The following is a 72,089-nucleotide window of genomic DNA, read 5'->3' as shown; positions in this document are numbered from 1 at the left end:
TATTCCCAAACCTGTTTGTTTGAAGTTCATTTAAAGATTGTCAAGAAAGCAATCAGTACTCAGTACAATGTGAACGCTTATTTGGAGATTTATCAAAAATTTAACAAATTGTGAAATAGAATTTAAAATAGTTTAGCTAGAGAAAAAAAAGTTTAAGGATGTTAAATATTATAATAAATCAATAGCAATTTAAGATATTTATATTAATGCAAGTTAAAGCTATTTTTTATTTACGGAATTTGATTTTCACTACAAGTATTTTGGGGAAAAAGATTTAGTTAGGAATTTATGAAAAGAAAATTTGAGGATTAAATGAAAATATTAAGTAGGTAACATGTAATACGCATAAAGGGGTAACAGTATTGATGTTGGTTTAATTTATGGCGAGTCGGTCGGGCATATATTAATAATGCTAAAACTGATCTTTTTCGATGTATCTTTTTTAAGAAACTACTTATCTGTATGAAATTTTCTGGGGAATATTTGAGATTATATCAGTTGTATGCTGTGATAATGGTTTAGCTTTAACAGAAATACTTTTTGAGTTATAAAAGAATTTTGATAAAACAAAAAATCAAAAAAAAAAATCAAAAGTTCTCAGTTTAAAAAATCAAAAGTTCTCAGTTCATAATTTTTTATTAGATTTTCTGCCAAAGATATGTATTAACAGTCATCACAGTGTAAACGTGTATTTGTGAGAAAATAAAACTTAAGCGACATCTTGTTTAGATACAATTAAAAAGATACAAAGATACTGATAAAAGATACAATTAAAATACAAGTCGACGTCGATTACTGAATTTTGGAAATTTGTACTAGAATCGAAGTATTCTGAATTAAAAAAGGATGCTTGTCTAATTATTTCAATATTCGGAACAACGTTCGTATGTGAATCATTTTATTTCACTTTAAAATTCGTGAAATCCAAACACCGATCAGTATTGACTAACCAACATCTCAAAGAATTACTGAGAAGTGCTGTCACCAATTCTTCACCAAATTTTAAAGAATTATCAAAAGAAGTAAAATATATGTGTTTAATTTTTAATACACATATTTTACACATACACACATTTAAATTCAATACACATATTTTGTATTTATATTTATATGTTTTCAATAAATACAATTTCTGCAGAAATTTTTTTAATACCTTTTTTGCATACCCTTTAAATACGTATTTAATTGCGGCTCGTAAAAAATTTTAAATTTTGAAAAATGGCTCGACTATCAACAGCTTGGCCAATCCTGGTATATGCCCTACCAACTCCCCTTTAACCTACTTTTTCGAGCTTTTATGGTAAAAATGCCATTTCATTAGAGAAAAGTATTACATTGACTAAACATGAACTGTTCTTTACAATTTCAAACTAATAATTCTTCAAAATTAATCTCGATTATTTTAAATTACAATTTATTTTGACATAATTACATCTAATCTAAATGTAATTTATTTCAAACCGGTAAATACTTTTACCTACATTTAGTGTGTCTAAATTTTACAGCAATTACTGACATCATAATCAACTTACATTTTGGTCATTCCGACATTTATAGGATACAGTTTATTACTATAACGAATGGTTGGATGGAATTTGTCAGGTAGGCATTTCGGCGGACTGTCAAAATCTCCTGCCATTTACATAACACTAGCAATAATCATATGTGATACGTTCCGCATCTCTCAAAGTCACTGTGTTTTAATTAAAGATATATGAGGGAAATTTAGATGTTGATCTTAGGTCAACGTGATGAAAAGGGCAAGAATATTTTATTTCAGTAGCGTTTGAACAAATATTTGTTAGTTTAAGAATGTTTTCAAGTTATGAACCTTGTATGTTGAGATTTGAGATGACTGGCGTACGATAAAAAAAGGTATTAGATTCGGATTTGTAATAAATAAATTGATATGCCATAAATGAATTTATAATAAAGAAATTAGTTTTATAGTTATTTCATTTTACAGTTACAATCAGAGCAAATGTCTTACATAATCATTCATAAAAATAGGAAATTCTACCATTTTGTCACGTACACTGAAAAAAAAAATTCCAGATCAAATTTCAGAACAGCATCGGTAAAATCCACTTTTACGGCAAACTTTCTTTTATTTCCTCTGAGCTGCACAATCAGTCTTCCCGATGAGCAGACCTAGTGCGTTCTCCAGAAACGGTATTCACTCTTTCAGGACCACCACAACAGGTGAGATACCATTGGCCATGTTAATTTAGACGTCTAGTTTCTGACTCACTAGATGGCAGCACCGAGACTCTATTCGGATGCTAAAGTGCACTAGGAATTTAATTTTGCCGGAAATGCCAAGAGCCAATAAGACTCTCCAGGGATCTTTTACATGACGCATAATCATACAACATGGCCACTGAGGATTTTCTGCATCCCGAAAATCCGGTGTCTGGGCCAGGGATCGAACCCGCAGACTTGGGCTCAGAAGGCCGACTACAAACCAACTGCGCCACCCAACCTAACGGCAAACTATAATACCTTAATTTTTAACAGTAATATATATTTAACACTAGAGTGCTCAAGGAAGTCATTTTGACTGCTTTTTAATTTCACTTAGAAAAACAATGATGTATATAATGACACAATGTTTTAGAATTTTGTGACTTTTCGTACAACGTATAATTTTTTTTACTGTTAATATTTACTAATAACTTGTTATACAACTGTAAATTATATAAAAAATATTAAAAATTAATTTCAAACAAATCTCTTTACTCATTAGTTATTCTTTCACAATCCAGTGATTTTGACTGCTTTTAGGCAATATAGTACAACCTCGAAAATCCGGACTTCTGAAATCCGGAAATCTCTAAAATCCGGACTCATACAAAAGTTCCTCAGAAAAATTTTTCAAAAGAAACAATTTAAAAAAAATAGCTTAAAATAAAAATTTTAATGCAAAACCACAACTCTTCTCCAACAATGAAGCAGTAGATGAAGAGGTGGAGGTGGGGTGTGAATGAAAGCTCATAGCTGATAAGGAAATTCCAGTCATTCTTATCAGCTCTGTATGGATAAAAAAGAATATAAAGGGAAATCCCCTCCTCTTGAAGGGGAATCCCACAACTCTTTTGCAACAATGAAGCAGTAGATGAAGAGGTAGAGGTGAGAAATGAATGAAAGCTCATAGCTGATAAGGAAATTCCAGTCATTCTTATCAGTTCTGTATAGATAACAAAGAATATGAAAGGGAATCCCCCTCCTCCTGAAGGGGAATCCCCTCAGAAGGAGGAATTCTTCCAACTCCTTGTTTTTCCCCCTTGTGATGAAAGAAAACTGGTTCTTTCTTAACCTTGAAGCTTAGGAGGCGGGGACAAGTTCTTGCATTCCCCAACAAAAAAAGGATTAGTATCAGCTGGTACTATCTAGTCTAGAAGCATCTGTTTCGGTTATAAGTTGAAATTCAGCTCGCGTTTTAAGCCTATATTTTTAGTTTTAATTGCTAATATTATGTTATCTAAACGATCGATTGCGGGGGGGAGATGACGAAAGTTTGATTTTTAATGTCTTTTATTTATTATTTAAAGAGTATATTTATGTTAAAATTGACGTCGGAAGTCTACACACGCGTGATTAATCGCGAAATCGGCCTGGCGAATTCGGAACTTCGATAATTCTATCAATTCAAGTAAGGTATCTAAAATCCGGAAATTTCGGAAATCCGGACCTTCCAAACCCCCCCGTAGTCCGGATTTTCGAGGTTGCACTACTAAGTTTAAGTCTTTCTAGTGTTAATTAGAGTGATTCAGTGGCTTTACGGTAATTATTATTGTTGAAATTGTGGTATGTAAGATATTTTGTTCCGCAACATGCTCCGGTAAAAATGAATTTCACAGCACTCAGGGTGCCTGTACGTTTTACCTTAATTTGATCCGGAATATTTCACCGTTAACAAAAATTTTCTGTTTCTGATGGAATTTTGATTTTTTACAGTATCTGTTTAAAATAGAATTATCTTCCGGAGAAAGTATTTCAAACTATTGCTTGTATTTTCGAGTTTTATTAAGTTGGATCTTATGGATTTAGTGTTATGGATTTTTATCTGTTTCGTAAAATGGCACCCTAGTGATAAAAAAAGTCGCGAGTTAGAATCCTGTTTCTAAAATCATTTTAGAGAGGACCAAATATAAATGGAAATAATTATTTAGTAATAAAGTTTTTATTTCTGAAAAAATACGAAATTATTCTAAATAAATACTTAAAATGTAACTAATTTTTTAACACAACTTAAATTATTACTTAAAACAACCTGACAAAATGAATTTAAATAAATACTTAACGTATAACTAATTTCTTAGCACCACTTAAATTATTACTCAAGACAACGTAAAATGATCAATAATGATGAATATAGATAAAGTAATACCCAATTTTATGGTGTCAAATAAGAGAATATGAATTATTGATTCTGAAAATATATTGTAAGGTTATAAGGATTCATGATTAATCTTCAACTGTAGATAAATGTTTGTTTATTTCATAGTTTAAATTGTGCTAAAGAATATTAACTTAAATTGATGTATTAGGATTCCAAAAATATAATATAAGGTCATAAAATCTGCATTGTATTTATTTTTGTTTATTGTTCGAGAATAAAATTACATTGCTTAATAATTATACTAATTAAAAAATACCTAATTTGTAAATGTAAGTAAAAAAACTGTTGTCTAAATTATTCTTGTTTATCTGATATTATTCCAATCGTAATTTAAATAAAATTCATGTCTGCCCGAAAATTTAACTTATTTATCAATATTTCTGTAATGTTTGGTGAAAAAAACGGTCAGAAAATAATTTCATATTCGAATTTTATTAATTGTACGCTGTACAAGAAATGAAACTGAAGAAACTTATGAATTAAAAATACGTACAAAAGATACTTATGAATACAAAAGTTTCTAGTTTAAAACGAATTATTGCCCACTTGTCGAATTTTTGTGCCATACATGTACATATTTACATGTTAAATTAATCAATTATTAGATGATTTATCTTTTCCCAACTAAAATGAATTAATAATTAAAAGTTCAAAAATTCTAACGATAAAAAGGAAATAAAATATGATCTGTTTAGTATGATTCCTGATTTCGAGTATATTTTAGCAAATAGTTGACTTTAAGATTTCTCTTAAAGTTCGGAGCTGTCGCTAATACTTGTTCCGTTTTGAAAGGTGTTTTACATCGAGATCTAAACAAATCTAATCTAAATATATCTGAAAAAAAAAATATCTGAAATAAAGTAACTTCTAAACATTTTGCCTACTAAAAAATACTTAAATGTAAAATTTGAAAGCTTTTACTTTTTGTAATTAATAATGAATGAAATAAAAGACAAGTAATAATTTTATATCATAATAAAAATTAGCTTTTATTATTCTGAAAATAGATACTTCCTTTCATTATTAACAGTCTAAAATTTTTAAAAGATATAAATTTATTGAAATCACCTAAAATACTGTCTGTGCATAGCTTTTAACGTTTATTTTTCTTTAGAGATAGAATTTGATATTGTCATAGATAACGGAATAGACCTTATAAAATATTAAGTCGCGATGAAAATCTAAAATTTTTACGTACTCAATCTTTTACTAAGCCAAAAAATATTGAAAAAGATTATCAATTATTCATATTTAATTCTACATGCACTATGAGGAATTACTTTATACTATAAATATGAATTCTTTGAATATTTTAAGATAAATTGAGGAAGAAATATGCTAAGATCCACAAAAACTCCTCAGATACAGTTTGATTACTATGCATTTAAGGATAAAATCATACTATTTAGTGATATATTTCTTGTTATTGCTTTTACATATTTAAGTATTACACTAAAAAAATGTTTTTTTTGTCATACCATTAAGCATATTAAAATAAACTATGGGTGATTTAACGGTTTTATCACACGCATTTTTTTATATGTTTGACAAATATTTTGCAAAAATATATCTATGCCAAAGACATTTTAGTAAAACGTTTCTATTTTTTTTATTATACCACTAAGCATATTAAAATAAACAATGGGTGATTCAATTGTTTTATCACATACATGATTTACGATATATATTTTGCAAAAATATATCCAAGCCAAAGACATTTTAGCATCATTTTAGTAAAATGGTTCCATTTTTTTAATTATACCATTAAACATATTAAAATAAACGATGGGTAAATTCACGGTTGCATCACACACAAGATTTATATATTTGGCAAATATTTTGCAAAAAATATATCGATGCCAAAGACATTTTAGTATCATTTTATTAAAATATTTTAAATTTTTTTATCATACCATTAAACATATTAAAATAAACGATGGGTAATTTCACGATTTTATCACACACATGATTTATATATTTGAAAAATATTTTTTAAAAATATATCTATGCCAAGGACATTTTAGTATCATATGTAAACACGTAAAAATGGTTTTGTTCATATTCATAGGAAATCTTGTGTAAAATAATAATTTTTGATATGTGAACAAATCATCCTAATACTTTTGCAAGTTTGTGGGGTATTACCTGCTTGGAGGAAGGCGAAAAAATTCTAAACTATTAGTTTGTGTATTGTTACCTAATTTATGTTATGTTTTAATAGGCTCTTTGCAGAATATTCGAGCTTTTTTTATTTATTTTCAATTTTTATTTTTAATGCCTAAGACATCTTTGCATCAAATCTAAATACGTAAAATAATTACAAATAATTATTATTCATTCAAAGAGCCTATGTAAAACAATAATAATTTCTAATGCGTGAAATCGCCCAAATACATTAAGTTCATGGAATAATCCTCTGTTTTTTTAAAGGGGCGTAAAAATTTCTCACCTGTTCGGTATTAATATAATTACCTAATTTAGGTTTTGAAGTAATAAGTTTTTTTGCACACCCTCCTCCTAAAAAATAATTAACAAAACAAACCCGTATAAATACCGTTTGTGACTAAATTTTAAGGTAAATTCGGTTGTATTTTTACTTTCAATAATTGGGTTAGAAGTAATATTGGAAAATGGAAAAAGCAATTTTTGAATTGCTTTGTTCATGCAATAAATGTAGTACTTATTCTAAATTTAATGTAATCAAAAAACTTTTAAAAATGTTACGTCTATAAAAGAAACTATTTCTTAGAGGGTAAATATTCACTTTTTAAAATAACTTACGGTAGTCAGTCAGTATTAATAACAACACCGAAAGTCTTATTTCAATAATTTTTCAACACAGTATTTTTTTTCTTGGTATCACTACCTAAGAAAACCACAAAGTGTGTAAGATAATTTATTTCAAAGGAAACTACATAATAATGCCGCACAACACAGCGAGTTCCCATGTTAACGAATAGGCATTTTTCGCGTGGCTCTTGTGCCTAACAGCATTTTACATAAAAAATGTTCTGATCTTTGAACAATATTCTTCCTCATTAAAGAGAAATAATATTGGATTAGAAAAGTTCTACTCCCAAGGAAACTTTTCCTATTAGTATGCTCTTCAAATATTGGATAAGAATTTTTATTATTTTAAACAAAAAAAATTAATAAAAAAAACCTTGACTCAGTATATGTATTTTGGAGTATTATTTTCGTTCAAAAAAATCCCATTTTATGTAATTATAATATTTTATACTTACGTATTACGATTCAAACATAAAGTTTTAAATAATGACAATAATACCCCAATTTGTAATTTGTTAAGTTAATCACACTATGGTATCTAATTTTTATCGAAGACTAAATTTTTCTTTCTGTCAAAAAGGCGAAATTTAATAAGTTGGTTAGTTTTCCCCCTTTTTTTTAAATATAAAAGTTAGATTTTTCTTCGAATTAATAAATTATGTTACAATAATTTTCGCATAATTGAATGTGAAACAATTGTGCAGGTCTTTAAGACGTTTTAGAGTTATAAATGAGTTTTAGTAATAGTCACTATCCCATATTGCTCAGTATCTCGCTCATTCTTTTTATAAATGTTGAGTCTGTTAAAGAGTTGATTAATGAAATTTATATCAAAAATACTACAGTTTAAACATAAATGTAAAAAAAAAATTACCATTCTTAATATAATAAATTAAATGTCTAATAATTAATTTATGAGAACTGTAAAAATCAATTGTAGTTCTTTTTTTATAAAAAGTAATAAAACTTAACTGTACCGGACCGAAATGATCGCCTCCGAAATCAATATACAGATTTAGATTTTCACTTCTTATATAAGTTTGTAAAATAATAATTATTAATTATATTAAATATTTATTATAATAATTATTAAATGTAATAAATATAATTATAATAAATATTATTAATGACAATTATTAATGAATCATAGTTTGTAATAAATATTTATAAATAATTCATTAGAATTGATTACTCATTGAGTTAATTAATAACTTCACGTAAACGCAGTGGAAGATGGATCATGCGTTAGAATCTACTTGCTATCGGGATTAGCGATGGAGGTTTTCGTGTTTTTCATTTCCGTTTAACACAAACGTGGGTTAGTTCCCCCCAAAAGTCCTCCCAAAAACTAGCTTGTCCCAATGCTTGATCCAGAATTTGATCCCTTGTCTTCTGAGTGGGTACAAAAATACAAGGCAATGGAGTGAGTTCCTGTAGGAAAATTTGCCATAGACACACCCATGGCAATCTATGTTAACCTATTGCAACCGTAGAAATTTATATGGCAAGACGCCACAAGTATATGGTTACCATAGAAATTTGTTTGGCATCCATATGGCAAGGTACCGTAAGCCTATGATGACCATAGAAATTTGTATGGCATTTTATGGAGAGACATCATAGCCTTATGGTATGTTTAAAGGGTAGTATCATAGGCAAATGCCATAAAAATGATGGAAACAAACGATATGCATGCGGTGTTCATATGGGAGAGTGGGTATCGTTGCGGAAAAGTAAAGTTTTTTTTTTTTTTTTTTTTGCAACTCCGACGACCCAGCTCAATTCTGCGTTAATTAAACCAATTCATAGAAAACAATAGATCTTTTCAATAAAGTTCTGCCACCTTATAGAAATTAATAATTATTTGAAGTATTTCAACTTTAAAAATTTCCACTGCCCTCAGGTTGACTGCAAGGCAAGCGTGACGCCGATACCTCGACAAAGCATCATTCGGCCAAAAATACAGGTTCATTTATTTATTTATTTATTTTTTTTAATTAATTTTTGTACTCGTTTTTTTTCGAATTTCTAATAGCTTGAAGTGACTGATCAATTTCAAAACTTCTTGAAATTGATCAATATCCTATTAGTTTCGAAATTTTGGAATTGCTTAATTGAAATGATTTTAGAAGCATCTAGAAACAAATCAGCACAGCTACAACAATCTTGTGTGAATTTCGCTAATGTCAAATGTTTTGTTTTGTACCCTTCTACGAGATGGTGCTGAATCTTTGATGTTCTGATTAAGTTTGGATTAATGAACAATTGAGAAACAATAAATCTATAAGTTCATTCCAATTTATTTTTCAATCACTCATATTACCTTTATTTAGTTTATGTTTTCTAATAAATTTTTGTCGTAAAAATCTGAATCATCCGGGTATATTGTCCTTTGCTTTCTTACATAATTATTGTCGTTTCTTATATGTTTAGTTGCTTAATCTTTCACTTCAATTTATCTTATTATAATAATTCTTGTAGAAAGCTTCCAAAAGAAAAACACTTACTGTATTCTAATGACCCTTGTCTATGTATAAATTTTCCGATATATAGTTGTATGATAAAATTCCATAGGGCTGTGAAAAAATGTTGTCATAGACTAAGGAAAAATTTCATAGGCTATAAGCACTCCATAGATTTATGGCAAAAATTTGCTATATGAAAATTACCTTAGGATTTTACAATAGGGTCTTACTTGTGGCAAAACTTTACCATGCACTACATATACGTATGGCAAGTATTTTTCATACGTTAATGGCAAAATTGTATGATAAAATTTTACCATAGGCAAACTTCCATAGGGATACCCATGGTAATTTCTTATGACAAACCTATGGCAAATTTTCCTAAGGGTTGGTTGGCTGTTCAAAGCCGGTTTTAAAATAAAAAACCATTACTAGTTTGATTTTATTTAAAATTGGACTGAAGTCGTTTTTTCATACTTTGTGTATAATTTTAGTGGTTAAAAAAATAATCCAACACTGTACAAAAAATTGCAAAACGTAGATGAAAAAAATCCTTATTTTAAAATATTTAAACCTTTTCAAAAAGTTTTTAAAGCTTTTTTTTTCAATCACTGAACCGTATTAAAAACCTTTTCCTTGCAAAGCTTATATACACTTTTTCAATTACGTTTTTGAAACAAAAACGCATCCAAGCTATCACAAAAACAAGTTTTTAAAACGTTTTTTCAGTCTCTAAACTGTAGAAAAAACCTTTTCCTTGCAAAGCTTATATACACTCTTTCAACTACGTTTTTGAAACAACAAAAACGCACCCAAACTATCACAAAAACAAGCTTTTAAAACTTTTTTTCAATCTCTAAACCGTAGAAAAAACCTTTTCCTTGCAAAGCTTATACATACTCTTTCAATTACGTTTTTGAAACAACAAAAACGCATCCTAACTGTCACAAAAACATTTCATATGCATCCAAAACATTACATATTTAAGATTACATCATAAAAATATTTCCGAAAGTATACGTCATTAAGTCATTGAGAGTTTAAAAATGTTTCAGAAATAAAAACGAGATGTTTTGCGTTTTTGAAGAAAATGTATTCAAGGAATAGAGTCCGAGGGTCCCATGTGGCACTCTGGATCTAAACAATGAGAAACTATTTTTCGTTATCGATTCTCTTAGAGAGGGCATTTACAGATAAAATCTACAGCTTAACTGAATACCTTTTAAGGAAAGATACGCTTAGTTATTTTATCCACTATAAAGTCCTTTTAGAGAGTATTGACCAGAAATGATTAACGGTGCGCTGATTTTCTATAGATAAAAATCTCTATTTAAAAGAAAAATTATAAAGAAAAAGAAAAAAAATGTTTTAAGATTAAAACTTGTTCCTAAAGTTTTTATTTCGTAACAGGAATATATTTTAAGTGAAATGTTATATTCTAGAAAAATTTTAAGTAATTTAAAGGAGCCTTTGTATTTTTTCTGCTTTAAATTCCTCAAGCAGCTTAAAATAGTTCGCATAAACTTTGATCTTTTTTTTCGACAGATAGAATCTTTTTTTTTGTCAGATTTATGGCACCATTTGAAAAGTTTGCCAATATTAGTTAATACAATTTACGTCAGCATAGCAGCTTTTGCCCTTTGCAAAATTGAACTCTATATTATATTTAACTTTTAAGTTTTAAAATCAAAGTAACACTCGAAGGGTTCTACTGAAAAGAAGAAAAAAAATGCTATGATAAGTAAATTTGACCGATTCATGATAGTTACTCTTTTTCTAAAATGATTTATAGGTTAATTGATATAAATTTTCGGCACAAGAGCTATGTTTAGGCTATACTGCTCTTAAAACTAGATAAAATTTAAAATAACGAGATCAAAATTTAATCAACTTGGTTCAGATCAAATAAATTAGGTTCAAAATTAGAACAGCAAGATTAAAACTAGAACGATATCCAGGTAAAATCTGTTTCTATGGTAATACTATAATTGGTTTGTTAGTTTTAGTGTTAAACTTAAAAGGAGAATACCCCGTGACCTTGATTTTTTTTCTTCCAATGCCTGCCTGGGAAATTACCTACGTCATACTGGCTTCTGAAGGGCAGATTTGTTGGCCACTTTTACAGGGGCACCATATTAGATGGGCCACCGTTGCTCCCACAGAATGGACAGATAGTACAGAGAATGAAAGAACATCCTTGCCTTGTCCGGGATTCAAACCCAGAACTTTTCTGATGCAAGGTCAGTTTCCTGACCCCTACACAGGCCAGTCGGCATTGTCTTTGAGGTAAAGTTTAAGATTTGTATGAGAAGACTCTCCAATCAATGCAGATAAAGGAGTGAAATTGCAATTGAAGTGTCGATGTCTTATAGATTTAAATTTCTGCCACTGACATAACTTATGTTTAACTGCTAATGTTTTTTGGCATATGGGATAAGTTGTTACTGATTCTTTAAGAAGAAGGTACTTACGTGTCAGGCGTGTGTGGTCAATACTTTACCTATTCACGAAGACTTCCTGCTTGTCTCGCTATTAACCGTTTTATTACCTTCATGTATTTTATAAAAATAAAATAGTAGTGTGCATTTTACCTTTAAATCTGCATTAATACACTGTTTCGCAGCATATTCTCATTTGGATCTTGTGCCATTAAATTCTACATTCAACTCATGAAGACTTCCTTCATTTGGACGTTGTGTTATTAAACTATACATTCAATTCAATTCATGAGGGCTTCCTGTTTTTGTTCTGTTTACTTCAGTTTATAATTTTGTACGGTAGTCTGGTCGGCTATATTACGCGTAATTAATTGTTTATTTTTCAAATCTAGTCAATTTTTGCCAAAATTTCATTCTAGCATCACCTATCACATCTCTCTCATAGGCTACAACAGTGGCACAACTCAAAAACTACGAGTTTTGGACTAAAAACAGGTGTAAATAGAAAAATACACATTCTTTCAGCAGCAATACTTGATTCAGCAGCAATGCTAATTCAACTTGAGAGTAATCTTCGTTTAAGCAAACTAAAACATTTCTTATACATTTTGCTTAGCAATGAAAACTTTAAACCCACTTATCTCAAAACTTGATTTTTTGAGTTGAGCCGCTATTGAAGCCCATGAGCGATATGTGTAACGTAAGCGTAGGTAAAATGACGTTGTGCGAGGTTATGCTGTGGTATTTGTTTTTCTGTTGCCGGAGAATCCAGTAAATCCAGGAATCCCAGGTATAGCTTTGTATATAGCTATGAAATATGATTTGTGATTGAATAAGGTTCGATAATAGGATTTTACTATGCATTAAATAAATTGTTCTATCAAAAAAGAGTCCAAATAAATTAAATCCCATTCTCCCGTTTAAAGTTTTGTTAAGAAATAAAATCTAAGACTAAAATTAATGCATAGCATTCATCGGTAAAAATATCGCTGAAAGGAAAGAAGGAAGGAAAAGGAAAAAGAAGGAAAAAAGAGGGATCTAAAATTTTAAAAATTCAAATTTGTTCGATATATTCGAAGGTCTTCATTTCTAAATACTATCTACCACGGCCATAGTTCTTAAGCTAGATCGATGTAAAACACTTGCTTTGAAATATTAAGATTTTATCCAATTTTAATAGTTATCTAGTTCAAACATATTTTTAACTTTTTAAATAATAAATAGTAAGTCTAAAAAATTAATTCATAACTCAAAATTGATGATATACCTGCCTTGTTTCAGTACTATACCTGAGACATGTATAATAGAGCTCTTAATTTCAGGATAATTTTTTTAAACACTTGAAATAAGCGTTCACATTTCTGAGTCAAACTTAAGACCCTCTAAGGACTATAAATGAAAACAAATGTGATAAACGTAAATATATTCGTTTAATGTAAACTAATAATATCCGCAATAAGCAAATAGTGAAATTGGAAGTAAATAGTCATGAATATTTCGTACGAAAACCTGAAACAGAAAAATAACTTAAACTCGGTAGTTTTAATTGAAATATTTAACTAGATAATTAAAACAGCTTTAGTTGATGTATTTTTAAAGAAAAGACAATGGCGTTTTTAAATTATTTAAAATAAAAATAACAATTCTCTTAAGACTTGGAAAAGTAACTTTGTTTTTCTTAAAGTTAAGCTTTTGGACAAAATTTGCTATTCAGAATGTATTCCATTTTAATTCATAGCAATTAAGGAAATGCATTAAAAGTAATTGCATTGTATTAAACAGGTAATAATAAAAAGTAAACATAATATAACATAATATAAAAGCAAACATAATATTACATAATAAAAAGTAAAGTCATTTTCTCGAATGAAATTATCGTTTAGTTGCGATCTTTTTAAATTTTTATTTGTATTACAGCTTATTTTTTTTAAGTTCTGAAAGCTTGATTTCTAGATGTAATATCGTAAAAAATAATTTAATTTTGTAATTTCCGTCTGTTTTTAGTTACATTTTCTGTTAAATAATTTAATTGCAGTTTTGCACAGAGAAAAAATAATCTGGTGAAATTACCGCACTGTATGGTAATGACATTTCTAATTTAAAAAAACAACAACATAATTCTGGTAATAAAATAAAAAAATACGGTATTTAAACCATTAATTTGGTAATTTTTCAGTTAATATATGGTGAAGGTTTACCAGAAATTCTGGTTTTCCGAAAGTATCGTTTTTTTACCAGACATTTAGTAAATAATACAAAACTGAAAAGTACATTTAACTGAATATATGGTTTTTCTGTGCCATCCCTTATGGCATCATGATGAAATTATCAAATTTTACCAAAATTACCTCATTTTATAAAATGTTATTTTGCTTTTAATAGTACCAAAATCACTACCAAGGACGGTTCGGTAAAAATTATCGAGTTTTAGAACCAGAAACATGGTAAATTTTACTATATTCTGGTAGTTAGGACTATTTTTTTTCTCAGTGTATTATTGGTCCCTTACCGATGCGAATTTACAAATGCAAATATCAAAATTGTCAGTTCATTCGAATTCCAGTCAACTTGATGAAACCAAATGAAATTTATTTTTGTCTAGCATGGTATTTTCTTCGCTATCCAAATGTTACAAAGCAATTTTTTAAAAAAAAGCTTTTTACGGAATTCTTTTTGCATGAGAGTTTTTGGATTTTTTTTTAATTGAACATATGTTCAACATGCAATTGAATATGAACATATTCTATTCTATTTTTTTAATTGAACATATTCTATTTTTACATTCATAATGTAAAAAATATGAAAATGTAAAACAAAATTGCTACCAAAGTATTTATTATATTCGTAAAATATGTAACTAACATCAGTTATTATCTCTTGACATTAGTCTTAAAATGCATCAATATAAATTTCATCAAAAACAACGTGTAGATCATAATGCTTACAACAAATAGTATCATATTCTTCAGTAAATTAAACATTTTTAATCGTACATTTAAATACTATTGTAATACTTATTTCATTAAGTAACCTACGTATTTCAAAAGAGAGATAAAAATTAACTTTGAGATTGGCTGTATTGATTCTCTGAAGAAATAGATATTTAATCCTATAATTAGTGCAGAAAGCTAAAGCTGCTCCGATCCCAATTACAGTTGTTTTGTCATGTTATTTAATTGCCAGATTTTCAAAAGTTTCTACTTACAGTTAATTCATTATTTCACAATCACTAATTAACACACTTTTTAAACGTACTCAAATCATTGTCATTTTAGAAAATCCCTTCTTCTAGAAACAGAAGTTTTTTTTTTTACTTTCAAAAATGTCATGAATATCAAAGGGAGTAGTGGAATTAAACTAATTATAATTTTTACGGAAAGAATTAAGTTTAAATAATCTTAAAAGGAAATGCATGAAATATAAAAAGTCTTTCATTCAAGAAAAAAAAAACTTCTTACTAAACTAAAGCCAAAGTATTGTGTATGTAGCGTAACTACCACTACGAATATTAATCATCAATTCACTGATATATAAGACATGCTAACTTCATTCAATCATGAGGTACCTTTCGATGGATAGCTGCTTTAATTGATGATAATTTCTGATTTACATGTGTAACTACCACATGTAAATCAGAAATTACCCTACTGCAATCAAATTTTTTAAAAAATTTTTAGCAATCATAATCGTAATTATAGCAGCTATAATTTGCAGACTAGCAATATTTATGAACTGCAATCATACTATTGTTTTTATAGCACTTTTTGATATTTCAATATTGCGGTACATAGCAGAATTTCCCAAAAATGTAGGTTGACCCCGAGTACCATTATTAAATAATACAGTTAAATGGAAAATTGACAATATTGCGAAACATTTAGAAGAAAAATTAGTTGCTAAAGTAAAAAAAAAAGCTACATTTTTTTTAAAATACTAATACTAGTTACTAAAATACTAAATATTACAAAAATATAAATTACTGAATACTACTTTATATTACTAATTTACTAAATTTATTAATAAATTTAATAAAGTTTTAAATGATCATAATCGTTAAGTTTTTAATTAACGATTATATATTTTTTATATCACTATTAATATTTTCTATTTTTCTTGAATAAGTATTTTGCAATTTTTGCGCATGAAATGAACGAACAAAGAACTTGATTTTTATTTAAAAATAAAATTTGTTTTGTAAATAAATGTGTTTTCTTTTTCATAAGGTGGGTCGCGAAAAATTTCGACAATGAAGTGCTGTAAGTTTTTGTGACTCTACCAAAATAATTAAAAAAATGTGCCAACAATTTATTCTTCTCATTTTTTTAAAAATTATTTAGAAAACGAAGCTAACATTGAACAAAAGTTTAGTAATTAGGTACATATAAACAAGCAAATTTAAAAGGAGGCAATTGAAATATTTTAATTCTCAAGTTTGCCTTCCTTTCAATACAATACTCATCTCACACAGCTCGGCACGCTTAAAAATTTCTTTCAACAGATTTGAGAAAAAAAGGAAAAGAAAGGAATGATTTAAAGTACTGAAAAACTGGAAAATGCAATATAATTTTTGAGTTCATATATATTTTCGTTGCTCTTAGTCTAAGTTCCTGTAATTTAAAATAAGCATAAGTCAGGAGCCGACTCTTTTTATATGTTTTGAAATATATCGTTAAACCATTCATATCTATTTATGTCTAACCTCTTATATCCTTCGGCTATCTATTCTATAGAATAATGAAGAAAAATATGTGTTACTCAAAGCATTGGAATGTGAAATTCATTGATGCCAAAGCGTAAGAGATATAAACTGGAATTTCTGAAAGTATTTTTTGGCTATTTTTAGGTACTTAAAAATTTTGTTTTTAATTTATATAGCAAATGATATTGAATTCTAAAATGTTTCTTTTTATTGTAGACGATTCCATTGTTACATCATTATTTTTATGTTTTAGCTAAAGGAAAATACTCAAAAACCTATAATGTTCGTGAAAATAAGACTTGTTTCATTAATTTAAATGCATGCTGCATCAAATGTTTTATATTTGATATTCAGCTAGTGTAAAATAATATGCCATTTTTGGGTTTTTTTTATGACGTGGTCCGAATTAAAGATGTATCTTGTTTCAATTTTGAACTTAACAATTTAGTGATTTCAAATTAAAACCAAATTATAAAAGCATTAAATAAATGCGATGTTTTCCAAAAAAAAGTATCCATTTTATAACCAATTTCCACTAAATAACTTGATGCTATAATTTCAATGTCATTGACATCTTATTATAATCGATGTCTTTAAATAGTTAATTCATGTCCAACGTAAGCAATGTTCTTATTTTATTTCAACTGAATTTATTTGAATATTTGTGCTCTGACAAAAAATGTATCGTCAAAACTACATCATCTTAAATCACGCGAATTACGTAAATTATGTTAAATTAAATAAGCAATGTTTTTTTTTAAAAATTTCAACTGAATTTATTATTTGAATGTTTGTGCACTGAGAAAAAAAAAGTATCGTCAAAACTACCAGAATATGGTAAAATGTACCATGTTTCTGGCTCTATGAGAGCCTTGGTAATGAGTTTGGCAGAACATTAACTACAAAATATGGTTTTATAATATGCAATTAAATTTTGGTAATTTTATCATGAGACCTTAGAGCATGGATAAAAAACAATTTATTCAGTTAAATTTTCGTTTCAGTTTTGCATTTTTTACTAAATGGGTGGTAATAAGAACTTTAATTTTGAGAGCCAGAATTTCTACTAAACCGTTACTATAAGAATGAAATTGTAAGCGAATTAAAAATAATAGGAAAGACATGGAGTGAGGCAAAATATTTGGTCACAAATAGAGTGAGATTATGATTAGAAGTCCTATGCTACAATTTGGAACAAAAAAATTACCATACCATTATATTTTGATTTTATTTACCAGAATTATGATTTTTTGACCATAAATGTCATTACCACATAGTACGGTAATTTTCCAGAATTTTTTCCTGCTTGCGTCTAACATCCTCTTAGTATTTACCCTGATTTTAAAATATCACACTCAGTATTGAATAGTTATTAAATCCTTGTACGACATGAAACTTTGTTATTTTTCTTTAAATGTTATCTCATATATTTTCAGATATGAAAACGTACTTTTCTTTTCTCAACATGGCAGAAACAAGCACGACTGTGTCAGCAACAACTACTGAATCAAGATAAACTGACCAATGGCACGCATCTAAAACACGACATGTGACATGTCTCATGATTTTTTAACGTGATATCATAACAGTTTCGTATATGTCTGAAAATTCTTTTCACATTTAACGTCAATAATATTTTTGATTCTTTCTTTTCATTTGAATATTGAATTTTGAATTATTATCCTGAAAATGTATTTCTGTTAAAAAAAATATACTAAATTACAAACTGAAAAATGGTCCTCGGTTTTAATTAAAACATTTATATACCACATTTGCTAAAGTTTAAAACAAAAGCAATAGATTCTCATTGGTTATTGCTGACTTTTATCTCAATTCTTCGATATGGTGTGGCAGAAAATTTTGATCAAAATAATTATTTTTATATTTCGATGGACATCGTCCCAAAATGTCAGTCAACATTTTTATACTTTCTGTCTATTTCTATCTGTAAACAAAAATAAAATGGTTTCAGTTTACCAGTCCGTCTAGCAAAGCGGCAAAAGTTTTAAAATGAATATGATGACTTGCTAACTAAATGGAAATGGAAGGAAATTAACGAAACTTCATTAAAAGATTTACCTGACATCCTTGCAATGATTTAAGAAGTTTTAAGATGAATAGCATCCTATAATTTTAATTGAATCCCCCCCAACGATGTTCCCTCAATGAACATTTCCCTACATTGACATAAGAGAGAAAAGCTAAATTTACGTAAAATTATGATTAATGTCTTTTGACTTAACTACATTTCAACAATCATTGCACCATGGTAAAACCAACATTTTGTAGCAACAATAATTTCGTTTAGCCTATAGATTATATAGTTACAGATTATAAAGTAATTAATATCTGAATTTTTTGGAGTAATCAGAATAGTAAATTAGTGACGCATGAATCTCATCTCCATTGTAAATCATACCAGAAGCTTTCACTTGTTAAAAGAAGATTGGAACAAAAACTGACGTAACTAGAATTAGCTTTACATAAAATTGTGATTCCTTTCTTTTTACTTGAATTTAAACTACATTTCAATCATCATTGTACGATGGTAAAAGCAACATTCTGTAGCAGCAATTATTTCTTTTAGCCTTTAGATTATATAGTTACATATTATAAAACAATTAATGTCTGAATTCCTTACGATGATCAGAATAATAAATTTATGAAACATGATTCTCATCGCCATTGTAAATCATATCAGACGCTTTCATTTGTTAAAAGAAGATTGGAACGAAAATTGACGTAACTATATTCTAGAATTAGTTTTACATAAAATTATGATTCATTTCTTTTTACTTGAACTCAAACTACCTTTCAACCATCATTGTACGATGGTAAAAGCAACATTTTGTAGCAGCAATTATTTCTTTTAGCCTTTAGATTATATAGTTACATATTATAAAACAATTAATGTCTGAATTCCTTACGATAATCAGAATAATAAATTTATGAAACATGATTCTCATCGCCATTGTAAATCATATTAGAAGCTTTCATTTGTTAAAAGAAGATTGAAACGAAAATTGAATTAAATAAATTCTAGAATTAGTTTTTATGAGTTTTTGTTCCGATTATTTATAATTTCTTGGAGGCTTTGCTCCCTGCTGGCTCCACTGACTAACTCTCGTGATTGCACCACATTCATCATTGTTTTTCTCTTTTAAACGTCAATATTTTCAACAAAAACAAAGTTAATTTCGTTTGTAAATTGTATAACAAATATAATTTTATATACGAACAAACTTCAAATATGTTAATCGAAACAAAATGAATGACCTAGATTTCACAAATAACTAGCAGTACTATAAACATTTTAACTTAGGAATGCAGAACGAGTGACACAATACGAAGAAATAAATGAGATGTAAGTTTCCACGTTAGCAAAACTTATAACAGTTATAATACGAGCATTATAACTTACACGTTAATGTCATATACAAACTTATAACAAACATTATAACAGTTCAAATAGGAAACGAGTTTTACCTCCCTTGGATAAGTATTTTATGTTATTAAAAATTTTAATATAAATTTCAAGATTTATATCTGGCAATATCTAATCTCTCAACCACACACACTTTCTTGTTGCAACTCAAGCTTGAGTTTATAAAATAAAGATCTCTAGGGAGTAACATTATGTTTTCTTACAACAGCGGATAAATATCCATTTTTTATAGCAGGATAAAGGAGAAAAAAATCTCGAAAATAGGTCTTGGAATTGCAATATTTTTCTATGCCTCTGATTGGTAATCGAACCCGAGACTTTTCTGACATAAAGTCAGTTCCAGACCAACCGATTGGCAAAGTAATAAAAGTATAATAAGCAGGAAATAACACCGTGGAGCAATTTCTTAGAATGCTCCGCGATAAGGTTGAGGAAACATTTTTTTCATAGATATGAGAGTTCAGATTTCGTCACGAATCACGTGATTTTGTTACGAAATGATTTTAGTTTTTGTAACCGTCGTTGAGCAGTCGACCCAATTTTCTGGGTTTACAACCACCATATGTTCAACTCTGTAGCCCATTAATTTTGACCCCAATCCAGAAGACAAGGGAACTCCTAAATAAAGTGTTGGGATCCTTCGTGGAGGACTTTTTGATGAAACTAACCCGCTGTTGCGTTACATGGAGAGAAAACCATAAAAATCTCCCAGGGTTGGTTAAACATGTTATTTTTTACAAGTTTAACAATTAATAATTCTGGAATTAACAAATAAATGTTAATTTTTTTATTCCCTACAGAGCAGGCATCTAATGAACAAATCTTCCCATTATGCAATTTCTACCTTGTATGAAGATGATGACAACAATAGTTATTGTGCAGTTGTTTAAAAAAATCTCGTTTTAAATTTTTATTTATCTCACAGAAATAATTAGCACGAAAATTAATTATATTTAAACATAATGCGGAATATATAATTTCAAATTTCATTACGTAAAATATTTATACACAAAAATTATTTAAAGATTTATAAATAGATGAATATAAAATATTCTACGTGAAAGAATTGTTCATTAAAAATCAAAAAGTTGAGATATCAGTTTCAATATAAACAATAAAAAATAATAAGTAATTAAAAAACATTCTTTTTTGTATAAAACTATCTTTGGTTGAACAAATTTTATATTTGTATTCAAATAGTCTNAATCTTACATTAGACCAATGGGTAACCAGAAATTGCAATAAGCCGATCACAATTATTTCTCCTTTGTCATTGTCGCTTTTTTTTTTCATTACTGTAAGTTCACCGTTTCATATTTTTACATTATTGTAAGCTGTTTTCTACATTAGCGAATAAGTCAGAGATGATTGAACTTTATTAATTTTTTTGCTACTTTTGACATTAAGTCAAGAGCGAACTTATAAAAAAAATTTCGTTAGAAAGAAAAAAAAAGTCAGGATGAGTAATCATTATTTAAAGCAAAAACAAAAAAGCATTCGAGAAAAAAAAAGAATTTAAAATTGCAGTAATCTTCGAACGAATTGAAATTTAAAAAAATTCGCGCGCATTCATTAATCAAAGCGGCCTTTTCAGGCACATCAAATTACAACTCTGTAGTTGAATTTCAGTGGGAAGTAAATCAGCAAACATGCTATTTTTTTACAAGTTTAACAATTAATAATTCTAGAATTAACAAATAAATGTTAATTTTTTTTATTCCCCCTCACCTTTTGTATTTTTCTACACAACAGATGACTAAAAATTTTTAATCTAATAAACAAATCTTCCCGTTATGCAATTTCTGCATTATATGAAGATGATGACAACAATAGTTATTGTGCAATTGCTTAAAAAAATCTTGTTTTAAATTTTTATTTATCTCACAGAAATAATTAGCACGAAAATAAATTATATTTAAGCAAAATACGCAATATATAATTTCAAATTTCTTTTTGTAAAATATTTATACGCGAAAGTAAATTAAAGATTTATAAATAGATTAGTATAAAATATTCTACACTAAAGAATTGTTTATTAAAAATCAAAATGTTGAGATATCAGTTTTAATATGAACAATAAAAATAATAAGTAATTAAAAGGCAATTTTTTTTTAGTATAAAAATATCTTTTTTAAACAAATTTTATATTTGTATTCAAATAGTTTTCAACTCATTTTAATTTTTATTATCGAACAAAATGCAGAAAATGTGAAAAAAAAATGTGGAATGTTAAGTTTTGACCGCTTTTTTGGCTAATATATTGAGATCATATTTTCTCAAAATTGCGCCTACTCGAAAACAAAATCAGATTGAGGGATACATTTTAAAAAAATACCTTATACTCAAATGATAAATCTTATTATTAATTTTTAAAAGCATTTAATTAAAGCAGAAAGTAGCTTTGATTTAATTATGTCTCGAGAACTTTTATTTTCTCTATTAAGATTAATCAAATAAGAATTCTTTTTGTGAGATTTCATTTTTAACAGCAAAGGAAATTCAAAAATATTTTGCTAACTTATAAAGTATTAAACAAAAAATTAATTACAAAAAATTATCTGAGTAAATTATTAAACAAGATATATTTATAATAGATATGCATACTTCTAAATTAATAAAAAGTTCATTTAGTTTTTTTTCCAACTCTTGTCATTAAATAGATTAATGCTTGATGTACATAAGATATAAAACTTAGGTAAATGTTTTTTTTATTATCAATCATGAATGCACATGTTCTCCACAATCAATATTAATTAGGTTTTTATGTATTTGAAGAGTAAAAAATTTATGAGAATATTTATTTGTTCAACCAACGGTATTTTTTTATAAGATATTGATTTATTTAAAATATTTATATGAACTCCGGATGTTATGACAAGTTTACTACTGTTCCTCAGAAAACACGGAAGACAGTTAAGAAGAAAATGTTCTTGTTTGCTCATTAAATCTGGAAAATAAATGTTCTTCCATGGCAAATTTCCTTAAATTATTGATATTGACTTTTCCTTATGAAATAAAACATAAGACTTCAGAGTTTCAAAAGTTTAACCATTGAAAAAATGTTCATGTTTTAAAAAGAAAATAACCTTTTTTACGAGCATAACTACTCATATTATTCATGTCATGGGAAAAAATGCTTTTTGAGTGTTATATTATCTATTTCTAACCATTCAGACTTTACAGTGAAAATAACGTTTAAACTTAACGTTTAAGAAAATGAAAGGACTCATGAAACTTTTCTGTAGTTTGTATATAGAAAGAACACTCCTTGCCACAAGGTCTAAGGTTGCCTGCTACTATGGGAACAAGAAATAGGGAATCTTTCTCTCTATCTACCTCTATTTCTATTTCTCTCTATCTCCATCTCTCTCTCTCTATATATATATATATATCTTTCTCTATTTCTATCTGTCGTTGAACCCTTGAAATAGTTAAACACCTCGTAACCGTAGTCAACGCCACTGCTCCCACAAACAGATAATAAGTACTCTTATCTTAGTAAGTGGCAAAAAGTAACACTCTTTTGAGTATCAGATTTTGGACAGAAACGAAATGGGTAAACGGTAAGTTAAAGGGATCAAACTTATACAAAAAAAAAAATAAAAATCAAACAAATGGAAGGAAGATATGAAAAAGGTGTGGTGGTGGTGGGGGGGGTAGATCCAATAGCCATGTAGTTAGTCATGTAGCCATGTAGTCCAATAGCCATGCATGTTGAAATTAAAGAAAATTAGATTTCCTAACATTTGGAAAGGATTAGAAATATTATAACTAAATTTTTCGAGTTTTCAAAAACTTGAAATAATTCCCAAAAATCTAGGTAAGTGGCTGAGAAATGGTGTTTAATGTTTTTAGAAGAAATCCAGCTATGTAGAGTGATGGAAAATAATTCGATAAAAGAAATGTTTTGATTTAAAACGCACAAAGTTATAATTCGACAAAAAAGCAAACAACTACTTAGCAATTAGTTAGGCAAATCCCTCTTTAATTATTTATTTCATTATTTTTTCTTAAATTTTTTAAGAATCAGAAATAATTACAATAAGAAATAGATAATGCAATGAAAATGTGCAATTTTAAACTGTAATTTATTAAGTAACTAAAAACGGTTTTATTCATTAAAAATATATTTCTTATATCGATACAAAATAATTAAAATGCTTGTTAAATTAAAAGCAAACTTTTTGACAGAAGTGTTTTGAGAAAAACTATTAGGAACTTAAAATTCTGTTAGATTTCATTAGCTTAATCGGATTAATTTTATTCTTTCAAATCAGAAGAAAAAGTATCAATTTATACTTCTACGGCAAACTAAACTTGAATAAAGTATTAAGGGGATAATGTTTGTGGATTAAAGTTCAATGAATTTTTTTCATATACGTTATTATTTAATACAATTAATTTTATTTGTAACACTGCATGACTGTATTTTTTTATATAAGTTTTAAATAGAGGGACAATTTTTACATCACACTTGAATGTTAAGCATTTTAAAACATTATGAAAAAAAAATAATAATAAAGAAAACGTTTTCTGTAATAATCACCATAAATAAAAGTTTTTAAAACCCTTCTTAAAAAAAATATTTACATATTTATTTATTCGAACAGTGCGCAAAAAAAATAACACCACGTATAACTTTTAATCTAATGATCGGATCTTCACGTTCTAAGACTCAATCTAAATGATTCGAGAAGGTGACCTCAAATATGCTAAATCATTTAGTGCTAACGATATTTTAAGTTACGAAATCAGACACAAAAACGTACTTTCTCTGAATTAAGATACCTTTTTTATAATGGTTTTGGATATCTCACCCTCAAAATATAGGGTGTAGGCGCAATCTGAGAAATACGGTCCCAATAGTTTGGTCGGGAGAGCGACTGAAAGTTTGAACTTTCGAACACAAAAGTATTTTATTTCTTTTGTTTTTATGAGTGGTGCTTTTCCGAGAACTATTAGTAAACTACTTCTCGATCGGAAGTATTTGATTTTTAGCTTAAATTTTTTTAATTTTTTATTTTAAGCCATATTCCATGCAAAAAATAATTTTTGATAATTATTTTTTACAATTCTGTTTAATAATGATTGAAAATTTAGATTTTGTAAGGTATATGTTAAAGCATTTAAAGAATCTGATTTTATGAGGTGAAATCGGTTGAATGTACCTGAGAAATTGAACTTAAAAAAAAAAAACTTATATTTTTGTCGTACTGTGTACTGAATTCGCTGTAAAGTTTTCGAGATACTGTGAAATACGCCTGAGTCCAAGTACGTGAAAATCTGGTCATTAGTTCAATGTTTATTCAGATTGTTTAATTAATTTATTTATTTTTCGTACTGTGCATCAATACACAAATCAATCATTACTTAAATGATAACGGATAAAAATGTAATCACAATCTGATCAATCGTTTTTAAAGTCAGAAAGAGCAAAGGAGGGATTGAGACAATCTAAATCCAGATTATTTAAGAATGAGGCTTAAATGTGGATAAAAAAACTGATTTGCAGCGATTTTAATCCATTATTCGCTCTTGTCGACCTCAATAAAGATTGAACAAATTTTAAAAAGAATTAGATTTTAAGATTTTAAAGTTGACCTTTGACCCATCTTCAGCAATTATTTATCCACCAGAAGTGCTTCTGTGCATTTTTCAAACAAATTCGATCTTCTAGTCTTGTTTTTCATTTTGCATTGACTACATTCCTAACATCATCAGACTTCATCATTTGTGGTCGTTATCATGTGTGGTCATCATTTGTGGTCATTATTTGTGGTTGTAGGTTTGTTACGGGAATACAAACCTAAGATGAAAGCTCATCATTCTTCGAGTTATGTGGCCAGTGGATAATCATTTTAATCATTAATTTCTTTGGGTGACATCGAAAACTTTTATTCATTATTTTGTCCATGTTACTCGGTTTCGGATAAAAATATAATAAATAAAGTAAAGCATTCCTGCAACAGCCTATTGTGGGCCAGGGGAAGCAGGGAAGTTAACGCTCCACAATTTCGTGACCAAGGGCATGATTGTCGCAATGTCGTCATAATTGCGCCTAGGCCGTCTTTACTTCTCAGACAAGCTGGTACCCATCGATCTGAAGCTGGGCTGGTTTCAAGCTGCCTCTGGGGATAAAACCCCAGTTCATAACAATGACAACTCGGTACCTTAAGGATAATAAATATCTATTACATATTTAGGTTGGACGCGGTGGAACATTCTTAATACACTAAAAACCCTGAACAACTTTTGATTTAATAATCCGATTTTAATGATTCTCGGGAGTTATCTCAAATATGCTAATTAATATTATTATTAATAACTATATATTGACCTGTTATATTGACTATATATTGATCTGGTTATTACTACGTATTAAGGTACGAAGTCAGACAAAAAACGTATTTCTTCTGGATAAATATACCTTTTTTCCGACGAATTCGAAAATACGGTCCTGATAGTTTAGTCAGGCGAGTGGTCCAAATCTTGGATCCCTTATATTAATTTCACTTTTTGCTTATTGCGCCATATCTCCAGAACTTTTTGAGCGAATTGAAAAAAATTTGCACTCAATTATAAAGTTCATTTATCCAAAGATAATTTCATTCAAAAATAATTTTTCAGCCCTCATTTATTACTTTTATTCATTTTATTATAATAATAAATGAAACAATTTTCAATTGTAAGGCATAAAAATTAAAGGAATGTGATTTTATAACTTGAAAGACAAAACTTAAACGACATCAGCTGAATAGTTTCCGAGATATCGAATTTCAAGAATTTTGTTGCAGCAGTGCACTATATTTTGAAGGTCAAGAATCTAAATCAGTCCAAAAGAAAAGGTATGTTAATTCAAAGAAAGTGTGCTTGTGCGTTTGGTTTCATGACCTAAAATATTGTCTACACTAATTAGCATATTTGAGGATACCTCTTCAAACCATTAAAATTAAGTCCTAGTACGAGAAAATCCGATTGGTAGATCAAAAACAATTTAGGGTGTTTCGTATATTTTATTTTTTTACACACTCTATATCAATGTTACTGTACTTACTCTATATTATGTAGACGTTTTAAGCTTTGAAATTAGTTTTAAGAAAACCAAAGCTTACTTCATCATTTCGCGTTTGGATAAAAATCCCCTGTTCCTTCCTCATATTATGAATAGAAAATAAATGTGTTACAGTAGTTGCTTTTTAAATCAGAAATTCTAATTATTGATGTAAAATATTAATTATTTTTGTCTCTCTCAGTGGTTGCAAATTTTCATTTCTTAACCTTGAAGCAAAAAAATATGTAGACAAAATTTGTTTCTATTTTTAGGAAAGAATGTTAGAAAATATTGAATAATGTATTAATTGCTAGAAATAGTGAATCATTTTATTTCAATATTTTATACGAAATATGACGACAATGCGGCATATATCTTATCAAAGCAGATGGGAGTGTATAATTAATCGGTACACTTTCATGGCACGTGGTTATAACACGTTCTGTTAATACCAGGTGCTGGGAGATTGTCGCATACAGCTAGTTAAACACGTTCTCTTTTACAGTAAGCACAATGAGGCCTCTAACAGCCAGTAAAGTTATTTATAAAGGGTAGGAATAATTAATAATCGTTATATCAATCGAGGCAAATTGTTATTACTCATGCCAATTTTATTTTCAAAAATCATTTTGTGGTAACAAAAAGTGATAAAAGCAATCTTTATAGCTAAAATGTTATTATATAACCTATGTTAAAAATGTAAATTATTTATTGCTGTTTCTCTCATTTTAAAAAAAAAATTACTTTGAAATTTATAAAACTTGATCTGGATAAATTCAATCGGAGAGAGTTTTAAAAACACATACTCACAAATGGAAGTATGTAATTTTCTTCCATTAATTTTGACGTTTCTTTATGTAAATCTAAAATCGACTTTTTCTTAATATTCTATTGCACAAAAACAATGTCAAATTTTTCGAAAACTTTAAAGTATTGTTGTACAATAGTTTATGATCCAGAAATTATTTCGAGTTAAAAATCTTCACTCAAAAGTACAGAAATAATTAACTAAGAACTTAACAGAATTAATTTTAAACTATTTCTTTTACTCGGCTTTAATGCTTTTACATTTTTACTTAAAAGTAAGCATTTCCGTATGAATAACTCAAAACACTTCATTTTTTAGTACAATAAAACTAAAACTCACAAGCGTTGAGAATTCGGAGTTCAAATAATTTGGATTAAATTGAAGAAAAAAAGATATCACTGCAAATAAATTTTGTTTTTTATGACCATATTTTCACTTACTTAAAACCAATCCTAAAGATTTGAAGGATTTATCTCAAATATACTAATTATGTAGATCCAGCAATTAAATAAATTATTTCATTCATTCAAATTTTCTATTTTGTCGTTAAAAATTACGTTTGAATTGATGTAAAAATTGTGTACGACGCTACAATTCTAAATTTTACGGCCTATATTTAATAAAACAATTAGAAATTATTAATTATATTTCTTAGATAGAATTATCTTTGGATAAATGAATTTTATAATTGCATTTTCGACTCGTTTATAAAATTCTCAAAATTCGATCACTGGAACAAAAGTTATTCAGTTTCTTTTGTCAGTTAAATATTGATTTAGTTATTTTATCCAATTTAAACGTTATTAAACTTTAATTTAATATTTTAAAACACAAGTTTGTCTATTTTTTAGTTAGGACGTTATTCTTACTAAATGATTTATAATTTAAACTAAATTGGGATTATACGTTTTATGGGATTATAAGTCTCACACGAGGCTGCTTAAGACAATTAATATTTTAGAAACATTTTCTGAATATGTATCTAAGTCTATAATATATTTGTACCAAATGTGAATAAATAAAAATAATTTTATCTACATTTATGCATAAAAAGTATGCATTTATGCGCAATAAGTAGGCATAAATATAATTTCTGATTTTTCTGGAGGTAGAATTTCTCTAAAGTTTTTCTTGGAGCTGAAAATTCTTCAATAAAAATTTTTATGCAAAATATTACAGATACTTTTAAAATTAGTAGTATTTATGTACAATACTTCTGTATTCAAATTTTGATCACAAATATCTTTTTAAGTTTGCATAAAGCCATACATCTTACTTGTGAAATAAACTAATAAAAAAACTGCAGAATTTTAGCTTGACTCTGTAATGAGTGTATTAATCTCAAGTTTGGAATCAAGAAATGCAAAAGAAAAATTAAGAATTAGAATAATTACTATTTTTAAATTAATTATTTAAGCATTAATTAAATTAAATCAATTAATTTAAGCATGTTATGGTTTAGGCAAATTTGAACGTTAATATAACAATAGTTAAACAATCTCCAAAATTTCGAACCATGCACTTGTTTTTTTCTGTATTTCTCATAGATTAATTTTTGCATTTATTGTGTTATTGTTCCATTCTGTACATCCTTTTTTCATATACATTAGAATCTTTAAGTTCTGTTCAATATATTTTAAAATATTTTTATTTTATTATATATTAGATTTTGCTTTCTTTTTAATAAAATGCTAGTAAGTAGAGAGATTTTTTTAATATTTATTTTTGGAAACAAATTCAAAGGCAATAAACTCAGAAATTAGTAATTCATGTACATAACTGTTAAATTTTATTACAGTTACATTTAAACATCGTAGTTGGTTATTACATCAGAAAAAGCTGAAATGTTTTTAAAAGGGTTAAAATAAATAGGGTTTTTCAAAAATTACTAAAAATGATTTTTTATTTGATCCCAATAATTTCTTTCATTATTAGCTTTTAAAGTGAGTTTTATACAAATTATTATTTAATAATTATATTGTGTTATAATCAGGGGTCTACAAAAATTCAGATATTCAAAGAGCTAGTATGTTATTACTAGCTATTACACGTGAAGTAGCTTAAATAACGAACAGATAAAAAGAAAATAAATTTCTGCTCTTNTTTTCATTTAATTATGAGTAATCAAACTTTGTAAATGTCATGTTCGCAACTTGCACAATATTGTGAAATCACCCTTATATTAATTTTACTTTTTGCTTATTTTGCCATATCTCCAGAACTTTTTGAGAGAATTGAAAAAAAATTTGCACTCAGTTATAAAGTTCATTTATCCAAAGATAATTTCATTCAAAAATAATTTTTCAGCTCTTTTTTATTACTTTTATTTATTTTATTATAATAATAAACGAAACAATTTTCAATTGTAAGGCATAAAAATTAAAGGAATGTAATTTTATAACTTGAAAGACAAAACTTAAACGAAATCAGCTGAATAGTTTCCGAGATATCGAATTTCAAGAATTTTGTTGTGGCTATGCACTATATTTTGAAGGTTAGGAATCTAAATCAGTCGAAAAAAGGTATAATAATTCAAAGAAAGTGTGTTTGTGCATTTGGTTTCCCAACCAAAAATATTGTCTACACTAATAAGCATATTTGAGGATACCTCTTCAAACCATTAAAATTAAGTCTTAGTACGAGAAAATCCGATAATTAGATCAAAAACAATTTAGGGTGGTTCGTATATTTAATTTTTTTGCACACTGGATAGCAATGTTATTGTACTTTATATAGATGTTTTAAGTTTTGAAATTAGTTTTAAAAAAAACAAAACTTACTTCATCACTTGTCGTTTGCATAAAAATCCCCTGTTCCCTCCTCATATTATGACTAGAAAATAAATGTGTTACAATAGTTGCTTTTTAAATCAGAAATTCTAATTATTGCTGTGCAATATAATTATTTTTTATCACTCTCAGTGGTTGAAAATATTCACTTCTTAACCTTGAAGCAAAAACATAAGTACGCAAAATTCGTCTTTATTTTAGTCAAAGAATGTTTGAAAATATTGAATAATGTATTAATTGCTAGAAATAGTGAATCATTTTATTTCAATATTTTATACGAAGTATGACGACAATGCGGCGCATATATCTTATCAGCAAAGCAGATGGGAGTGTATAATTAATCGGTACACTTCCCTGGCACGTGGTTATAACACGTTCTGTTAATACCAGGTGCTGGGAGATTGTCGCATACAGCTAGTTAAACACGTTCTCTTTTACAGTAAGCACAATGAGGCCTCTAACAGCCAGTAAAATTATTTATAAAGGATAGGAAGGTAGGAATAATTAATAATCGTTATATCAATCGAGGCAAATTGTTATTACTCATGCCGATTTTATCTTCAAAAATTATTTTGTTATAGCAAAAAGTGAGAAAAACAATTTTTACAGCTAATATTTTATTATATAATCTATGTTAAAAATGTAATTTATTTATGTATTATGTATATTATTTGATGTTGATCTTATTTTTTTAAAAAAAAAATTTTTGAAATTTATAAGACTTGATCTGGATAAATTCAATAGGAGAGAGTTTTAAAAAACCATACTCACTAATGAAAATATGTTATTTTCTTCCTTTAATTTTGACGTTTCTTTATGTAAATGTAAAATCAACGTTTTCATGATAGTCTATCGCACAAAAACAATGTCAAATTTTTCGAAAACTTTAAGGTATTTTTGTACAATAATTTGTGATCCTGAAATTATTTCGATTTAAAAATCTTCATTCCCAAAAAAAATTATTTTGAAATTTATTTAACTTGATCTGGATAAATTTAATCGGAGAGAGTTTTAAAAAACCATATTCACAAATGAAAATATGTAATTTTCTTCTATTAATTTTGACGTTTCTTTATGTAAATGTAAAATCGACGTTTTCATAATATCCTATTGCGCAAAAACAATGTCAAATTTTTCGAAAATTTTTAAGTATTGTTGTGCAATAGTTTATGATCCAGAAATTATTTCGATTTAAAAATCTCCTCTCAAAAGAACGGAAATAATTAACTAAAAACTTAACAAAATTAATTTAAAACTATTTCTTTTACTCGGTCTTAATGTTTTTATATTTTTACTTAAAAGTAAGCATCTCCGTATGAATAACTCAAAACACTTCATTTTTCAGTACAATAAAACTAAAATTCACTATCATTGAGAATTCGGAGTCCAAATAATTTGGATTAAATTGAAGAAAAAAAGATATCACCTCAAATAAATTTTGCTTTAATGATCATATTTTCACTTACTTAAAACCAATCTTAAAGGTTTGAAGGATTTATCACAAATATACTAATTAATTAGATCTGACCATTAAATAAATCATTTCATTCATTCTAATTTTCTATTTTGTCGTTAAAAATTACATTGTTTAAATTGATGTAAAATTAATGTACGATAGTACAATTCTAAATTTTATGTCCTATATTTAATAAAACAATTAGAAATTGTTAATTATATTTCTTGAATAGAATTATCTTTGAATAAATGAATTTTACAATTGCATTTTCGACTTGTTTATAAAATTCTCAAAATTCGATCATTGGAACAAAAGTTATTCAGTTTCTTTTGTCAGTTAAATATTGATTTACTTATTTTATCCATTTTAAACGTCATTAAACTTTAATTTATTATTTAAAACTCAAGTTTGTGTATTTTTTCGTTTGGTTGATGATTTATAGTTAAATGTTTAGCTAAATGATTTATAATTTAAACTAAATTGGTATTATACGTGTTATGGGATTATAAGTCTCACACGCGGCTGCTTAAAACAATTAATATTTTAGAAACATTTTCTGAATATATATCTATGTGTGTAATATATTTGTACTAAAGTGCATAAATAAAAATACTTTTATCTACATTTCTGCCTGAAAAGTAGTCTAGAAAACCTATAAATATAATTCCCGTTTTTTCTTGGAGCTGAAAATTCCTTAATAATAATTTATATGCAAAATATTATAGATACTTTCAAAATCAGTAGTACTTATGTACAATACTTCTGTATTCAAATTTTGATCACAAATATCTTTTTAAGTTTGTATGAAACCCTACATCTTGCTTGTGGAATAAACTAATAAAAAAACTGCAGAATTTTATCTTGACTATAAAATGAGTGTATTAATCTAAAATTGGGAATCAAGAAATGCAAAAGAAAAATTAGGAATTAGAATAATTCTGAATTTTAAATTAATTATTTAAGCATTAATTAAATTAAATGAATTAATTTAAGCAAATTTGAACGATAATATAGCAATAGTTCAACAATCTCCGAAATTTCTAACTTTGTACTTGTTCTGTACTGTATTTCTTATTGATTAATTCTATTAATTCTTGCATTTATTGCGTTATTATTCCATTCTGTACATCCTTTTTTCATATACATTAGAATCTTCAAGTTCTGTTCAATATATTTTAAAATATTTTTATTTTATTATATATTAGATTTTGCTTTCTTTCTAATAAAATGCTAGTATGTAAAGAGATTTTTTTAGTATTTATTTTTGGAAACAAATTCAAAGGCAATAAACTCAGAAATTTGTAATTCATATACATAACTGTTAAATTTTATTACAGTTGCATTTAAACATCGTAGCTGGTTATAACATCAGAAAAAGGTGAAATGGGCGAAAAGGGTTAAAAAAAATAGGGTTCTTCAAAAATTAGATTCTTTATTTGATCCCAATAGTTTTTTTTATTATTAACTTTTAATGTGAGTTTTATACAACTTACTGCTTAATAATTATAGTGTGCTTTAATCAGGGGTCTACAAAAATTCAGATATTCTAAGAGCTAGCATGTTATTACTAGCTATAACGCGCGAAGTAGCGTAAATAACTAACAGCTAAAAAGAAAATAAATTTCTGCTGTTATGGAATTAAATGAAGGTAATTATTTTTATTTAATATTACCTAAAAATACATAAATTGTTCTGGAGTATGGCACACACTTTTAATGCAAAGATAATTTATTCAAGTTAAGCAATACAACAAAAATGCAAAATTATGTTCGGGTAATTTTTTTTCAAGAAATATTCAGATTAAAGCTTAAGTCAGTTTAACTTAAGTATTGTGCACCAATTGCAAATTTTCGGCTCTGAGATGAGACGATCGTGATTTGTTGACCCGTGGTTATAAGTCTATTAGGTCTAAAAATGTTAAGGGTCTATCCATAAATATAACAAAACTAGTAACTTTATTTGCTTTCTTACATGTCTCAAAAGAAATATTTTCATAGTTCTAAACCATGTGATAGTTCAAACAATAGTAAGAACGAAGAAAAAAGCTATACCTAGTCGTTATATTTTGATTAAAAAATCATTAAATGTATTTACATCAGACAAGTTCCTGTATATGTCATCAATTGGTGTTTATACAAAAACATCAAAGAGTAGATCCAACTTGCACTTTTTATTCAGTGCAAAATATTCATTATATGCTCTTAATTGACATTAAGGGAAATAATGAACTGTAAAACAGCAACATCATTCTTTTTCTTCACCGCCAGCTTCTCTTATTGCGCCTAAGGCCGCCTCAGCCTCTGCTTGGACTGATGCGTCACTATGAGCCCTCGCTCGAGTCTTCGGTCTCTTGGAAGATCTCCTTTTTGGAGAAGAAGTCGAATCTGTGGACTGCTGTGTACCTGCACCTGTTTCATCACCAGATTCTATGTCTTCCCCACGTAAGTTTTCAGGCATTTCTGCACCGTCTCCACTTTCGGCATCAGCTACAGCTACAGCTTCAGCGCTAGCTACAGCTCCAGCTTCCGCACTAGCTCCAGCTTCAGCACTAGCTCTAGCTTCAGCTCTAGCTGTTGCTTCTGAGTTAGCAGATTTTTCAGATTCTTCACTTCCTCCAGTGGTTGGTGTAGTAGCTTCATTCTGTTGGAGATCTTCGCCGACACTAGATGGTATGGTGGTTTCCTCTTGTGGGGGAAAGGTGGGAATATAAGGGCTCGATCCTAAAATCAAGCATTAAATTATTATTGAAACTTCAATCAGAATATCTAATACAAATTCAGTTCAGATGTCAAGCTCACTCGCTTACGCATTGTAGACTAACTGATCTTCATTATTTGGGATGCTTATACCAAATATAGTACGTGCAGTGTTTTACTCCTAATTCATCTCGTTTGATTCCTGTTTTTACAAATATCATATTACCTTATTTGGTAGCCCTATGTCATGTGCAAAAGAATAATTAGATGAAACATATCTTCCTAACATCTTGCATTTCTGCGGAATACTAGTATTTTATATTGTACATAACTGTTTTATCGTACTTGTAATTTTATCAAACTTTCGTCCTGCACAGTTTTATAGATATCATGTAATTTAGTAAGATAAAGTAATAGTATGTATAAAAACCGTTTGTTTGGCTTTTAAATTTTGTGCTATTAAACCCAACTTTCACTTCAATTCACTCTAATTAAAATTAACATACACTTCTATAATACTTTCGCAAGAGCTGTGGTGGCTTAGGCGATAGTGCGCTTGCCTCCTAATGGGGTCACCTGGGTTTGAATCTCAGGGGTAGACGGATCATGAGTTAGAGTCCAAATGCCGTCAGATTAACGATGGGAGGTTTCCGGGGTTTTTCCTCTCCATGTAATGCAAATGTAGGCTAGTTCTATCAAAAAAGTTCCCCAAGAAGGGAGAATTTCTCCCAATACTTGATCCTGGAGTTTCCTTGCCTTCTGAATTGGGTTCCAAATTATAATCCTGTGGAGTAGAACATAAATTGGATCGGCAGTTCGACGACGGTTATAAAATAAAATAACGTTCTTTAGTAACGGTGCATACCCTATTTTTGTTTTGCACTTTGATCATTTTTATTATATTTAAACAAGTTTACGAAAGAACAGTTTCGGGGTTAGGAAATATTTTTTCGAGTAAGCCACTATTCATGAAAAACAAAACGGAATTCTTTTCACCAACTGTATGAATGTTTAAAAAAATCAGTGATTTTTTCAAGTTGATAACACATTTTTTACTCCTCAAATCCGTTTTTCTAAGCTACAGATTTCCCTTAACAAATTACCTTTTAACACCGTGTAATATATAAGAGAAGCACATTAGCCCGGTTTTGATCTTTTTAATTATTTTTTGAGTAAGTTTAAGATAAAAAAATTCCTGATTATGCTTTAAAGAGAAAAAAACATTCATGTTTCGATAATTTATGCACCGACTCACTTATTTGAACTAAATAACTGAAAACCAGGTAAATAATACAATTTGGATTTCTTACCATTTTCCCCCTAGATTAGCGTACTTATTTCCTGGTATAAAACAAATATGGAGATTAACATTGGAATGAGACTAATATATAAATAAGAATGCACTAGATAAATAAGAACTTATAAACAATTGGCATAAATGAAACAGTAATCTTTCATAACTTCATGGTTTTGTATCTTCTTACCTGGTGGACATTGCTCAAGTTTTACGCACAATCGAAAATCATTCATATACATTCCCTCAGGACAAAAGCAGCCTGGGTAGCATTGACCATCCTCTACACAGTCAGGATCTCCATAAGTACGACAAGTGGAATTACATCTTCTTGGACAATTTTGGTACGTCTCAGGACCACTGCATTTCACTGTGGTAATAGAAAAATATTTGTTTACATTTTTTCCTCATGAAATTATCTCTCTATATATTTCTCTTACACGGCGACAAACGAAAGCCTCATTACAACTCCCCGAATGGCAACGCTAGAAAATCGACCAATGATTGCCGCAAAAATGTCACATGCCAAATCTATCTGAGATGGCTCAACATATAGCGCTTTTAAAAACGTAAACTGAAATAACCAGAGCATAAGCTAGGCAGAAGTGAGTAGTCTTTGTCGATAGATCTCTATTTTAGTATTTTGTCGAAAGCGCTTTTTTTCACGAATTTATATATTACGAATTTATTTGACGATTTTTGATTTATATCACGAATTTATTTGTTTTACTAGAATTTATTTGTTTATGCAGGTTTTTCCATTGCAATTAACTTATTTCAATTTTTAATAAACTTAATTAAAGCCAAAATTTTTACCTTTTTAAAGAGAAATTTTATTTTTTAAAAATTTTATCTTACGATTTTATACTATAGCACATTTCTAGTAGGTTTAACGAATTACATGTCATTTATTTGAATTCAAATTTATTTTAATGACTTAGTATTTACTAAAAACATGTAATTTTTTTTTAAAAAAAAGTTGTTATATGGATTTGAATGATTGTTCTGAATTCTTAGAATTTTGTGCATTTGCAATGTACCTAAGTTAGTAGCGAGCGAGGAGAGCTTGGCTTGCGAAGCAAACCATATAAGATTGCGTGGCAATTTTCGGGGGTTGGCGAGCGTTAGCGAGTAGGGGACGCAGCCCACTTGTTTAAAATAAAAGGTGCAAAAGGGAAATGGATAGATTTCTTAATAAACATAATTTTTCTAATAACAATATAATGTGAAAAATATGAAAAAATTATGTATAGCATTCATAAAACTATCATTTATAACACTTTTCAAAGAAAAATGAAATTACAAAACTAGTTAGTAAAGAAATATATTTCCTTAATAACGATCTTCAACGTTTGTTTGTTTCATTTTTTATTTCAAAGAAAGCCACATTTCTGCTTATTTTATTCATTTTCGGGTATATGCTCACATAGCACCAAAACGCATTAATAACTAGACTAGAAAACAGCTTCGTGACTTCGAATTTAACTGCCGGACATAAAAACTATCTTAAGATTATTAATGACAAAACGATGACAAAAATTCATTCTTCTTATTAAGTGTTTTTAAAATTAAGCCTTTTATTGTTAAATACGTTCGCAATTATCTTTATGAAGTTGGAGTTTCGTCCAAAGAAAGAAATTCAATTAGTCTCATTCCATTCCGGAAAAAAAATTGTGAACTGTTGTAAACCAAATAATGTATGTCGATCAAATAATCTGCAAAACAGATTTTGCTACCATTTTAAGAACAGAGATGAATAAAAATTTAGTATGATTTCGTGGATTGTGGTCTGGTGAAAGATGGATGCTCTTTGTCAATTTAAATGTGAGAAATGAGTGACTGTGCATTTGTTTATCGAATAAAAATTTCAAAATTCATGTTTCCTCATTTTTTTTAATCTTTTTTCAGGGTCCCAGAATTATTGGGACAAGGGGAGATAGGAGACCTTACAAGGATTCAGAATTGCATTGTCGGAAATGTCATGGGAAAGTAGTATGAGAGGTATAAAAAACAAAAAGGCACGAGACTGAGATCATCTAAAATATTTATTGGTAAAAGATATTACATGTGCTGCGGTAGATGTCACAAAGGATGTTCAAAGTTTCCACTATTGCTAGAAATGCATGAGTTGCACCTTTAGACCATGAACTGGAGGCTTGCTCAAATGCACCTAGATTTTGTTAGATATCCGCAGCAGCACTGACGATTCTTGAAACCAGATCCATTTTGGAATCCACAATTGTTGCGTACTCAGCAAGCTTCAATGCACCCCAAATAAATAAATCCAGACTGCTTAAATCGGGAGAGTTTAGTGGTCAGGGGTCAACTACACCCAATATATCTGTGACCAAATCCCTGATTCAAATGTTCATGAATAAATCTGCCATAATGGGGAAGTGCCCTATCATGTTGAAACCACCTATGGCGTTCAACATATTGTCTTACAAAGTCATGAATCATCCTATAGTATTCGTATTAAACATCTAGCTACATACTCGATTTCCAAGTGCGTTAATAAGACCACACAGCTGTAACAACGACAATGAGTTCCGGGTAGAAGAACTTGTCATTAGATGATATATAAAAGGCAGGTATATTCAACAAAAGATAATGAAAAACATTAATGAGCTCATCCTTTTAATGATATACAAAAGGCATATATACTCATGATAAGATAATGAAAATCTTTAAAGAGCTGATATGATGTCTTAATAAGAAAACAGCAGACTAAAATTTGATGCTATATTCACCATTATGCCACTTTTCTCGCCTGGTACATTTTAAATAACACTACAGTTTATTTGCTGTGCAATTGTTCAAACGTTTTTTAAGCAAAATATAGAGAGATCACTATGAAACTTTTAATAAATGACTTGGAAAAAACAATATAATTCATTCCTTTACTATCAAAAATACATAATTTATAAAGGGAACTGTAAAATTTGTTCTTATTTTATTCCATTTTAGGATTAATTCATTCATTGGGACATTAAAGGTGGGCCAAAATACATTCTTCGAATATTATTACAATCAACTTGAAATCACATTTTTCGGTCATAATACTAAAATGCAATTTTTAAAGCATATTATAGTTTTTGTTATAGTAACTACTGTCTCTTAACCTCATTTTTTTACAAATTTAGAATCTGATAGTTTAATTATCTTATTATGGGAATTAATTTTATAGAAACGAAGAATTCGTGTAATTAATTACGCGTGNCAAATCCCTGATTCAAATGTTCATGAATAAATCTGCCATAATGCGGAAGTGCCCTATCATGTTGAAACCACCTATGGCGTTCAACATATTGTGGCACAAAGTCGTGAATCATCCTACAGTATTCGTAAACATCTAGCTACATACTCGATTTCCAATTTCGCTAATAAGACCACAAAGCTGTAACAGCGACAATGAGTTCCGGATAGAAGAATTCGTTATTTGATGATATACAAAAGATAGGTATACTCAACAAAAGATAATGAAAAACATTAAAGAGCTCATTTTTTTGATGATATACAAAAGGCATATATACTCATGACTAGATAATGAAAATCTTTAAAGAGGTGATATGATATCTTAATAAGAAAACAACAGACTAAAACTCGATGCTATATTCACCATTATGCCATTTTCCTCGCCTGGTATATTTTAAATAACACTACAGTTTATTTGCTTTGCAATTGTTCAAAAGTTTTTTTTGAAGCAGAATATAGAGAGATCACAATGAAACTTTCAATAAATGACTTATAAAAAACAATATAATCTATTTCTTTACTATCAAAAATACACCCATGAGCCATTACATTATGACTACCCTGTTAATAACATGTAGGACCACCTTTAGCCCTTAAAACTGCTAGTACCCGCCGTCGCATTGATTCCACAAGGTGCTGATAGGTAGTCTGAGGTATCTGATACCAAGCGCTCACCAACTGGTCCTGCAATTCCCTTACATTGCGAGGGGGTAGCGTGGCAGCACGAATTTGGTTTTTCTAAGTAGGACCACAAATGCTGTATTGGATTAAGGTCAGGTGAATTTCGGGACCAAGACATGACTTGAAAGTCACTGGAGTGTTCCTCGAACCAATCCATTACGATTCGACCCTTATGACATGGTGCATTATCCTGTTGGTAAACACTATCCCCCGCAGGAAAAACTGTTGCCATGAATGGGTGAACCTGGTCTGCAACTATGTTCAAGTAGCTTACAGACGTCAGGAATTGTTCTATGAGGATTATGTGTCCTAATGTGCCCCATGAAAACATTGTTCTCGGACGAGAAACCATGAAAATCTGGGCGAGCCCATTGTTATAGATGGAGGATGGTCATAATCGAATGACTCTTCAGTGTATATCATTTATAAAGAGAACTGTAAAATTTGTTCTTATTTTACTCCATTTTAGGATTAATTCATTCATTGGGACATTAAAGGTGGGACAAAATACATTCTTCGAATATTATTACAATCAACTTGAAATCACATTTTATGTCATAATACTAAAATGCAGCTTTTAAAGCATATTGTAGTTTTTGTTATAGTAACTACTGTTTCTTAACCTCATTTTTTTTACAAAGTTAGAGTCTGATAGTTTAATTATCTTATTATTAGAATTAATTTTATAGAAACGAAGAATTCGTGTAATTAATTATACATGTAATTAATAAAGATGTTACGGTAAAAAGTACCGGCACTCAGGGTGCCGGTACATTTTACCATAAAATCCATTTTTAATGGATCATGTAACGAAACGAAAAATCTAATATACCCCAATTTCGACAGTAATATTTACATAATTAGAGTGATTATGTGATTTTAAGGTAATTTTTTGTTATAGTAACTACTGTCTCTTAACCTCATATTTTTTACAAAGTTAGTCTGATAGTTTAATTACACTATTATTAGAATTAATTTTATAGAAACGAAGAATTCGTGTAATTAATTACGAGTGTAATTAATAAAGATTTCACGGTAAAAAGTACCGGGACTCAGGGTGCCGGTACTTTTTACCATAAAATCCATTTTGAATGGATCATGTAACGAAACAAAAAATCTAATATACCGTAATTTCGACAGTAATATTTACATAATTAGAGTGATTCAGTGATTTTAAGGGAATATTTTACTGTAAAAATGAATTTTATGATGAAATAGATTTTACAGATGATGGAATTCGTTATAGTGAACGCTTACTGGTACTCGAAATATAAATATTACGAAGCGTAGAGTACTTCTGAATTCAAAAGTTTTTCAGTTCTGCTCTGATTATTGAAAAATATAATTTCCAAATAAATTTCTAAACTAATAATTTTTAAAATTAGTTTTTAAATTAATGTAAAATTCATACTTCTCGTGAATGTGGTGATAAATAATTTCCTGGTGCTCAGATTTAGCTTTTATCTCCGAAGCCTATTTGATTTTGAAATTTTTATAATTTTAGCTCTCCTATTTACTCAATAACTAATGCCAAAAAATTTTTCAATTCAATCATTATGTTAAAAAAAATTATTAAATAATTTTTAATTAAATTTCTAACGAAGGTGAATAGGAGACATGTAAAGCTTTTTTTTCACTATTAAATACTTTTCTAAACAGTAAATAAATAGAACTTTCAGTGCCAATTTGTAAATAATAAGATTCTTTCTTTAATCTGACGCTTCAACAAAATCAGTACTTTTCAGCTTATTAAAAAACTTTGTTTTCCCTCGACACTCAAAACGCACAAAAAGAGATGTTTTTCTTTCCTTTAAATTATTTCTTTTCTTGTTAAAGTAGTGCATCACATTGTTTAAATTAAAAACATAAAAAGTTTGAAACCGCGTCTACTAAAGCTGCTTTTCTTTCGTCTACGTTGTATTCTCTCTTAGAATTTCGTATAGTTTGGTAAACTTGTCAATTAGTCACCACGGAAAGAATTTTAAGAAATAATTAACTACTTTGACAAATGTAGTTAAAAAATAATTATTAATGTCATTTTACTAATAAGCATTGTAGAATTTAATTTTTGTATAAAATAACTTTAGGTTTATTTGCGATTGTTGTAATTAAATGAAACTAAGAAATAGAGCAGGAGCAATCTTTGAACGTTAAACGTATTTGTAAATCCTCATCCAGGAAAGAGCATTTTAATAAATAAATTAATAAATAGCATGAAATTTTTATTAATTTTGATAGCTCTTAAACATTAAATGCTGACCACAAAAACCCAAGTATTAACTAAAAGACTACGTATCGGTCATTCTCGCTTTACCTATATGCATACAGATTACCTATATGCATCGCTTTACCAATGTGCATATTGAGTACAGATGGGACAGGCCAAACCTGTCCCATCTGTACTCAATGCCATGTCGATATTTCCATTAAACACATTTTAACTGACTGTTTACGATTGAAGCATTTAAAGAATGAACTCTTTGGCAGCTTTTATCTAAAATAATTTCTGCTTCGTCACCCTACTTGACTTAGACTTAAAGGTCGGGCAGCTCCAAGGAGCAAGGAACTTCGACCAGGGGTCTATTGTGCCTAAACCCTGAAGCATGACTTGCGGTAAAGCTTTATAGCTGAAACAAAGTTCAGCAAACACCTGACAGGAATATCCTGTAGTTCCCAGGCCTTAACATAATGTTATGCCAGATGCTCAAAACTTTGAGCAGAAAAAAACTTCATTCACAAAGAGTATGTCGTGAAGTCTTCTTATCAAGATGACAACCACGACAAAGAGGATCGGGTGCAATACCCATAATGCAGACGTGTCTGTTGAGGGTGCAGTGACCAGTAAGAATACCAATGATCTTCCTCACGTTAAGAAGCTTTTTGTGATGTCACCCTATACATCAAAAATCTCATCAAGTTTTTGAAAAAAATAGTGGGATTATAATCATTAATTACAAAAAGTGCAACTCTTTAACCTAGTTACTCAATAGAGACAATTTTATCTCTTGTGCCAATAAACCTCAACCAACCAACCATTGATTTTCTCCATATTACTAAGCAATGTTTTCTTACGGATTAATTTTTTCCTGCTACTCAGTCTATTAATATTTCATACTTTTACTGGGTCGTAATAATTAAAATTATCCTATTTAGTCGTATACCAGAATAGACTCGAAGTGAGTCTATCTCGTCTACCACTCGTCTAGACACTCGATGTGAGTCTATTTCGTCTACCACTCGTCTAGACACTCGATGTGAATCTAAACTCACATCGAGTCTATTCTGGTAGACGAATGTCAATAGAATTTAGCATACACGTTATACAAATCATAGGCAAAAAGAAATCTACAGTAAATCAGATGAAAAAAAGTTGAGAATGGAAAAAACTTAATTGAGTCATAACATACACGCATTTTTGTCAAGCACATGCTCCTGACCTGCGTTTCAGGGTACAGCTGCATGCGTACGCGTCAGCGAAACCATGAAGATTATTTACTAGATATGCTACTACAAACCAAAACCTATGTTTTTTTTATCAATAAAAAGCAAAATCAACACACAATTTAGTCTGTATTCCTCTTACTTTCTCAGATATGAAAAACACTAGAAAATAGGTAAATTTCAAATTGGAAAAATGAGTTGAGTACTGAAGAAAATAACAAGTTGTTTTGTGTAAAATCATTTATCAAAGCCATAACAGAGACGCCTTCCACGTGAATATAAAGTAATCTAAAACAGACTGCGCATTGGTCACACCCGTTTGACGCGCAGACATCTTCCATTAAATGAACATGCTCTTACATGCTCAATTTGCAACAAGTCCTTAACAGTTATGCATTTTCTCAAACAATGCAAAAAAAATTCATATTTCAAAGACAACGCCATTTTGACTGCGAATATCTAATTTTATCAGATTTAATCGGTGACAAACCAAATAAAAATATCTTCTCTTCGTTTCAGGATATTAGATTTTATTCTAGGATATAAAACACTTCTTAAATGTAAGCCATTATACTTTTTACCAAATTCAAAAACACTAAATTTAATTTAGTTTTAATTTAAACAATTTATATTAACCTAAACCTAGTTATTTTAAGTTCAATCTAGTTTTAGGGGCGATATAACCAGTACTCTTGCCCCAAAAATCTACATCCCTCACTTATCAATAAAAAATTCAAAAGTTTAATAACAAACCTGTGTTTCTTATCAAAAATACTCATCTTCTGGATTTCTAAACAACTTAATAATTTTGAAATAAAAATAAAACTTTTATAAGGGTACTTACCAATATGGCAATATTTTTCCTCCATACAATGTCCCAAACCACTTCTTCTGAATCCCTCTTTGCAATAACATCGAGTGGCGTTTACAGTAGAATTGGAAACAATTTCTCCCTCCTCGTGTAAGCAGTACTCATCCTCAAATCCACTATCTCTCCACTCTTCCTCACGAGCACATCGCGTTTCTGAAGAATTGCAGAAAAATATTTTGTATAAAAAAATTCGGTTATATTAAATAAAAACTGCAAAATCACTTCGATTGTATTAGTTGTATCAAAAAAGTATGAATAAGGAAAATATTGTTAAGATAGACTTTGTTAAGATTTTTCGCTTTCGTAAATCGAGCAAATAATCATACAGTACATATTTTGTATTGTAATATAAGTACATATATATATATNTTTATAGTAATTATATTATCCTACGAATTTTTATAAACGCATTTTATAGACGCATTATTAATAATAAAGTCCAGAATAATAAAAAATTTTAACTATTGCTTAATAATACTTCTTAATAATAATAAATCTAATAATTAATATAATAATTAATATTAATAAATAATAGTATTAGATAATTATGAAATATATAAAATATAATATTATATAATTAAAAAAAATAATAATTAATAATTAAGTAAATAATAATTTATTATTATTAATCGTAACAATTAAGTTTCTAATAGTAACTAATACGAAAATAATAATTAATGGAAAGTTATAAAATCTATCAAGATTTGGGGAATTTTTTAAAAGTTTAAAACTTTAACAGGGACAATTTTATGCACTTCATTTTCTCAGTTTAAAAAAATTGATAATTGTCAGTAAGGTAATAACAAAACTGTTTTTTTTTCTATTTAATTTGAATCTTTATCGGCTAATAATTGATTTTATATATTTTTACTGTGTAAAATTTAGCTAAGTAACCCCATAAGAAGCTATGAAGAAATAAAAAATAGTAATAGAATATTTAAAGTTGTAAATGTTCAAAAATTGCAATTGCTAAAAAAGTTACTCATGTCTCTTATACCTTCATATTATAAAATATGCGAAGAAACTGATAGATATTAAAAAGCGTGATTAAGCTAAAGAAAATGATCATTGAAATTATGTTTTAAAATGAAAACTATAAAAAAAATTTTTTAACAAAAAATATTAAATTTGATACGAAATAGTGATAATTAAATAATAATAATAACTAAAAGAGATTAGGTGAGGTAAGCAAATTTAAATTAAGAAATTAATAAAAATAAAAAAGCATATGTAAAATATTAGTTATAGAAAATATGTAGGAAATTATAAAATTGCTCTAATAAAAAGAAAAAATAAAATAAAATAATGTTTAAAAATAAAATAACAAATTAATGATAAAAAAAATTCATGTAAATAGAATTACTTTTAAACAGAGTTTTAAGTTGAAGAAAGATTTATCATAAGATCGTCCTATGTTTAACAATTTTAAAATTCATTTGTAGAGCAAATTTTTCAACGTTTTGAAGAGTTGACCAAGTTGGATGAGGGAAAAGTTGAGAACAATTTTGATTGCAAATTGTCTTTAAAGTTTTGAATAAATTTCGAAAGTCTTGCTAATTTTTAAAAGGAATTACTGGGAATTTCTAGAAAAAGAAATCAGGAATAATAATGCTTTCACTGGAAACTGGATATTTCTTTCACGAGAAATACTTCGCAAAGACTATTCAATTTGAGGCTATAAAGATTTAGTTTCAGACTATATGAATTACAAAGACTATATTATATCTTAGTTAGATTGTATTAGAAAAGAATTATAATTACTAAGACTATTACTAAAACTTAAACTATACTCAGGCTATTACTAAGACAATTATAAGAATTAATAAGACTATTGCTGGACTATAAGAGTATTTAACAAGAAACGAGTACTGTTTGAGACTCTAAGATACGATACAATTTTAGACTAGACTTAAACTATTACTTAGACTATTTCTAGACTATAACAATATTTATTTTGAGACAATTAGAAATACTTTAGTTTAAGACTATAAGCAATTCTATATTTGAGTCAGATTGAGACCTATATTTCTTCATTTTAAAAACCAATTGTTTGATCATTACTGTTTTAGTCATTTGTTTGCCAATATTCGTAAATATTCAGCCATTTAATTTATCTTTTTTTTTTAATTTAATTTTTAATTTTTTTTAAAAACATTTTATATAAATCGAAGTGAAAAATATAAGATGCTTCAGTAGGGACAGTACTTTTAAAATTGTTCACGTTTTTACTCTTGCTGTAAATTTATTTAGTGTGCAATTTCTTTTTTGACCGTAAAATCATGTTGTTTGATGCAGCATGTCCTTATAGAATTTCGCACCTTAAGACACTAAATTCTTTTCAATTCCAGCTGTAATTTTTTTCAAGAGGGAATAATTATTTGCGAGACATGTCTCCTTTTACCTCAAGATTATTAATCGGTGATAAAATAAATTTTTAATAGGACTTTTTCAACCAGTTATAATTTTCAGAATCCGGCAATAGGAATTTATGTCCAATTAATTATTTCTTATTCATTTAATATTTTGGTTATTTTTATTAAATTAAAGTAAATGCTTGCAAAGAAAGAAAAAGAAAAAATTATTAATGAAAATATATGTATTTATAAAAAATTACATTAGTATTTTATCCCTAATGTTGCAATTTTAAATAAAATAACCAAATTTATCAATATAAAAATACGTTTCTCTGATAGCCATTCTCATTGTTTGCTTCTATCCTTTTCAGTTTTTATTTCAACGAAAACTACAACTCATAATTTTACCATAATAAAACTGAATAAGTTGCATTCGGCTGATGCTTACTCCAAAATCAAGCTCAGAACTAGACTATATGTTGCACCAGATCTTTGAAATCAACTGATTAACATTAAACCTAATTTTAAGACTTGAACTGATAAAATTTAATTTTCATAATAAATATTTTCTAAATAATAGTCTTTCGTTAAATAATATGCTTACAATTGTTCACAATTTTATTCATAATGTTTAGGGGTTCTGTGAAAAAAAGATCGATCCCTTAGGGTTTCATAATCAAAAAACTTTGGGATCTGCTGCTTTAGTGTATCTATATGTGCTGTAAGTAAAATTCCGTGAAAAAATGTAGTCATGAAAAAGGAAGAATGTTATGGGGGAAAAATTCCAAATGACATTCTCAAACATTGCAAAAATTTTAGATTTAAAAAACTTGTTAAGATAGGCTGCATGCATCTTTATTTGGATCGCGGTAGTCCAGTGATTAGAGAATAGGACTCTGGTCTGATAAGACCCATTCAGTACATGTGGTATACGTGCTCGTAAAATTTGTGGAATAAAAATTCATGTGGTCAGTCACTGAGCAGTACCATAATTACAGGGATCAGGAGAAAAATTCCTTCCCCGTCAGATCTATGTCTAAATTGTGAAAGTGGCTTCACAAATGAGATCTCCTCTAGAGATGATCGAAATTGTGTTTTCGTGTCTTCGGATCATAATCCGGGATGTTTTTTGTCTCAAACCGTCACCAATGTCATATTGTACAGCTCTTAGTGTGATGCAAATAAAAGATGTTCATTTTACCTACATACCTACATCTTAATTTTTTTCTGCCACGTTATTTCAATTTAATTGTTTTTAATAGGTAAATGAGTAAAGTAGGCAGTTTTCTGATGTTGCTATGTTTTTAAAAGACAATTTTCTTCATTTCAGTTGCTACACCGTCGAAAACTGCCAATAAAGATATTGTTTAACGATTGGCTTATGCTTAAGAAGAGACAAGTCACAATGAAGAACTTAGAAAATACTTTAATAGGAAGACGAAAAGTTTTACTTATTAATGTACTAAGTAACTCTAAATTTTTACTTAGTTCGATTTGAATTAATTTAAACCAAATTATTTTACATTTATTTCACCATGAGATAAAAGTTTTGATTGCAGTGAAAATCAAGCAAAATGATTTTTTCTTTTCTACTTACTGGGAGGACATTCATCTTGAGGTATACACTTTCCAGTTTCGTTACGTTTATATCCTTCTTTACAATAACATTTGTGCTCACAATGTACCATTTTACAATTGAATGTTCCACATCTTTCACACATTGGGCCACACTGTCTAAACACTTCATTTTCGTCACATTGTGCTGCAAAGAAAAAAAGAGAGATGATCATGCAGAATTTATTGTCTTTGATTTCAATTATGATTATGTCAATTTAAACATTTAAAGTCAGTGTGCCTAAATGGGACACGATTTCATATAATTTAGGTCAATTTAGACATTTAGGTCAAGCTTGACCCTTTATTATACTCTGTTCCAAGGTAAGACAAAACCGTTATCCCTACGGAGGAAACTTGTTTGCATCCAAATTCATGTTGAATGGAAGCTAAGCTCTTAGCGCTAATGTACACTATCTGGAAGAAAGTGACGGGACAACTGTAAAGTTTGGAGGAGGAGGATTGATGGTATGTGCCTGTTTCTCCTGGTATGGGCTGACCCACTGGTGAAGGTTGATGGTATGATGAATGCCGATGGATACTGTGATATTCTCAACAATCATGTCCTTCCTACCTTGTGGGCAACGTACGATGTGGATGATTGCTTGTATCAAGACGACAACGCAAGATCTCATGTTGCAAGGAGGACTCTTAATTGGTATGTGAACAACAACGTGAAACGCAACGTGGCCGGCGCAGAACCCTGATCTTAACCCAATTGAACATTTCTGGGACGAATTGGATCGTCGGTTGAGGACTTGCACCCCACTCACCAAAAGCAAGCATGAACTATGGAACTTCTTGTTAAACATTTGGAAGTAAATTCCTTTAGCCACTATGGCTAATTTAGTGGAAAGCATCCCCAGAAGCGTTGCAGTTGTGATCGCAGACAAAGGAGGCCCTACCTCCTATTTATTTTAATAAATATGGGTTTATGTCGTTATAGTGTCGTGTCCGGTCACTTTCTTCCAAATAGTGTATATCAGAATCGCCGACACTGAAAACGAAGCCGCACCAGCTCCTTTTTCTTGCTAATACAAATAACTTATAAACTGCTATAAAATTCAAAAAGTAGATTCATTGATAAGCTTCAATGCCAATCGAAATGATAAATGAACAGTTTTAAAACTGGAATGTTTTTTTACAGACTCAAAACATCAACATTTGAGAAATATTTTTCAAAGAGCATCTATTTTAAATTTCTATTGAATTTTCAATTTAACAATATTTTTCCAATTAACGTAAACACTCAATTGTTTTCAATATTGAAAATATTTTAAACTAAACACAGATATGAGTTTTATCCGGAAAAATCCAACAAATTTATTAAAACTCAAACTTTTTTCTCAGAATTACTGATATTTACTGATTCAAAGAAATGTGTGGATGCATTAAGTCGTAGAGTAAATAAACCTCATGCTATTTTACCCCATGTTTAATGGACGATGATAATTATTATATTTTTTTAATCTGGATCTCTGCTCATGTTGGAATTTCAGGAAATAAAAAGGCCGATGAAATGGCAAAACATTTCGAACCGACCACCGTCCAAAAAAGTTATAAGATATTAAAAATGTTACAAATAATACATTAACTAAAACATGGGAAGCAACATGGACGAGAGAAAGTAATAATAAATTGCTTCAAATAAAACCATTAATAATTTCTTTTAAACCATTAAATATGCCTAGAAAAATTAGAAGTCATTATAAATAGATTACGAATTGGACACACACTTTTCACCCACAAACATTTATTATTTGATGAACTAGCTTCCGTATGTTCTAGTTGCTAAGAAACTTTAACAGTGAAAGATATTTTGACGTTAAATGCAAACAACTTAGACAACCATGAATGTCCAACTTTACAGGTTTTATTTGGAGATACTCCTCACAAAAATATTACAGTTTATGTCAGGTACATAGATTTTTACTCGATAATTTAAATAAATGTTTACCCTTTGACATTATTTTTATCAAATGAGAAGCGCGGTACAGCTCAATATGGCTCTTTCACTAGAAATTTTAACTAACTAATTAACTATAAAAAAAATGCGAGATCTCTATTTTAAAAGTTAAAGATATAAAGAAACAAGAAATCAAACATCATATATGGCCAGGATTGCCTGCCTGGTTGGTTGGGCACAGAACCCACGTTTGTGAGAACGGGAGTTTGAATCCAGCCTATTGAAGACTCCCCTTGTAGTAAATAGTGACTGGTACTCGTTAAATCCACCAAATAACAAAGTCCTCCATGTTCCCAAAGCAAATTATACTCCTGGGGGTACTGGATTGGAAATTGATCGTTCTTTGCTTCAGGTTAAAATATCTGTGGATAAATGAATGGATGCATTAATGGGTCAGCCGTATAAACGGGTGTGACGTATGGGTGTAGCAGAAGTCAAATTTTTAGCCATAGATAACGCCACTGGAAAACAAGAATAATCGCTGAGCAATGCCTTAATGACCTACTATAACAACAACAACAAACCTCATATATTTGACTTAAGAAACTGTTTACATTTTTAGAATAAATTTCAATTTTGGATATCATTGTTAAAGAAATTATGAAATGTTCGATTGAGTCTGATGTTTTAGGTTTTTTTTCTTATTGTAAGGATTGATCTGGCTCACTGAGCTCACCATATATATAAACTACCCTGTTTGTTTTAAAATTCTGGATAATCAGATAATTCAACATCACCATCTATTTTAGTTTAGTTATTTCAAGAGCGCAAAAACGTAAGCTGGCTACCCTAAATAACTTTTGATCCAATGATCGTATCTTTATGTTTTAGGACTCAATTGTAATGGTTGGAAGGGGTGACCTTAAACATGTTAATTAATTAGTGCAGACTATATTTTAAATTACGAAATCAGACATAAAAATGCACTTTCTATGAACAAACATGTCTTTTTTAAACGCGAAATCAGGTTTCTGACCCCCAAAATATAGTGGGTAGCCGCAATCTGAGATATATGGTCCCAATAGTTTGGTCAGGAAAGCGATCCAAAGTTGGACCCTTTAATGTTTTTACTTTTGCGTATTTCACCATAACTCGAAAACTTTTAAAACGAATTGAAATTTTTTTGCACCCAATTGAAAAATTTCTTTATTCACGGATAATTTCGTACAAGAGATAATAACTTTTAGTAAATATCTATTATTTATATTTTTATTTAACAATAGTCGAAAATATTTTGAATTATAAAGTGTAGAATTTTTTAGATTATTTTAAAAAATTTAATTTAACATGTCAAAATAAGAAATTTCATTTCAATCTTTCGAATAATTGCTGAGAAATCAAATTTTATAAGTACGACATTTTTAAAATTCAATTTCTTGACGATTTTCTAAATTCAAGGCTTAGAAACTTGAAATTAAGAAAATAAAGAATAGAAGGAACTTGAAATTAAGATTGTAGAAAAACGTACTGTGAATATGATGGAATATAAAAGTTTATCATTCGACAATTAGATTTGAGAACTATTAAGTGTCAAAGTTGTTGTAAAAAGAATATGTTGGCCGTAATACCACCCACTGAAATGGAACTGCAGAGTTGAAACAAAACTGAAGAATTGAAATAGAATTGAAGAGTTGAAATGGAACTGCAGAGTTATAAGGTTAGTGTTGAAATAGTTATCTTTAATTATTAACTTCACACGAGTTTTCTTTCTTTTCGAAATTCCAATCTAATCGAAAGTGATTATAATCTTTTTTTGTGATTTTGTTTCACCGTTTTTGCCATTTGTCAATTGCAGTAGAAAAATTCTTCTCTTCGAGATATTAATTTTATAGGATCGAGATTGCCTTCATGTCAAAAGTAACAACAAGAAAATGAATTAATGAATTAAAAAAAATTAACGAGAAGAGTTTAGATGTTGCTAACAGAGACTCAGAGATAAAAGACGTTTCCTTTTCGAATTGTTGTAATGATATAAGATTATAGGGCAAAATTACTTCCCATTTATTGCTTTTCACACTTTCTGTTAAGTTTAAATTATTTTCAAGTAGAGTTGAATCCTTTTTAAATTGTTACGATTACAATCTTTCATTTTGTTGCGATTAACTTTTTTAAAAATATTCTAGCATCAAGTTAAAATAACTGAATATTTTATAAAAAAAATAATCTTTAAAAAAATATATATTGATTTTTAAGAAACAACAAAGATGAATGAGTGGCAACCAAGGGGTTGGTAAGCGGAGTCCCCTAATCATAAAAATATCGCTTGATGTCAAATTAAAAAGGTAATCTTAAAAAAACTACACTGGTGGACAAAATTAAGAGAAGGAAGACATTTTCCCAAATATCTCAAAAAATACTAAATATAAATAAATGAAATTTGGTATGGATATAGCTTAATAAATAATAATAAAGTATGCCAAACAAAAATGAAAGTGCCATTCACTGGCAAGATCTATTGCCAATAAATCCAATGTAGTTTGAACTTAAGGATAAAAGATGACAATAAAAGTGAGGCTAGTACAGTGTGCGCTGCCTCTAGTATGGTGTATGGTCACCTCTGACAGACAGACAGCATGCACAACGAGTATGCATGCTGTTAATAAAGGAGTTAAGGAGGACTTGTGGAAGACCCTCCCATTCTTCCACCAGAGCAATTTTTAACTCCAGAATGGTTCTGGGGGGAAGTTGGCGCATCGCAATAGCTCTCCCAAGAGCATCCCAAGCATGTTCAATAGGATTCAGGTCAGGGGATTTTGCTGGCCAATCCATTCGTTGAATATCCTCGCTTTCCAGATACTCATCAACCATGAGAGCCCTATGTTGTCGTGCATTGTCGTCCATAAAAATGAACTCAGGGCCAACTGCGCCCCTGAAAAGACGCACATAGGGCTCTAGGACCTCCTGCCTGTATCTCTGGGCATTCACGGAACCATTGTCAAACACATGGAGCAGTGTGCGGTTATCTTGCATTTGCGAATGAATGTGCGAAAATGCTTTCCATCTCTTAATTTTGTCCACCAGTGAATTGATAAGGAAAACCTTAGCTTTTTCTAGATTTTTTTTAACTAATATTTTGCTCCATCCTTAATTTTGCAAACATAAAAATATTGCGTTGCTTAAAGTATTTTATACTTATCTTAGATTCCCTTCAACGAAAAAGGTATATTTTTAAAGTTTAAAAAAGCTACATTTTATATAAACAGAAAAATCCCTTCTGTACACATTTCTCATAATATTTTACTTCGAACTTTTCAAATATCAAATCAAATGTTCCTGGCAAACAAACAATCCTCTGAAAACCAAAATGAAAACTAAAAAGTCTTCCTTGAGTATCGTTTCCCAACCGAAATACTTCTTTTGTGGATGAGAATGTCATTTTAAAGAAAGAATCTCCGTATTGATTTAAAAGGATTTTTATCGGCAGAATATAGTGAACATTAGTAAAAGTTTTCTTATATTTGTTCTTTACTCTTACAACGATTTAATGCTGAACTTGTTTTCAAACAGAAAGACCTGTGATTGAAACGTCTTAAAGAAATAAGAGCTACGAAAAGGTGTTATATCGTGTTTAAAACGTTTCTGCAGAAACTTCAGGTTGAATAAAATATTGTCCAGAATGTAGGATAGCGATTATATGGGAAGTATATGCATTTGGTTGTTTTCAAAGTTCGTTATATGTGTCAATTTAAAAAAAAATGAATAGTATCATATTAAATGTTTGGTACATATTTGTTTAATTATGTAAGTCTCAAACTTTTCTACGCAAGATTTTTTTTTAAATCTTGTATTCCAATACTACGATTTAATGTTATCTCGATTAAGGAGATTTTGTATTAATCTAAATAGATAATACTATACTATAACACAGTGATTCTCAACCAATGTGCCGCGGCACTTCTGTGTGCCACCAAATATTAGAAATGATACAATAAAAATTATAATGCTTTTTTTTATTATGAATAAAAGTTAAATTAAAGAAAAGTGTATATATATACTTTTTATAATTTTTCCACGCTATAACTGCGTGAACATCTTTGTCGGCAATTGTATTGTCTCTGACAATCTTAAAATAAGATGGAAGTGTTTAAATTGTATATGACACACAATTTTAAAAAATGTTGTAAAAGCTAATCATTAAAGTAAGCTATGCAATTAATAAACAAATTAACAATGGATAACTAAAAAAACAAATATATAAAAAACAAATTAACGAAGGATAACTAACAAAAATTAAGCTAACAACTAATAATTTGCAAAAAAACTAGTTAGCAAGAAATCGCAAAAAAACTAACAGTAGAAAACAAGCTAACAATTAATAACTAGCAAAAAAAAGTTAAAAACTGTTACTAACTAATAAAAAATTGGTCGAAAGAAATAATTAATCCCTTAATAAATGTGCTTTTGTAGTGCACATTACCTTATTTCACTTTTAAAATTATTATCACAAACAATTTAACACAGTGTAAAATAGGTAATTAAACAACTTTTAATCTAATTTTTTTCATTGTGTGCCGTCAAATTTCGAAATCGTTAAAAGTGTGCCGCAGCAAAAAAAAGGTTGAGAATCACTGCTATAACAGCTCTTGATGAGCTGGTAAATATACAAGAGACAATATATTTTTGTAAGGGAGCATGACCTTCTTTTAATAAATATCTCATTGTTGACTTATATTCTTCAAACTGTGAGCAATAATTTTTATAATTTCATCTTTATGTGAACGCAATCATGCTATTTGCTAAAGTCCCTTAAACTGCATTTCATTAGATGAGCAGTTGAGATCCCTGCATTCAAGGAAAAAAAATTCTGCTAAAATTATCGTACAGTGTGGTAATTAATTTCTGAAAAAAGCAAAGCATAATTCTTGTTTTTAAAGCCAAGATATACGGTATTTTAACCATTCACTTGATAATTTTCCCGCTATTATGGTAACGGTTTACAAAAAATTCTGGTTTTCAAATTATCATTCTTACTGACACACAATTAGTAAAATGTACAACACCGTAAAATAAATTGAACCGAATAAAGAAGTTTTATACTATCCTTTGAGGTATCATGTTAAAATTAGCAAAATTTACCGCAATTTCTAAATTTTGTCAAACATTATAACAACTATATTCATTGTTAATTTTGCCAAAATAAATAACAAAGCGCTTCTTCAAAAAATTACTACTGGCTTTTGCGCAAACTAACTAATTCATTAAAAATTGTAGATCTTTTTGGTGTTCTCATAGAGCCAGAAATACTGTAAGTTTTACCATATTCTGGTTGTTTTGAACATGCTTTTTTTTTCTGATTGTGTAAACATTCGAGAGTTTGTATTTCGTCGAACAAAAATGCGTTATTTCCTAAATAAATAACTGTCAAGAATAACGATAAGGCAATAATAAAATAACAACTAAATTAAAGAAAAAGAGCGTTTTAAGAGAGCCAACAAAATGTGTATATATCTCTAGGTATAGCTGTTTTTAGGCCAAAACGATTGGAAGTCGATTGACAAAACACGGGTGTAGCGTTCAATTATTTTCTCATGATTTTATTAATTATTATTTTTAGGAAACAAAATTATGAGAATGAATTGAATTATGTATTATCACGTTAGGAAATAAAAACTGCTTCCAATAGTTTGCATTTTTTGTTGTTCAATTCATTAAATAATAAAAAAACTATTTTTTTCTTTCGATAAAAATGAGAGAAGTGATAATTTTTTATTTGAAAGTGATTATTTTAAAATTTAACTCTAATAACTAGTTTCATTCTGTTTTCTTAAATTCAAAAAAAAAATTATCTTATATCGATAATAATTAGGAAAAATCTTTGACTCTAAAAAAAGAAAAAGTAAATGTTTTAAAGAACTTTTTTTTAATTAATTCTGTTCAAAAGAAATATCTTATTTGATCAAGTATTTTTATAAAGGAGTAAAACAGATAAAAATCGATTTTTTCCTGGAATAAGAATATTTGATTAATTTATGAATGTTTGAAATAACAAGTGACCTATTAGTATTTTACATAGTTTTATTTGTTTGAATTGATTAAAATTGGATTTGAATTCTAAACTTCAATGGAATAAATACTATAGAGAAAACATTGTGAAACATAATTAACTTGAGAAAATTTTGTAGGCTTAATAATTTTTTTTAAATGTTTTTAGTTTTGAAATTTTTTATATTTTATTTTCTTTTCAGTGGTCGTCTAATAACCCGACATAACAAAAATTTAAAAACGCGTAATCAAAAATAGGAGATCAAATTATACAATGAATTGATTCCCCCCCCCCCCAAGATGCTAACTTACAATCCAACTGCCTTTAACGATTTCCTCTCTTTTTTAGATATTTTCCTCTCAGCTGTAATTGGCTCCAAATATCCAATTATAATACGAGCTTTTATTTCCATCAGGGCCGACAGAACTGTGTATGGGTCAGAGAACTGACCTTGCATTAGAAAGGTTCTGGGTTTGAATCTCGGGTAAGGCATGGATGTTCCTTCATTCTCTGTACTATCTGTCCTTACTGTGGGAGCAACGTTGGCCCACCTAATATGGTGCCCCTGAAAGAGTGGCCCACAAATATGCCCTTCAGGTGCCTGTATTGACGAAAAGGTCATTCCCCAGGAGGACATAGAAAAAAAATTTTCTTTGAAACTTTGCTACCTAAACAAAAAAAAAGAGTCAAAAATCAAGTTTTATTGTAATTCGTTTAAGAAAATGCCAGCATGTCGTTAAAGGCCGGTGGATTGGAAAATCGCCACCGGGATATACGGTAACTATCGATTTTCTAAAATATATATTTCCATTACCACAACAAAATAAATAAAAACTATTTAATTTATAAGCATTCCATGCTATTCAGTACTTATGCATAGTAGTTTACGTAAATCTCGTGGTACTTTATTTGTTTGCTTTAGAATACTCACGTTGTGGGCACTGGCTGACAGGCTCGCAAGGACCACCTGGTGTCAGCCTTACAAAATGGGGTATGCAATCACATCCATTTATCCTGCACTCTCTCAAAATGCAAAACCCACGCTGCTCACAGTTGGAACAATTACTCAGACATATCTTGAACACTTCATTTGGAGGACATTTTGGTGGAGGTGGTCCATTTTTTGGCACAAACATATCTGAAAAAAAAATATAGTATTAAAAACAAAATAAAGGAAAACACAGATTTTTTTCAATGAAAACAATTAGAGCCACGATGGCACAGGAGATAGAGCATTCGACTTCCAAAGAGGTGAACCGGCTGCGATGGCTGGTTAATACGGATCCGCATCCAATTTGCACTGACCACAGTGTTGACGTGAAATATCCTCAGTGGTAGACGGATCATGGGTTAGAGTACCTTTGCCGTCAGGCTAACCGTGGGCTCTCGTGGTCCTCCTCCACATTCAACGCAAATGCGTGTTAGGGCCATCAAAAAGTCCTCCACGAAGGCAACTTTCTCTTAATGCTTAATCCAGGAGTTCCCATGTCTTCTGGATTAGGTTAAAAATTACAAGGCTACGTAGTTGGGGCGGGATAGCCTGGTTGGTAGGGCACTGGGCCCATGTCCAAGAGTTCGTGGGTTCGATACCAGCCGGCCGAAGACTCCCCGTGTAGTAAATGGTGACTGATGCACGCTAAATCTGTCTAGTTGCAAAGTCCTCCATGTTCCCATAACAAATCAATACCTCTGGCGGTACTGATCCAGGAGTTTCCTTGCCTTTTGGATTGGGTTCAAAATTACAAGGCTACGGAGTTGAACATTGGTAGTCGTAAACTCAAATTTGGGTCAGTTGTTCAACGACGGTTATAAAATATTTAAAAAAAATGAAACAATTGGAAGTTTTGATTCGTAGCAAAACTCATAAAAGAACTAATAAGCCTTATTATTTTACGCAATAGATCTTCCACAACAAGCAGTTAATCGGGTACTTTTTTTCTATATTGTAGCACGTCACACTACAGCTGCACAATTGGCTATTGGTGACGATCAGGGAAGCATCATCGATGGTGATCTGATAATAATTTTAATCCACGGAGGGAATTGCTTCCCTGTTTTGATAGCTGGACGTCCTGTGGGTGAAGTCAAGTAATGTGTTGGCTTTAATACTTCGAGTACTAAAGGTACAACATCGCTTTATTGCGAGCGACTAGAAGTCACGCGAAGTACATGATGTCACAATGCTAATAGTCGAATGTATAGCGTAGTTTATTACCGGGTTAGATTATCTCAGTAAAATTGGATAAAAAAAATTATAAAATTTAATAATTAATTGAGATATACATTTTTAAGTGTTCTATACTCATGTACTCATACTATACTCATGTATATATGTATAAGCACATATTTCAGACAATTAACAAAAGTTTACTCAACTTTAACTTCCAATTACTATTTTAACTGTTTTATAATTTTATTGAAGAATGAATTACAAAAAAATGTCTGAATTTCGTTTTAAACTTTATCAACAAATTGCACAATTTCTTTTAGTCATTAGAGATTTAACAAGTTAGAACAAATTTATTTATCATTTATAAGATTAATTTTCTTTGGGAAATGCTTGATTCAGGTGAACAAAAAGCATATTTGACTTGAGTTATTGCTATTTATTCTCCACGGATGTAGATTTATGGCTATTTTAATAATTTCGCAGTGTAAAATTTAACAAAATTAATTAAAAAAAAGCACATGAAAATATTTTGACATTTTAAGTTTCATATGATTAAGATTTCAAAAATCGAATTTGGAAAGTTTGCAACTTAAAAATTTTTCAGCACAACAATATATATTGAAATTGCAACTACAACTAAACTAATTACGTTGGAGTTTATTTCAAAAATTAAACTTTTAATTAAAATAAAGCTTCATGAAATTTTTAAGCGAAAAGTTTTCCTCAAAAATAATCAAGACGCACTTATAATTAAACTCATTAATATATAGCAGATACAATTAAAAGATGGCTCTTTCTGTTTACAACCTTTAATTAAAATTGTATTTTAATTTTAACTCAACTTCAACTGGAAGCGAATTACCATATCTTAGGATGAATAATTTTAAAATTTAAAATCAATTTTCCAATCTTATTATATTTACCAAGATTAGATTTAATTTAAATAAAATGTCTATAAATATGTATAAAGCAGTCTTAGTAAGCAGAGAAAAAAATTCTGATAAGTTACCATTTTGTACAGTAATAACATTTCTGGTAAAAAAAAAAAATGCTTTTGATAACAAAAACCAACACATACGTTATTTAAACCATTTATTTAGCACTTTTTCGTTCATATGGTAACGGTTAACAGGAAATTCTGATTTTCATTACTATAACTCTTATTACCACAGATTTTGTAAAGAAAAACAACAGTGAAAAGTAAAATTGACTGAATAAATTGTTTTTATTACATGCCTTAAGATACTATAATAATTATTACACATTATAAACAATCTTTAATAATTAATTTTATCAAAATCTTTAGCAAAGCGCTTCGGCAAAAATTACCGATTATATTGATGTTCCTATAAAGCCAGAAATACGATAATTTTTACTATTTACTGTAATTTTGACCATACTTTTTTTCTATGTGTATACAACTAATTGAGTAATAAATTACAGTTAAGCATCGTCTTGAAATTACCTGCTAAAATAATTTTAAAACATTGCCACCCGAAATATTCGTTGCGAACTCATTCTTGAGTTCGTTAAAGAATTACAAATTAGTTCTTTGCGCGTCAGATATCCCCTAATTGATAAAATTCAGTCTCTAAAATTTAAAAAGAGACCTTTTAACATCGCAAGGCACAGAATGAAACGAATACGAGCTATGAGAAACGCTAGAAAATAATTTGTCGATGTTTTGGCCTCACTTTTACGTCACGCGGATATAATATGCTTACTCCAATGCCTAACTACTGATGGAACTTAAGGCTATTTTTCAAGGATTCTATCGTAATAAGAAATTCTGCTTTTTTGTGAATAATACACTATTTTTATAACTGCTGTGAGTTTGCAACTGTTACTCATGTCAACTTTAGCCTATCTAAAGCCAGAACTGTCAACGCTTATTTTGAAAATGGCGCAAAGCCTCAATATGGTGGAAAACCACAGTTTTCTGAAAATGAAAAGCGTTTGTGGTCTAATATTTTTAATATTTAAAAAATTACTCCAATGCTGCATTACCTGGGCTCATAAACAATTTTTAGCTCAATGGAAAAATGTCACCTAATCGGCGTTTTTTTGAGAATTTTAATAACTTTTAAAATATTTAAGTTATTTGTCTGTTCTAAAACTATGGCTATTTTTATTTTCCTTGGCAACAGAGTTTCGAAAAGCAGCGCTATTATTTTAAAACATGTTGTTTGCTAATGTATATTTTCGTATTACTTTCACTCTTGCGAAAGAATAATCTGCAATACAATATTACATTGGTATGAAATATTGTTATTGCGTTAATAAGAAAACGAAGCGTTTTTTAAAAAATCGCTTAAGACTCTTACATATTGGTTGTTTAACAATATTTATCATTTAAAAAATAATTTATTTTGAAAAAACATTAATTTCTTATGAGGATCAAATTGACCATGAAAGATTGTTTTAGGAAAACCCAAAATCTGAATTTTGAATACCACTCTCGAATCATACAATGGGCGCTTTATTTATGCCGAATTCATCGCAAATCTAAGAATTTTTTTTCTTTAGCGTTTTGTCGATAGTTATTGCTATGCCTTTCCACTGGTTTTCAAAAATCCTGATATTTTTAATCCGGTGCTACATCGATTTGATATTTTCGAATCAGGAATTTTAATCATCTTCTTTGACGTGCTTTATTTGTGCCAATTTTATCGCCACAATCTAAGTTATCTTTCAATTGTTTTTTATTTTTAAATATCGATATTTTTAATAAAATATTACAAATCGTGAAATTTGAATGGGGGCTTTTAAACTGCTTACTGTTTTTGAAGCTTGTTTCTAATTATTTTTTGCTTAAAAAGCTGTTTTAAGATTTTAAAATTCTTTTATAATTCTCTATGTTCTCAAGTTAAAAAATAAATTGAACTGAATCTCAACTGAAAGTTAAATATTATTTTGAGCTTTGTTTTTTTTTTAAATATTTTTAAACCTCATACAATTTCTTAAACTAAAATATTTAATTTGCATTTATGTTTCTCAAGAAGATAGTTATTTTTTACTTTAACTCAATCACGTTTCAGTTAATTATTTTTAAAATACACTTTTGTGTTACGTGCAAATACATTACTAAGTTGAGTTATAGAAAAGAAGAGAAAAAAGAGTTAATTAAAAGAATTATGGTAATAAAAAATAAATATAAATATTTAAAAGAATTTAATTTCTTGCCTTGATGTTTTAACAAAAATTATCGCATTTCCCGTCAACATGTTTAAATACTTGGGAACCCATCCCTATTAATTACTTTAAAAATATTTTTTTTCTTTTATAAGACATTTTTTAACTCACTTTACAAATAAAACTGTTTCTTTGCTAAACTTTGAATATAGTTACTGTAAGATAGTGAGTTATTTTCTTTTAATTTTAACATTAATTTCATTTCAATGTGGTAAGATGGTAAGTGTATATAATGTTCCAACCTAATACTTTCTTCTTTATTCCGGCTTCCATCGCAATTAATTCCTCATTAATCTACATTAAAATATACCAATTAGAATAAAATTAATGATTATAAATGCCTGAATGTCTCCTCACTGTGTTTGNATATATATTCGTATTACTTGCACTCTTGCGCAAGAATAATCTGCAATGCAATATTACATTGTTATTGCGTTAATAATAAAACGAAACTTTATTTTAAAACTCTTAAGACTCTTTCATATTGTTTGTTTAACAATATTTATCATTCAAAAAATCATTTATTTAAAAAAAAAAACATTAATTTCTTATGAGTGTCAAATTGGTGGAGTGTGAATTGAACTGACTGTTTTAGGTAAGCCCAAAATCCGAAATTTTGAATTCTGAATACCGCACTCAAATCATACACTTTCAATGGATTCTTTATTTACGCCGAATTCATCGCAAATCTAAGAATGTTTTTTCTTTACCGTTCTGTCAATAGTTATTGCTATACCTTTCCACTGGGTTTCAAAAATCCTGATATTTTTAATCTGGTGCTATAGCGATTTGAGATTTTCGAATCAGAAATTTAAACCATCTCCTTTGGCGTGCTTTATTTGTGCCAATTTCAACGTCACAATCTAAGTTACTTTTCAATTGTTTTTTTATTTTTAAATATCGATATTTTTAATAAAATCTAACAGAACGTGAAATTCGAATAGGCGCTTTTAAACTGTTTACTATTTTTGAAATTTGTTTCTAATTATTTGTTGCTTAAAAAGTGGTTTTAAGAATTTAATATTCATAAAATCTCTTATAATTCGCTAAAGATAAATGTTTTCAATTTAAAAATAAGCTGAACTGAATGTTAAATATTATTTCGAGCTTTGTTGTTTTGTTTTAAATATTTTTAAACCTCATGCAATTTCTTAAATTAAAATATTTAATTTACAGTTATGTTGCTCAATAAGATATTTACTTTCTACTTTAACTCAATGACGTTTCAGTTAATTATTTTTAAAATGCACTTTTGTGTTACGTGCAAATACATTACTAAGTTGATTTATAAAAAAGAAAGGGGAAAAAAGGGTTAATTAAAGGAATTAAGGAAATAAAAAATAAATATAAATATTTAAAAGAATTTAATTTCCTGCCTTGATGTTTTAACAAAAATTATCGTATTTGCCGTCAACATGTTTAAATACTTGGGCACCCACCCCTATTAATTACTTTAAAAATATTTTTTTTCTTTTATAAGAAATTTTTTAACTCACTTTACAAATAAAACTGTTTCTTTACTAAACTTTGAATATAGTTACTGTAAGATAGTGAGTTATTTTCTTTTATTTTTAACATTAATTTCATTTCAATGTGGTAAGTTGGTAAGTGTATATAATGCTCCAACTTAATACTTTTTTCTTAATTCCGGCTTCCATCGCAATTAATTCCTCATTAATCAACATTAAAATATACCAATTAGAATAAAATTAATGATTATAAATGCCTGAATGTCTCCTCACTGTGTTTGCTTCATATTATAATTTTTAAAAAAAATTGTGTTAAGTCTACGATAGGGTACATTTTTAAATTTTGCATGGGGACGTACCTAAGCTTATGTACGCCACTGCTATGACTGGCAGCAGCTGTTTTATTTTTTAATACAGTATTGCCTTAATACATGTCAGTAAAATATCTAAGACTATTGTGAACATGATTTGTAACTATAGTATGCTAATTAGAAAACAACACAGAACATTAAAATATTTTATGATGTCCATTAATAAAAAAAATATTTATCCAATTTTAATTTTAATTACCTCTAATATATTTTCAATAAAACAAATATAACATTAATCTCAAAAAATGTGCAAAAAATTAGCCTCGATATGATTTTCATGTTTGGACCACCAGTAAACTAAAATTCGTTTGCACAAATTGAGGCAATAATGGATAAGTACTTGTCCCTCAATTCTTCCTATTGTATTTCAAATTTTTTAAACGACTATATTTTACAATAATTTTTTTAAACCTTTTTATCGTCATTATTTGTGAAAAAATTATAAATTTATTAATAAATCATCATTATTAAATATTTTAATGCATCATGCTATAATTCTTTTAGTTAAGTTGACTACGTCTAGAACAAAAATTTTTTTCCAAATGTTTTCGATTATGATATCGAATTAGATAAAAGTTCGAATGAAATAAAATGTATATTTACTCACACAAGTCATTATAAGCGAGATAGATTCCGAACATGAAAGCAAAACATGATAGTCGAAGAAAATATTTCATTATAATCCAGTTTTGTTTAAATCAGTTACTTGCTATTAAAAAACTTTAATATCTCTCTAACACTCTGCAACGTCTATCTTAATCGAAAGAATTTCTGGTCAGCTTTTCTTTCAGCAGGTGTTGCTTAAGCATATAAATAGGTACACAAAATTATGCATGAACATCACATGCTGTCATGCTATCATTGCTTAAAAATGTCATTCCGTTTACAGTTAAGAGTTCCCGGACAGCGCACCTTCAGATGCGTCGATTGTTCTCTTCAAAGAAAAACATTCTATATCATTAGTCAGCACTACACGGAGAAAAAAAATTCTGGTAAAATCACCGTACTGTATGTTAATGGCATTTTTGTTAATAAAAACCAAAATAGGCGGTATTTAAACCATTCATTTGGTAATTTTTCCATGGAAATTCTGGTTTTACAAAATTGTAGTCTTCATTACATCACATTTAGTAAAAAAATACTAAATCGAGAAGTAAATTTTAACCGAATAAATGGTTTTTATGCCATATTCTAAGGTGATAAAATTATCAAATTTAATCTCAACTATAAAATAATATTTTATTTCTAATTTTACTAAAATCATTAGCAAAGCGCTTCGTTGCAAACTACTAAACTTTTCAGTGCTCCCATAGCACCAGAATTCCAGTAAATTTTACTATATTCTTGTAGTTTTGAATATACATTTTTTCAAAGTGTCAAATTTGAAAATATGTAATTATATATTCAATGTTCTTAATTATGAAAAAGTTTAGTGACTTCTTGTTGGTTAGAATGTGTCTCTTTTTAATATTCGTTTTATTAATATGCCTAAAAGTCTTATGTGGCAAATGATATCGAATTGAAGGATATTTAATAAAAACTAACAAATATATTGTTCAGATTTACGGTGAAATTGGGATAATCTGCAAAAATGTATAGTAATATGCCACATTAAAATGAGTTTCAAATTTTCGATCGTAGTTGGTCAAGTATAATAGGGGAGAGCATATCAACATAAAGTCATAAAATAGATATTCACAGATATGTTTTTGAGTAAACAAGCGGAATTTACAATTATGATTTACTGTAACTCTTTCCTGATTGCATTTACGCAAGTATTATTATTACTCTTAAATTGAGGGAAACACAAAGAAATCTGGAAATGTGATAGCGAGGTCTCCCACTTAAAGCATTGAATTGATTAATATGATGTTAAAAAATGTAAGCATGCATCTACGCCTGAAATATTTTGATGCCATGAGTGCCAAATAATTTTATTCATACCAAATATTACTTGATGCCAAATATTTTTACTCATCACCCATAATTCTCATTAAACAATATTCAATCTACTTTTGAAAGCTTTTAAAAACTCACAATGGGATATCTGAAAGAGACATAGTGTGTTTATCTCGATCCAGATTGGTTGTTGAAACGTGGCATTTGTTTATGTTAGAAACTGTTCTTTCCATTCTATTTCAAGTAAGCCCATCCCGTCAAGTATCAATTCTCTCCTGTGACATGTTCAATATTCTTTCATAAAGATTCTTTCACAAAATTTTTTTTTCCATATATTTTTTACTTAACACAAAGATAGGTACAGAGCCAATTATAACATAAACTAATTATGCATCGAAATTGCAAGGTGCTCAAAACAGAAATATATTATGGCTATATTAAAATACACAAACAAATAATAAATCTAAATTAAGAAAAATACACGGACGAGAAAGCATTATGCGCCATGCGATGTTGTAAATTAACTTCATGTTAATTGACATTCTATTTTATGTGGAGAAGCTTAGCTCGACTTTAACATCCATCTAACTACCTCTAGTGAATAAGTAAATTACTAGAATGAATCCGTTACCAATAAATGAAATGAAGATAATTTGGTTGTTGTTCTTTTAACTTTTAATTGTGAATTTTAATTGCTACAAAGTGACGAAAGAAACCGAAACATCCTCCAAAAAATCCTTTTCGGACCTATCTCATCTTTCAAACCGAGAAGAGTTGAAAACTGTTGACTTGTAATGTTTGAACATTAAAGCTTTTTTGTTTATTTTAAACCTTTTGAGAGTAATATATTTTAATCTGTTGATTGTGTGTAATCTCTATGGATGTTGGTATTATATAATAAGGCTTACAATATTCTAGACACCTCCTGCATTGAGAAAAAAATTATGGTCAAAGCAACCAAAATATGGTAAAATTTGCAGTGTTTCTGGCTTTATTGGAATACCCAAAACCTCTGTAATTTTTACGAGCACTTTTGTAAGGATTTTTGTAAAATTTACAATAAAATATTAATATGGTAAAATTTGTTAATTTTATCACGATAACATAGAGCAAAGCATAAAAACCATTTATTTAGATAAATTTACTTTTTAGTTTTGTATTTTTTACTAAATGTGTGGTAAATGGTTTTGAAAAACAAAATTTCTTGTTAACTGTTACCATATGCAGGAAAAAAGTACAAAATAGATGGTTTAAATACCGTATATTTTGGTTTAACCAGAATTACGTTTTTTATTTTATTTTTTCATTTTTTTTTACCAGAATTATCATTACTTTACAATACGGTAGTTTTATCAAAAAAAATTTTTTCCGTGTATCATTTAAGAAATTTCCCAAATAAAACATTATTAATATTTTTGCAGTAAGATCACATTCCTTATAAGAAAAAAATAAATCTTTCCTACTCAAATACTTATTTGTTGAAATAGATCATTTATATTTTTCATGAAAAAAATTAATACAGTTAGCAGTATTAGTAGATCTTTAAGCTTCTTTCTTATTAACTTATCTAAGCCGCAAGTCAATAAAACAGACCACCAAGTCAAACTATAAGGATATAAGTTGGCACATCTAGGTATTGTCACTTATAACTATCCATCAATCAATGAAATTTTTTTTCAAAAATAGACCACCAAAACAGATCACTTTTCTTACTCTCTTTAGCATTTACTTTATTTCTGCAGAAAAAAAGAATTGTTACCAAACATTCAGGCCCGTGAGACGTTTTCTCAAATGTCCTTTCTCTGTTTACGTTCATGGCTTCCAGGCATTTATTGAGAATAAAGCTGTGAGTTTGTATTCAGACTAAAAGTATGATAAAAGTGGTTTGATGCATTTGGGCATTGGGTTGCACTTTAGATCATTTAGGCTCCTTTGGGGGATTTTGTAGCTTGAAACGCAGGATATAATGTTAAATTAAAAGACAATCTCGGGGATCGAATCTAAATCATAAATAAGTGTATCGAATTTAACGGCTAAAACTAATAGTTGTTTTAAAACATTTCATTTTTAAAACTGAAATTTGTCGTGCCTCTTATAAAATAATTCTTTTTTTTTAGAAAATTGTTGTTTTTGAAAAAAAAATGACTGCAAAGAAAATATGCACCTATGCTAAAAATATATTAGTACTAATGTGAAGCCATAAAAGTAATTTTATTCACATAAAAGAATCCATAAAAGTATAATAAATCTTTCCTTTCGTAATTTTTCCTTTCATGTGGAAACGGTTTAAAAAAGATTCTAGGTTTCAAAATTATAGCTCTTATTACCCCACATTTAACAAAGAAAATATAAAATTGAAAAGTAAATTTAACCGAATAAATGATGAAGCTGTGCTCTAAAGTATTATGATAAAATTTCAAATTTCACGAAACATTATAAAACCATATTTTATCGTTAATTTTTCCGAATACATTACCGAAGCGTTTCGGTAAAAATTACTTAAAACTTAAACTGTATAAAATATCTGAACACCAGAGGCCACTTGCGGCCCTTCTACCATTAATCTTTAGCTTGATCACTGTAGTGCTTCGATGAGGTTGTGGAATGCAAATGAAGTAAAGGAGTATTCATGTGGACCATTGAGGTTCAAACTCAGTAGATTCAGATGTGCTGTAGGTTGATAAGACTATATTGCAAAAGTATGAACTTTAGCTAAGCTGATAAGATGAAAATGAGGTTATGTCTATGCTAGTGATGTCGGGAATATGATGCATCACTGCAATAGTATGCTGCTATTGGTCTGATGTTCTTGTCGTCAGTTAAATTTTCAAATAAGAATATTTCATTGAAGGTAAAAATTACTCACGGAAAATATATTGGTAGTTGTGACCATGCTTTTTTTTCTCCATATCCTCAAAATTTTACGGTATAATTCTCTGTTTATAGTGAAATTACTCTAATGATCGAGAGTCTTATAGAATTTTTTGTGACGTATTAAGATCCTCGATCATACATCTCAGCAGACGCAACAGTTCATTAGGTGGTGAGTTCCTGGAGTAGTACAGGTACTTAGAAACCTTATTACAAGCATTGGTACATTCCTGTTCATGGGATAAATGAAAAATAAACGTAATCTATTTCATTATTAATCTTATTGCTTAAACGTAGTAATAACATGAAATTTTACTTTATCCAAACGTTTAAGTAAATTATGTAGTTTGATATTATTTGTCTAGATTTTTAATTAGAAATTTCAACTTTTTTTTTGGTAGTAAATGACCAATACTAATTACTTTAACAGAACCAGCTTTATGTAAAATGCTACTCTAGTAATTTTAAATCTTATTAGCAAGATTTAAAATAGTAAAAAAAATTATAAATAAATTAAAGTGGGATTAGAACAATTCCACGAAAGAAAAATCAGCAATTTTTTTTATAATAAGTTATTTTTCTACAAATATTAATAAAACTAATTCTAAAAATAGCAAAGGCAAATATATTTCAGGCATAAATACAGATTTTCAAAATGCTTTTATAGCTAAACCAATAATTATTTACATCAGTCATATGCACTAAAAGTGCTGATTAGTGACAATCTAAAAGTAATTAGTTAGAAGTCAATTCTTCTTAATTTTTTTTAAGTAAGAAAAAAGTTTGTTTACCAAAAATAACTACATTAAAAATGGTTTTCAGCAAATCGTAGTAACATTAAAGAAATATTTAAATTAAAAATATTTTAGTGAAACTACCTTTCTATTATGTTAACACTAGAAATATGTAAGTGAAACTACCAAATTTATTTATTTCTCTCCGTAAGCTTCTACTTCAGCAATTTTACCTATTTAATGCAAAAAAGAAAAAAAAACAATATAAAAGAAACCTTTTATCTACCGAAGCTTGAAAATCAAAACTGAAGCGGATGTAAAGTCAGAAATATGCACAAAAGTAACTTTTATACCCTTCAACATTATAACATACATTACCTTTTACTAGAAAAACACCGCTTTCAGTCAATGACTGAAAAGAATGGGCTTTTGAATACAGTTCTGGTCTCTTGTTGAAAAACACATGCGTGTCTTATAAAAAATTCTTGTTATATTCACTACTAAAAATTGTTCCATGCCATAAATGCTTCAAGAAGTATTTTGTTTCCCCACTGGCTTTTAAGCAAAAACATTTTAGGATTTTCAAATAATATGTTACGTATGTATCGTACGTTATCAATTTAAATGAGGTAAAAGTTTTGAAGATTTTTATCGAAGAATGATTTTTCATCTGCACTTATTTCCACTACGGTAGCTAAATTTTTAAATGATCTATTTATTTGATTTATGTGTAGCAGTGCATAAAACTATGTGAGGGTTTGTTAAGAGCATGCGGTGAAGTTTCATAACTTCTCGTTTGTGAAGGTGCAACTCGTTTACTTCCTCAGCTAAAGTGGTCACACTATGTAAAAAAAACTAGTTGCTTTCAATGCTAATGCTAAACACTTTGTTGTCTGTACCGTATTGTAATCGTTATTAGGAAATAAAAAAACAAGTAGGGCAGAGTGGGGTCAATTGTAACAGGGTACGATTATAACAGAGCAAAAATTTCGAGTGTCGGGTTCTAGATGGCGCACAAGGTGTATTTAATAAATCTACATGTACACCCCTGCTGGCAACCATTTTCATGTACTTTTGAAAGAGTTACATAACAAAAGATATTTTCACGCTACGTAAGTACTTTTTTAGGTATTAGAATATTATATTGTAACAAAGTAATTTTGTTTAAACAAATAAAAATTATTGACCGAATATGTAAGTGGACACCTTAATTAACATTTCAATAAAAAAAAGATTAGTTTTGCTAATTAATTAGCATTGTTTTTAACAAATGAAGCTGAAATGGCGTCTTGGGGACAATTGTAACAATAAGTAAAGGGACGATTGTAACAGCTGAAAATAAATAATCTTATGTTTACAAACCATTACTTAACTCTTTAAGAACCACCAATAGTTTCCTATATCATTTATATTATGTTGCATGTGCATTATTTTATTTGTCACCTTTCACAGCATAAATTAAAATTTTTAACCCCTTAAAGTTAAAAGTTTAACCCTTTAGGTCTCTGCTCATTATTATTTTTACTCCTAAAATATCACTACTATTTTGATCAATAAAAAAATATATCACAACTATGATAATATGTATAATTAACTATGTTTTAGTTGAATTTATGAACTGTTACAATTGACCCCGTAAGTGGGGACAATTGTAACAAGTGCACGACTGTCAAAAATTGTTAATAACTAATATAATAACATTTAAAATAAGGTATTTATTTTTTTTTCTAGTAGAGGATAGTCTACTTTACTCGTCTGTCAATTAATACTAATAATATATTGGATTTTTTGTTAGTTAAAAATAGTTAAGTAAAAAATGTTACAATTGACCCCACTCTCCCCTATTGATTATATGCATGCGTCAGTTGTGAAGTTCAGGTAGGAGTAATCAAAAAACTATACGTATGATATTTGTATTTATAGTACAATGATATATGCTTCCCAAAACATAATTTTTATGATTAGAAAGACATTTCAATGATTTAATCCAATTGCTTCAAGCTCTACGGTAGAATATTAAGACTGCTTTTTTTCTGAAACATCTCAACTCTATTGCAAATGGATTCTTTTGGAACATGTTATTTACTTTATTTAGTGAAGCAACGCTGATAAAGAGTATGCTCAAACGTGCCAGAGCATAGTAAAATTTATCGTGTTTCTGGCTCTGTGGAAACACCAAAATGCTCGGTAATTTTACTGAATCGCTTTTCTTATGATTTTGGTAAAACTAACAATAGTGTTTCATAATATGAGATAAAATTTGGATGTGGTAGATTTACGATGATGCTTTAGAGCATGGCATGAAAACCATTTATTTGGCTTTATTTACTTTTCAGTTTTGCATTTTTTACTACATGTGTGGTAATTTGAACTATAATTTTAAAATCTAAATTTCCCAGTAAACCGTTACTAAATGAACGGAAAAACACCAAATTACCAAAAGAATAGTTTAAATACCGTATATTTTGATTTTTATTACTAGAATTATGTATTTTTTTTAATCATAAATGTCATTACCATACAGTACGGTAATTTTGCAGCAATTTTTTTCTCTGTGAATATAAGTATTTATAGCGATTTTCTTCTATATGTCATGAGTTTCTTACTCTTAATATATTAGTTTAATTTTAACAAATAAATAGTCGCATGTTTTGTATGACTTAACGCTTGAAATTATTTTAAACAATTTTGAGTTGTTTATGCATTATTTTAGAAACGTAAATGAAAGGTTATAGTTCAATAGATTAATGAGGTAGCTTCGGAGCTGAACGTTAAAAGCCGATTCTTATATGGATCCACTATTAAACATAAGTTTAAAAAAATGAAAGTTTTAGTTGCGTTTTGAGAATAGTGGATATTTTTATATTTTAAGAAGTAATTACTAA

The 72,089-nt window shown here is 28.8% G+C and overlaps 1 protein-coding gene across 2 annotated transcripts; it reads right to left on the bottom strand.

The window, feature by feature from the left end:
- Positions 1-34,279: 34,279 nt before the first annotated feature.
- On the bottom strand, positions 34,280-64,630 carry LOC107455135 (uncharacterized). 2 transcript variants are annotated; one of them, XM_016072600.3, is made up of 6 exons: positions 64,308-64,630; positions 57,430-57,636; positions 48,533-48,697; positions 44,555-44,734; positions 36,524-36,703; positions 34,280-35,063 (listed from the first exon to the last, which is right to left on the bottom strand). In XM_016072600.3, exons 1-6 carry the CDS (start codon positions 64,375-64,377, stop codon positions 34,588-34,590), a joined length of 1,278 nt encoding a protein of 425 aa, XP_015928086.2. In that variant the 5' UTR covers positions 64,378-64,630; the 3' UTR covers positions 34,280-34,587. The 2 variants fall into 2 exon arrangements, with proteins under 2 accessions (XP_015928086.2, XP_071040087.1); XM_071183986.1 differs by lacking the exon at positions 48,533-48,697 and having other exon boundaries at positions 64,308-64,503.
- Between the last annotated feature and the right edge of the window lie 7,459 nt (positions 64,631-72,089).

The sequence above is a fragment of the Parasteatoda tepidariorum genome, chromosome 8 (genome assembly GCF_043381705.1).
Source record: "Parasteatoda tepidariorum isolate YZ-2023 chromosome 8, CAS_Ptep_4.0, whole genome shotgun sequence".
Classification (NCBI taxonomy): domain Eukaryota; kingdom Metazoa; phylum Arthropoda; class Arachnida; order Araneae; family Theridiidae; genus Parasteatoda; species Parasteatoda tepidariorum.
This window is presented reverse-complemented; position numbering and strand designations above follow the sequence as displayed.

Bases quoted from the DNA above. Each gene is read 5' to 3' on its own strand.
- LOC107455135 (XM_016072600.3), bottom strand. From the start codon at position 64,377: ATGAAATATTTTCTTCGACTATCATGTTTTGCTTTCATGTTCGGAATC. The intron at 57,637-64,307 runs GTGAGTAAATAT...TTTTTTTTTCAG, and splicing joins TCTCGCTTATAATGACTTGT to ATATGTTTGTGCCAAAAAAT. The intron at 48,698-57,429 runs GTGAGTATTCTA...TTTTCTTTGCAG, and splicing joins TGTCAGCCAGTGCCCACAAC to CACAATGTGACGAAAATGAA.